This window comes from Canis lupus, chromosome 17 (assembly GCF_048164855.1).
Source record: "Canis lupus baileyi chromosome 17, mCanLup2.hap1, whole genome shotgun sequence".
Lineage (NCBI taxonomy): Eukaryota > Metazoa > Chordata > Mammalia > Carnivora > Canidae > Canis > Canis lupus.
In genome coordinates, this window is record NC_132854.1 from 44,073,343 (window position 1) to 44,145,431 (window position 72,089).

General features: G+C 35.3%; 1 long non-coding RNA gene across 1 annotated transcript; it reads right to left on the bottom strand.

The window, feature by feature from the left end:
• Nucleotides 1-34,315: 34,315 nt before the first annotated feature.
• Nucleotides 34,316-50,821, bottom strand: LOC140608410 (uncharacterized). The gene is made up of 5 exons (XR_012010430.1): nucleotides 50,793-50,821; nucleotides 49,535-49,732; nucleotides 43,844-43,987; nucleotides 38,253-38,386; nucleotides 34,316-34,503 (listed from the first exon to the last, which is right to left on the bottom strand). It is a non-coding gene; the product is annotated as an uncharacterized lncRNA (long non-coding RNA).
• Nucleotides 50,822-72,089: the final 21,268 nt, after the last annotated feature.

Genomic DNA, 72,089 nt, shown 5'->3' on the forward strand with positions numbered 1-72,089 from the left:
CAAAAAATTATGAATGACGAACATGCAGAAAACAAATAGCAAAATAGCAGTAATAAGTCCTTTCTTATTAGTCCTTACTTTGAATGCAAATAAACTACATTCTCCAATAAAAAGGCAGAGATCAGTTGGGGCAGCTGGGTGACTCAATCTGTTGAGCATTTGACTCGATTTCAGCTCAAGACATGATCTCAGGGTCATAAGATCAAGCCCCACAGGGAGTCTGCTTGAGATTCTCTCTCTCTCTCTCCATCTCCCTTCCCCCCCACCTCACTCTCTTTCTTTCTCTCTCTCTCAAATAAATAATCCTTTTTTAAAAAAAATTTAGAGATTTGTATAATGGATTCAAAAACCAAAAAACAACCATATATAGTCTACAGGAGACTCAGTTTAGCTTGAAAGACACAGATTGAAAATGAAAGGATGGAAAAAATATTATATGCAAACAGTAACCAAATGAGAGCTGGAATGGCTAGATTAGTATTAAACAAAGTAAACTTTAAGTCAAAATCTACTACAAGAGACAAAAAAAAATCATTATACATTGATAAAAGGATGAACTCATCAAGAAGATATAACAATTACAAACATATACACATTATTGTACACTAACAGTGGGAATTTAAAATGGCACAGCAGCTGTGGAAAGCAGTGTGGGGTTTGAAAAGCTTAAGAAACTTCAAATGCTAAGAAACAGCACCGCACAGCAGCCAAAAGTATAAACTAACTCAAATGTCCATCAACAGCTAAAGGAAAAAGCAAAATGTTGTATATACATACAAGGGAATATCGTTCACTAATTCTGATATATAAAGTACTTTGAAAGCATATGTTCAGTATAAGATACAAAAGGACAAATGTTAGGTGATTCTACTTATAAGAAATATATAATAGAGGCTAATTCACAGAGACAGAAAATAGATTAAAGGTTACCAGGGGGCATGAGGAGAGGAGATTGGGTGAGTTATTGCCCAATGATTATGTGTTCTGTTTAGGTGATGAAAAGGATTTTTTTTGGGGGGGGGGGATATATACACAATAAGAGAAATTCAAAAAACATCATCTTTTTTGGCTGATGGCTTATTTTCCAGGGAATTAACAACATCTGAAGCAAACCTTCCCCAACAGCCTTGAAAAGTCTCAGACAAGCCCTTGATGGTCCCACACGAGTAATGCTCTCACTCCTGAATCAATTACATCGATCCTGTGAATTAGGTTTTCCGATTAGACTGAACTGACTCTCATAACCAAACCTGAAGCCAGAAGAGTAGATTTTGCTACCTGCAAACAGACAGAATTAACCTCTTACAGGAAAGAGGAATTCCGTCATTGGTAAAATAGAAGGAGCCTCGGCAGATCAAAATGGCAAATTGCTGGAGCTATCTTTATCACAGATCTATAACTAAACCTAAAACTGCAAGTTCGAGAAAAATAGAGTATTAAGAAATATCAAAAGTTGTCATAGAGCTTTTGAGTGATTCATAGCAATGTGATACATGTTTATGTCTCATTATTTTACCCGTTGTACAATGAAATTTCTAAAATGTGATACGTACGGTCACCTTAATATCTTCTTTGAAGTAATTTCATAAGACAGGGATAGCTAGCTAAATGTTAAACTAACAATCTTTCTTCTCTCTCTCTCTCTCTCTCTCTCTCTCTCTCTTTTGCTCAATGATTTCAGGAGTTGATTGCATTGCTAAGTTATGGAAACAAGACATTCTTCTTCATTTTTTTTAATAGCTCCTGTTTAATGACATTATCCTTCAGGGACACGGATCCTTACCATAAGACTATATCCTCTCTCACCCCTTCTTATTTAAGGAAGTTCAGTCTCAGTAGCAGAACACTGGTTTTCTGGCAAGCACCTTGCTAAAAAAAAAAATGTCCATTTAGTTTGAAACACTAATTATTACGTGGTTGAGTATAATCATCCTTGTTAGAATCCAAATGGAACATCTGGAGTGCCAAAAAGAAACCTATCTGCAGCTATTTAGAGTAAGTTTGTTTATAAGGTGACCTTCCAGGAAATGTACTTACTTCTGTTTTAAGTCCTATAGTGAGACTTTGAAAGATGAGTGCTTTAGACTGAGTTGGGAAGGGAAGCTATTTAGCGGCAGAAGTGGTCTTGACACCCTCCAAATCATTTTATGTTATAATGTATTGGAGTAGTGTTTTCAGGTTAAAATAAGATTGCTGAGATGCTTGACACAGTCCAGAAAAGAATATGCCTCTGGACAGGATTCTATAATGAATGGCCAAATGCATTAGACTATCTGATGTGAAACTAAGTTTATAAAAGGTAAATTACTAAGCTGGCAGACAGAAAGTTTTGCTCAAGGTGTTCACATATTATAAATGCCACTGTCAGATAAATGCAAACCTAACTTTCAAGGGATAATCCTGAAAACTGTGTGGCAGCTTTTAGAGGAAAACAACGATTTATCCGACACCAGAGTAGCACAATTTACCAGTAGAGTATTCTAGGAGGAGCAGTTACAATATGTTGTTTTTAATTAGTGGCTTGCTTTTCCCTGGAAGAAGAAAATATTGCCATTAATGAAATTCCACTAGTGAATTCAATTTATGGATCGTCCCCTTTTAAAATCAGATCATCTTCAACAGCCTTACCCTTTGGTCAGTTACCAAATAGTGAGTGCTCTAGGAAAAAAAGCTGCTGGAGAACTGGTAATGGGATGTTGGTGCTACCACCAACTGCAGGAACTTAGGATGGATGGAGGCAGCTTAGTCATATGGACCCTGTAGCTCCAATGATAAGCAGTAGTCTGCATCAAAATAGTGCTTATTTATATAGCCCCAAAGTTTTCAGACCTATTTAGCCAGCACAATAAACAAGACCCTTGTGGCATGAGAAACTGAATACAGCTGTAAACTGTTTAACTTCCTCTCCTGAGATAGTGACACATTGGGAGTCTCTGGATTACATTTATTATTATTATGTGCCCGGTGACTAGGACATGATTTGCAGGCAAATAGCTCCACCCTGGGAGAATCTGAGGCATGGTGGGGAATCTAATTCTGGGTCCTAGAGCTGGTAACAGCCCGTGATGTTTAACTCCTATTCCATGCTCATTCTCCTAGAATGTTGTCAAACATTTCATTAGTTGGACAACTTTAGCAATGTTAGCCTCATTAGTAGCAGAGGAAATCTCTGGCCCATTGCAAGAGGAAAAAATAAAGTCCACAAGGACTAGCTCAAGGCATATTGGCAAACGTGATTCATACTGGCTTTGTTAGAGCCTCTTGTTCTTTGCCTAAAGTTTGCTGAAATTCTCCATTTTGAAAAACTAAGCAAAACTAAAAAGTTCCTTTAACATTGTTTCTCCTCAAACTGCAGCTATAAATAATTTCCTAATCCATCATTTAAAAGATACTAATGGAAGAACTCAGCTCTGGAGAATCACTTGGACATCTGTGTAAAACTTCAATGAGCCTCTTCAATCTTCCATTTGGCACTTTCATTTCCTCTCACTCAACTTCCCTTTCACCCAAATACAGAGAAGATCTAGGGCCACTGTTCAAATTCATGGACAGATGTCATTTAATTCTAGTCAACCCATATTTTACTTCCATTTTGAATGTTTTCTTGGGGGGATACTAAATCATACATGAAGGAGAGAGCATAAATCATGTACAGAGAATCAATAAGAACCTATTTAACCACAACCTTGGATAAAAAGAATATAGTCCCAAGACTGCAGAAGACTCCTGTGTAGATCACATATCCCTCTCTATTTCTTACAAGATACTGACTTATCTGATAAATTTCTCTTGCTTTTTACAAATACAGTTTCTTTATCCACTAGTACATCCCTAAACAAAGGTAATTGTATTTTCCTGCGTTTCAAATTTGTTGAAGTGGAGTCACCATGGATATATTAATTTGTGGCCTATCACCAAGTTGCTACATGATGCAGCAGTTCACTCATGTTCACTGCAATAATATTCCACTGTGTAAACAGATGACTTATTTTTCAGTTCTGTCCAGGACTGGTGATATAATCTTTGAGGCTCAATTCAAACTGAAAATGTGAAGCTCCTAGTTCAAAAAGTATTAAGAAGTTTAAGATATGGACAGCAGAGCATTAGACCAAGCATAGGGATATTTTAGGTATGGGCCCTATTAGACTGCATAGATCACATGCCCATGAAGCCAGTCCTGAGTCTATCATTAATTTACTTGTGGATTATTTCTGGGTTTTTTCTTCTCTCCTTGTAACTACCAAAACAGCTGCTACAAACATTCTGCTAAATTTCTCCTGGGGCATACACTCAAGAGTTTCTCCAGCATATGTACACCAGAGTTTGTTTGCTGCTTAAAGGATGGACATTTTTAAGTAGCTAATGAAAACAGTTTATCAAACTTGCTAGAATAAGTTGCATTTTCAACACAATGGATTAGATTTCCTTTATTTCACATACTTACCTGTCTACTGTACATTTAATGATGCATAATAGTAACTCCTTGTGATTTTCATACTTTTTCTAATAAAATAATGATGAATCTTTGTTTCCTAACCTGTTGTGATGATATTTGGAATGAATTTTCAATTATTCTATCAATGGGGAAAGCTGACATCTCAAAATGTTTTCTAATAAGTGGACACTGTATATAATCTCCATTTGTATTTTTAAATGTATTCTTTTTTAAACTTTACAAATTTTTGCATGTAATTATTATAGATTTCTAATTGGAATTTCCTCAAAGCTTGATAATTTTTATTTAAGACTTTTATCTAGTTTGTTATTTTCAGTAGTATGACTGAATAATAGTCTGTGAAATAAGTCAGAAAATGAAGGTCCCAGGGAGCCCTGGTGGCGCAGCGGTTTGGCGCCGCCTGCAGCCTAGGGTGTGATCCTGGAGACCTGGGATCGAGTCCCACATCAGGCTCCCTGCATGGAGCATGCTTCTCCCTCTCCCTCTGCCTGTGTCTCTGCCTCTCCCTCTGTGTTTATGAATAAATAAATAAAATCTTAAAAAAAAAAAAAAAGAAAATGAAGGTCCCTGTCTCCTGCTATTATCAAAATTTTCAAGAGTAATCTATATTTGCCACCTTTATTTTCTGATTACTCTATTTTTTGGCTAAAGGACTTCATAATCCATGTTTTTTTTTGTTTAATATACTAAAATTTAATTCTTCTGAAAGATCATTACCTATCTAATACTAAAGCCAGATAAATCTGGATCTTTTAAGCTCAGTTCCTATTTGACATCTCTCCACATTTCATAATTTCCTTTTTTAAAGGTCTCTTCTCTCTTGGCAACAGTACATATTCCTAATTTCATTCTTTCTTTGCAACACAACTCCAGAGAGTCACCATCATTGATAAAACATTCTAAGTTTGTACCTTGAGCATTTGCTTTAAAAAAAATAGTTTTCAGTAGTTGACCTCAGTGTTTCAGTAGCCCTAAGTATCATATCTAGTCAATAACTCTCAATTTTATAATGAAAATAATTTTCCTTTTTTTTATAATTTTCCTTTTTAACCCAATATTCAATTTCCAGTTGTTTGCTATATACATATTTCTTTCCACATAAAATGTTATCTATTTCAATGAGAACTAAATTCACAAATCCTTCTATATCTCCCAGGTGGTTAATAGTATCATTTTTGTCAAAAATGTGACCAGTAACTACTCCACTCTCAGGAAAGAGAACTCTTTCAGTAGCCCTAAGACTCTAAACTGGTTTGCGACATTTACATGATTTTGTCAGCAAAATTCTGTTACCTCCTGGGTCATGAATTCACAGATTTTTTTTTTCACTGCCTTTGTCAATAGATGCATTTCTTGAGCAAATTTACATTGTTTGTTGAACGGAAAATAAACCCCCTCAAATAATTTCAATTCGGTCTATATTCTAAAATTCCATAATCTTTCCTAGTCTCAGTATACTGCTGAAACGTTGCTTCCTTTCCCCTCAGTATGTACTCACAGCATTCAGTTCCCACGTAAATTTTCACATTGGTTGTCCTCTATATCATATGAATTTCAAGATCTCAGAGTTCAGCGAAAACAAATAATGAAAAACAATAAGAAGGTTTAAAGTGTTTAGGTTGGATAATAAAAACAAAATATTTATGGAAGGCTTATTATGTTCTAGGGACTGTGTGAGGCATTTTGCATGCAGTAATCCATTAAAGTTACACATAGATTGTAATGATATCCTAATTACAGAGAGAGAAAACTGAAGCTGAGAGAAGCTAAGTAATTTATCCAGGATTACTCCAAGGGGCTGAGCCACTTGGCTCAGAACTGGAAGATTCAAAAGCCTGTGCATTTAAATGGTCTTCCTTGTGGCTCTGTTTCCCATATAAAGAAATGCATGATGACAGAAAGTTTGAGCTTTATCTAATTCAAGAAAACAGTGAAAAAGAAATATTGTCCAGACAGCTGTGAAACAAGATTCCCTTAGCCAATGAATCCCAAAAGGACTTCTTCAATTCTGATTGAAGTTACTTCGAGCACAAAAATTCCAAGCCATGAATCTCAACATAATACTCAACTTCCTTGTCTGTTTCTAAAACACCTATTCAATATTTATGTCCCATATGTTTTCCCTCTTGTATCTCAAATCCATCATATTCTTTTTATTACCATTGCACCAATGATCTACTTGGGAATAAGTGAATCAGCTAAACTGTCTGAATAGCAACAAACTTTCTAATAACTATTGCTATGGATCCAATATTTTTCTCCCCCTAAAATTCATATCTTGAAATACTAACTCCCCAAATTATGGTATTAGGAGGTAGGGCCTTTGGTAGAAAATTGGGTAGAAAATGGGGGTGGAGCCAATTAGTTTTAGACTTGCTCAGGACCTATTTCTATCTTTTGGAATGAGAGTCTCTATCCCATAACTGTCCAATTATGCATACCATGTTTGATTTCACAGGATCACAGCTAGAGGAAAGTAGTTTGCCTCAAAATGAAATATACCCTCAGTTTCACCCATATACGATTTAGATGATAGAGAAATAACAATTTGGACTTAGACTTTTGTTGATTCTGGAATAAGTGAAGACTTTGTGACTACTGGGGTATTTTGCAAGAGAGAAGGACATGAAGACATGAATTTTGGAGTGGAGTGGCTCACAATGGAGTGCTATGTATTGTGTCCCTCCTACCCCCAAACTCATATTTTGAAACCCTAAACCCCAATATGATAGTATTGAAAGGTCGAGCCTGTGGAGCCTGGTTAGGTCATGAGAGTAGAGCCCTCATGAAGGGGATTAGTGCTCTTATAAGAGTCCTGAAAGAGGTCCCTCCCCATTTCTGCCATGAGAGAACACAGTGAAAAGACAGGCATCTAAGAACCAAATATTGAATCTGCCAGCACCCTGATCTTGGACTTCTCAGGCTCCAGAACAGTGAGAAATATATTTCTTCTATCCAGAAGCCACCCAATCTGGGATGGTAGTTGTTGGTGTTATTGTTTGTTTGTTTTTTAATAGCCACCCAAATGGATGAAGACAACTGTATACATTTTTTCATTCATAAGGGAAGGATTAAAGTTTGCAATAGTGAGTTAAAATCTGTACACCAAAATTAATATTCTTTATCATTTAGAGAAAGAAATAAAAAGATTTATAGCTTATCTCTAATTATCAAAACAACAGAGAAGATGAAAGCATAAAACTATATTTCATATACCCAAAAACTGTAAAAGAAAGAAAATAACAAGGCACACTCCAAATTTAGAAAGTATAAAATAAGAAATACAATAACTAAATTAGTTAAATAATATGACTAGGTCCTTTTTATTATGATTTAAATATACTATTATAAGCCACAGTATCATAGTTCATAATTGTTTCTACTTATTCTAGTGAGAGAATTATACTCTCCCACCCTGAGGACCTCATATGATCATATGACCTACCTTGACATTGAAATATAAACAAAAAGTGATTCTTTCAAACAGAAGTTTTAGGAGTTAGCACTAGGTTAGCCAAGATTTCTTTTCTTTCTTCCATTAAGAAGAGTAAAATTCTACAAAAAGAAAAAAAAAAAACTGTTTGGCATCCTGGATGAAGGTGATGTGGACAGAATCATACTGACTCATTATGGATGTGTGTTCATAAGCTAGTAATCAACCACTATAGCTGTATCCCACTGAGATTCTTGGATTGTTTTTCAGTGGTGCACAGTTTATCCTATCCAGAAGGATAGAATGATACCTAATGAATTTTTTATCCTGATTAATATAACCTACCTAAAGAATATTCTACAGAGGTTTTCAAGAATCATACATAACCCCTTTTTTATATATAGGTATTATGTACCCAATTCTGTTGTTGGGTTAGTGATCCAGCCATGCACACACACACACACACACACACACACACAAATTCAGAATTTCTCCCCTTGTGGAATTTAATTCTAGGGGAAGAAGAAAGATAAATCAAATTCTTAAATTTTATAAAATGTTAGAGGGCAATAAATATTTTGGAGAGAAATAAAGCAAAGAGAACTGACGGAGAGTCCAGTGTCCAGGAAGGGATTGAACTTTAAATAAAGTTTCCAAGGAAGGTGTCACTGAGAAGGTAACATTTAGTGAATAATTAAATGAAGTGAAGGAGAAGACTTGAGGGTATCTTGGAGAAAAAATCTGGGAAGGGAAAACAGGCTGGACAAAGATCTTCATCCAGGCATATAATCGTAGCAAGAACAATGGGAAGGCCAAAAAGGTAATGTTATCCAGATCCAGATCATGTGAGGCCTTCTGATTTTGGCTTTTATACTAAGGGAAGCTGGCAACCACTGGAAAGATTAAACAGAAATGTAGTGAGATGCAGCCCATGCTGGCTTCTCCATCATCAAAGTGCCAACGAGGCAGGATCCAGTTGGACCATTGGGAGACTTCATCAGTTGGGGGAAAGAGATGATGGTGCCTTCAGCATCTGGTAGTGGTAAGCTTTCATTAAATTCTAGATATAATTTGAAGATATAGCAATTTGGAAGTGATGACTAATTAGTAAGAGATTGGGATCCAAAGATAGTATCAAGGATGACCCAATTTTTTGCCCAAGTGACTAGAAAACTAGAACTGCTATAAACTTAGATAAATCTACAAGAGGTGAAGACTGAGGGTAATGAAAATCAGGCATCTATTATATTGATAGGCATAATCACTTTGAGATATCTATCAGTTATCCAAATAGAGATGCTGAGAAACTAGCATATCCATGGTCTGGAATTGAGGAGGGTTGACTGGTTACATCTGATTTTAAAGCCATGAGAAGAGAAGAGGACACTCCTTAAAAACTGAGAGTTGAGACCTTATTTTGTATTCACTTTTATCATAATTACTGCTAAGGAAGTTGTAAACTTTAGTATTATAATCAATGTTTCAGAAATCCTAGTTAGGACAGAAATGTTTATTGGATTTAACTGTATAAATACATTGATTGCCGGAGTCATTACCTGACACACATCATATATTCAAGCCAACCAAAATATATGCAGTATATACCTTCTTTTTCCTTAACAAGATAGTATTATTTTAATAGGTTATAAAAAAATAATCACTCACTGAGTTGTATCCCTCAATTCCCTGAATGATAGAATGATAAAATATTAAGAAATTTCTGATCTGGGGTTAAGTTTACTTATTTAAAATATATGTGACTAACATAAGTAAAAAGGAGAGGCAAAGATTATCGCATCATTTGAAATGATGTAAGAATTATAACTATATATGAGGTTTTTTCCAATTATTGTATTACTCTGTTTTCTAGGAAAATGTGCACCATTGATGATAATATTAAATTATAAAAGCAATTTAAACAAGTCAGCAAATGAGAAAATATTAAGAATAGAAATAAAATTGTCAGTCACTTCACTCTAAACCATATAATTTTTAAAGGGGAGATTCATCAAACCTTCATCCTATTTGGTTTTAATAGCAGAGATTAAAAACACCTTCTGCTGACAGATAATCTATACAAAATATAGAAAAAAATGAAAAATATATTCTTTTCACCCATCTACAAAAACATGCCTCTCTTCCTTCCAAAAGTAAAAGTAAACACAAAAATATCAAGGTACAGACAGCAATAAACCGCCCTGACAGCTGTCAACTCATAGCTGACATTGCATTAACTGTTAGGCCATAGTGTTCTGCTGAACATAAATAATTTCACAAACTCCCAAAATCAGATGAAATTACTCTACGATCCTGATGGAAAGAAAGAAGAAACAAAGTTTCTCTGTAATCACTGCGGAGCACAAAAAACGACACCGTGCAAGCAACCAGAAAGACCAAAGAGCCCCCTCTCCAGGCCACCACAAGTGACTGCTACTTCTTTTTCAATTACACTTTTAGCCTCACTCTGTTTCCAGTCTTTAGAAAAGGATGGTCAAGGTAGTAACCAAGAGGGCCTTAATGTTCCCCTCAGCTTGACCAAACTTTAGTTGCTTCCTTCCTGACAACAGGACCCTGACCTCACTTTTCTGAGGATTTACTTTAAGAAAACTTGTCACTGTAAATTCTGTCTCTGCTCCTTTGAGATGTAAATCTTCTCCCAGTCTCTTGACAGTTTTACAAGCCAGGAATGTCTCTCTTAAGAGGCTGGGAGCATTCTTTTTTGAAATATAATCACCAACAAAGATAGCTCCCCTATTATCCACTCCATGGTGGGGTAGGAGCTGAACTCCTCAATAAACACCAATTAACAAACATAGATGACCTCATCACTTTGAGCAATCACCTGCCCCATGTCCACTAGTACTTTTCAATTAGGCCACCCCAGCACTTAAAAATTCTCCTGCCTTTTGCTTCAGTGGAGTTGAGTTCAGTCTCTGCCCCTAACCACAAAAGCCTGAACCCGTGCTGCAATATCTTCCTTTCATGCTTAACTCCACCTGGTGTAATTATTTTTTAGACATTACTTAATAGAATTACCAAGACTTCCTAACAGCATTCAATTCTAAAAGGTAATCTAATTTACTGAACCCTCCCCCAGAGCATCTAACACAACCACAAATCCTACATTAAACACCTGCTAGCATCCTCTTACTAAGATGTTCCATATTTCCCCATAATGTCTGTCATGTGACTATTGCTGTTTTCCTGGAAATCTTGGCTGGTGAGCACCAACAAGACTAGTGTCATCTATAAACATAAGAGGGAATTCTAAATGGGTTAAGAAAATATGAATCCAAAGTTATTAGAAAGTATTAAGTCACAATAAGTTATGATTTTGGAGAAATAAATGGATAGTTCCTAAATAAATTGTTGAATGTAATATGACTCAAAAATTTACCTCTACAGTTTTTCAAATTCCTTTAAATTATCAAATAATGTATTAAATTAAGTGATACACAATACACACACATTCACAGCACAATTCATTCACAGTAGCCTTAGAAAATAGCAAAAACAATTCTGCAATATTGCAAAATAAGATAAATCCTGTTATTCCGAGAGAATGCCTTTTAAGCTGAGACTTGAAAGGCACATAAAATTAGACAAAAAAAGACCTAAAAGTTTAATGAGACTTCTTTAGATGAGCCCAATGAGTTGGGGCATAAAATGCAATGAGGCCAGGTTCAGGGAAAATCCCCAGAGAGCTTCACATACGAATTCTTCCAAATGTCTAAAAAAAAGAGAGAAATTCCCTCACAAACTCTTTCAGAAAGTAAAGGAGAAAACACTTCCCACATCATTTTATTTGGATACTATTACCCTGATGCAAAGCCAGACAGAAACAACATAAAATACAATTTAAGGTCAATATTCCCATGAACGTTGGCACACAAACATTAATATAATAGTTACAAGCCAAATCTGGTAACATATAAAAATGATTATATACCAAAACCAAGTGGAATTTATCCAAGGAATACACTATTGTTTTACAATCTGAGAATCAATAAATATCATAACCATACTAATTGAAAAGTGTTCAGAAATCAAACTGCATCATAGTCTCAATAAATGCAAGGGGAAAAATTAACAAAGACTGACATCCCTTCATAATTTCAAAAACTGTCAGCAAACTAGGAAAAGAAGGGAACTTCCTCAGTCTGATAAAGGCCATTTACAAAAGTATCACAGCTTATGCAACTTATGCAATAGTAAAAAATCAAATGTTTTCCTCCTAAGACTGAAAACATGGCATGAATGTCTGCTTTCTCCACTTCTACTCAACAATGTCTTGGGACTTTACCCCATACAATAAAGCAGAAATAAACAAGTTAATAAATAGATGAAGATAACAGAAGTAAAAACTGTCTTTATTCACAGGTGACTTGTCACCAGGAATCCAGAAAAGAATTATTTGAACTAATAAACCAATTGTAAGGTCTCAGGACTCAAACTCAGTGTCAATTATAGTTTTATATCTTAGTAACAAAGAAACCAAAAAAGAAATTGAAAAAAGCAATTTCATTCACAATGGCTTCAAGAAGGAAAAAAAAAAAAGCATAGATTTGTTAAATTAACAAAAGAATTGCAAATCATACTCAGAACTGTAATTGTTATAATTGATAAAAAATATATATAAAAAAAAAGCAGATCAAAAACCAATACCCAGGGGCAGCCCAGGTGGCTCAGTGGTTTAGCAAGCCACCTTCAGCCCAGGGCGTGATCCTAGAGACCCAGGATCAAGTCACACATTGGGCTCCCTGCATGGAACCTGCTTCTCCCTCTGCCTGTGTCTCTGCCTCTGTGTGTGTGTGTGCGTATATGTGTGTGTGTGTGTGTGTCATGAATAAATAAATAAAATCTTTAAAAAAAAAAAAAAGGAGTGCTAAAGGCCCTCTGTTTTATTTAGAGCTATCTGTCTACCTACAACTAAGGGATCCAGCTCTCAAGACTGGACACAAAATATATCTCATTCTAGTATGCTCTGCCTCTTTGCGGAGCAGTTTCCTCCTTCCACTGAAACCTCCCTTCCTCTTTCCAACTCCCTTCTATGCTCAGGGAGCTGGCTACCCAAGCAGAGACACAGATCCTGGAAAGGTTTTCCTAGGGCAAAATCAAGAACACACCAAGGAATGCCTTTCTGCTCACTAAGCACCTCGAATAGGGGATCTTGTCTAAAACTCTTTTTTTTTTTACATTTTTATTTTAATTTTTTATAAATTTATTTTTTATTGGTGTTCAATTTGCCAACATATCGAATAACACCCAGTGCTATAGCAGCATTGTCTAAAACTCTTTAGGCAGCCGTTTATGTTCCACTTCTAGCAAAGCGGGCTTTATGGGTAAGCACATGACCCAATGCTCACAAGAGTCTGTTATTTGATTCTCTGCTTATCAGAGTTCTAAAAAATTTAACTTGAAACTTCCATTCCGTAAGTGAAGTCCAAAGAGATGATGGAACGTGGAAATTTGTGGATGACACAAGCACAACATGCATGGCTTCCACCATTCTTTGTCATCCTGTTCGCCTAAGGGTTTGGGATGCCTAATGGACACAGTTTTTCTGTGAAATGACAATGCATGGGAGTTTAGTGAGATTCACGGTGAGTGCAAGATAAGAGAATTATGTTTTTTTCTGTGCAAGCAGGAAAGATGAATGTTAGCAGCCTTACACCCTGAGAGGCCAAGCTGTTTGAACAGAACTTGTGTCAAGTATAGAAAAAAGCAGAAGTGTTCTCAGACACATGAATGACCAAGAACCCATATTGAAAACTCTTTTACTCATTTTATTTCCTGGTATCCGCTAACCACTTACACTGACAATGATGACAGAGAAGAACAGCAAAGATCCTTTCCCTTAAGTCCCTCCTCATCCCTCAGTAAGCTGAAGGTAGAGCCTTGGCAGTATATGCACATATCAAAAAGTAAAAGGCAGTTGAATTAGTTTTGTGTCGCATTTCCACTGTTCTGGAAACAATGAAATGCATATGCATATATGAGCTAAAAAACACAAATTGTGTAATTTCAGTGATTTCACACACAAGTTAAATGCTCTTACATTTGCAATTAAAGCTGGCAATACACAATACAATAATGAATAGTAAATGTCATGTTAATAAAGCAAAATATTATTTTTTTTCTTCAAACAACATTGGCAAATAAAAAACAACATGGCAAGTTTAGAGACTGCAGAAACAGTTCAACATTTTCCACTTTTCTGTGCTTTAACTCTTCCATCAGACATAACATTTGCATGTGTGTGCTGATTATGGGGTAGTATTTGTTTCTTAGACTTATGTGGGGCCTTCCATTTGAAAATCTGGGATTGCGATTCCCACCAGTAGGAAACTGTCACTGCTCTGACAACAAAGCCAATCTCTGATGTAAAATTCACCAAGACTTCTGAAAGCAGCCACATAGCTTATAATCGAATCACTCTCTGTTGTCTCCCACCCTCCAGAGTTATTCTATATGAGAATATGTGGCAGATTTTCACTGCACTATTATAATAATATCATTTGTTGACAGCTTGAGTTCTTCCAATTTACTGGGTTTCAGAAATAATTTCTCCCCACCTCCATTGGCTACCCCATCACAGACAACAAGGAAAGAAAACAAAATACACACAATAGGAATAACAATAACACCACCATCAACAAAATTAATTAAGCACATCAAAAATACCCATCTCTCCCCATTATAAGAGAAGAGAAAAAATAGGTAGAGATTTAGGTAATACCAGCAAGAGACAAAAATGAAAGAATATTTCTAGTCTAAATAGATAAAAGATAAAATTGTGACTGAAAGACAGCAACGTACTGAGTACCAAGTGATGGGGCTAAACTTGAACAAAATGACACTTTCTGTTAAAAAATTAGGATGGCAATTGAAGTTTCAAAAACCAAAGTCAACCCATTAGGGGTAAAGGACTTGAGTCACAGAATGCTTCCTACTTATCAAAAACAAAACAAAGCACAGCCTAACAACACAAAGGTGTTCAGGGGTCAGGAAGGACTATAGAAATGACAAATAGATATAAGACAACAAAATTGTAAGGTTTTAGACTTGGGAGGGGCCAACTTCCTATCTCTCCAGCACTGTTACTCAACTGTTCCAATGGCAGCAATTCCTATGATTCAAAGATTGCATACTCACTTGGTTTCTCTAATTTCTCCCGCATTAACATAATTCTCCTAATTTCACTCACTCCTTCAACAGTTTCCAGAGTCCATTAGTCCAACAATTTCTCCCTGATACCTTCAAATCCGTTTACTATTTTCATTTCTTCTCCCTTATATGACAACATACCCATCCTGAGTAAATCCAGCTGCCTGACTCCATAACTGGGAATGGACGTTGTCATGCGGTTTGTAATGTTTGTTGGATATACTATCAAACTGTAGAGCTCTATTATATATTTGTGTAATTGCAACTAAATTTCACCAGTGCATGATTATCTTTGTTTCTCTAGAAACAAAACAAAACAAAAAGGTGTTTTTTTTTCTTATTTTCCGCACAGTTTCAAATGGTTTCCTTATCTATATTCTTGATTTCCTCATGAAACTGTCAAAGAAAAACTGCCATTAAACAAGCATAGAAGACTGACTGACTTAAAACTACTGCAGGAGAGGAGAGAGAATGCATTTAGCTCCACTGAAACAGAGGGCAGTAGGGTGAGCACTGGGATGAACTAGTGGAAGAACACTAGAGGACATTAGTGGGAACATCAGCTAGTGTGGTTGGGCCACCTGAGTTGGCTCATGGGCATGAAGCAAAAGTTAAGCTCCCGCTGTCCCACAAAGACTGGGTGACGGGGGTGATATCACCCTTCCATGACTACATTTCAAAGGGAAGGCTCCAAAGTTCTTGAGATGCAGTAATAAAACTGGCAAAACATCTCAAAGGGACATAGAATTTACAAGGTCAAGTTTTCTAAAGTGAATCAGCTAGGAATAGGGAGGTCAGAGTCCAGCAGCCAAAATATATATAAATATGTCTAAACTTTGGCAGGGATGTGGGAAACGGTAAGGCCCTGGTCATACCCCTCACTCTCTGCTGAAGACATGTTACTTTACATAAGCCCTTCAGCAACCCATGATTGACCAATCTTTCCCCCCATGGCAGTGTTTTTCCCTATTCCAGCCTCCCCTTCTGCAATCCAGCCCCCTTTCTCTGTGCTTTGTCTCCCATCCCCTTGGTTTTCTCAGTAACTACTTTAGTTTCCCTAACTGTCCCTTGCATCTTTAACGCATCAGTCTCTTCTTGCTCCTTCCCACAACTATCAATCAAGTCATTTCCAGAACAAAACATTGCAGTCCCTTAACTCCAAAGCATGTTTGTCTTGTCATCCTATTATTCAGCTTCTCTGTAAAGCAAAATTTATTGTAAATTTTGTTAAAATCACCATTCCCTGGTATTCATTTCCTATGCTTTCACCCATTAATTTTTCTCCATATCATTTATATAAAACTACTTTTGCAACAAAAAACAATGGCCATTTTATGGTTTCTTTACTTTTGATATTTCAGCAGCATTTGCACATACTGAGCATACTGTGTGCTTTGATACCAACTTAGTTACCACAATACTCTTATTTCTTCATTTGACCCTTCAGGTTCAGGGATTCTTTGTTTTCTTCACAGAATATGTCCCTCTACCTTTTCCTAAAAGCTGGTACTGTAAGAACCCTGTCCCTAATCCTCTTAGCATCCATACACTCTCTCCAGCAAACTACATCCACTTGTGTTACTTCTATCTATGGGCTGCTAACTTATGACCATGTATTTCTACCCTAGACAGTCCTCTTGAGTTTCTGACCACACATAAAACATTTCACTAAGGATGTACATATGGTACACAACCAGCCCATCCCGTACTGAACTCACCACCTCTATTCTCCTATCCCCAATTGTTGGCCTTGTATTTCTCCCTTTTTTATTAGATGGCTTCATTTATCTGAAGAAATCTCGGTCTCATCCATGATTTCTTCCTCTCTCCCACTCATTTCAACTCGAATACTAAGTTATGTAGTTTCTAAATGCTATATTCTCTAAATCCATGATTTTTCTCTATTTTCACTGCCACTGTCCCACGTCAGGTCCATTATCTCCTGCCTAGCTTATTATAACAGCTTGTCTGGAATTGGCCTCTGTATAGGAAATTCTCTATCATTTTAATATGTAAATCTGGCTATTTTATTTACTTATTTCAAAACTTTGCATATGATGTTTCTTACTTCAAACACAGTATAAAATAGTTCAGTACTTTGAATCTCACCACCTCAGGCAAACTTCTCCTCCATGCAATTTCTCCCAAGGTGTATTAGTTTGCTGTGCTTCAGTAGCAAAGAGTGTTAAACTTTCAACAACAAACTTTTTTTCTCATTCATTTTACATGCTACTATCATGAGTCCAGCTGCAGAAACTTTACTGGAGTAATACAATCTAATCATTTTTTTCTCTTTTACTTGACTAAAAATTCCCTCTAGCTGTTGGTTTGTCTATTTTTGTCAGTATCTTCAATAGTATGTTGGGCTTCAATAAAAAACACTGAACCAAATTAATATGTTAGCATTCAGCAAACCTTGATGGCTATAACTTAGATTCAATATACAATAAATACTTATATAAGGTCTGCATTTCTTTTTTATTTATTTTGGCAATATATGCTATGATTTTCATCAAGGGCAAGCACAAAAAAATAAAGTGGGGATTAGTGTGTAAAAACCATTACCTATTTTTGCAGAATTGACAGTAGTACCGCTATAAACTTTTCAAAGGTTATGATAAGTATATTTCCTTCTAATAAGGTCAAAAGAAATCCAGAACATCTAAAATAAAGGCTTGATTAGGTATGTCTTAAATTACTTTTTTATTATTATTATTTTACTGCATTCCCAAGGACACAGTGTAAAGTGAATTGGAGTGAAAAAAAAATTGAGTGATCAATACCATCATAGCCCAAATTACTTTGAATCATTTGCTCATCTCTAACTATTATGAGCAACTTGAATTGACATTTTCTATATCAATTAACATTATACTGAATATACTTCAATTTAATTTCCTCTTAAATACCTTTTTTATATGCTACATGGAACAAGATCCTGTGGTGTAGCCTTCATTTCCAGTTTATATGCTTCAGTTAAAGATAATTTGATTGCTTTTCTTTTGTGTCAGTTAGGATCCTATTAGAAGTTTTTCATATAAATATGAAACTCAGAATTGAGTTTATAATTCAATAATAAATTGGTCTACTTATGTAATCTTTTTCTAAAGAATATAAGCATTTCTCTTATAAGACATAAAAGGAGAAGAACCAAAAGTACAATTCAACTTGTAGAAAACCATCCTAAGAGCTACATCACCCAAAAACAGATCAGTAGAAGTTCCTTTAGTCTCGCTCCAATTTAGTCTCTTGGACTATTCTAATTGAGAAGCAAATTATTTCTCTGTATCTAGACATGCCATGTTTCAATTCATTTATTATAGGCAGAGTAATCCTTCTGACTTCTAATACAATCTTATTTTTACCCTGCTTGAAAGTCATCATTGGTTTCTTATTACGAGCTCTGTAAATGTTTTCAATCCTTAAATCCCTTCATCAGCATTCTAGCTATATTGCATCTTGTGTGCTTGTGCCAAAATGTCTTGATTTCCATGCCTTCACATATCATCTTCTTTGCATCCAAAATGATCTTATTTTTACTGACAAAACTTTTTGGCTTCCTTTATGACTCAGTTCTTCCAATTGTAAGGTTCCTTCCTCATTAATTTTATAACTTATTAAACATATGTATTAAGAAACGATAATGTGTTGGGTAGTATGGCAGGACCTGAATAAATAAAGACAGATGGTCATTGCAAGCTTGTTGTGAAATAGAAACCAATGCCTCATATAAAGACATAACAAAGTGAACAGTTCTATAAAGGAAAGGAACATGAAATTATGAGAGGATAATAAATTAGAGAGATTACCAAATCACTGAGTTTATAAAGGCTTTTTAGAGGAAATAATAACTAAACAAAAGCAAAGATAAGTAAGAGATGATTACATGAAAAGAGGAACAAGTGGAAAGCATGTGCCAAGTCTCTGTGGTAGAAATTTACTTGGAAAATATAAAATTTTGAAATGGGGCAAATATAGCTAGGGGGAAGAAGCATGAAAGCCTACAGAATCCAGTCCAGTTCATAGCCTTGAAGAGTTAAATCTTTAAGAATAGGGTAACATTACATATTTAAGGTAGGTTGTCAATATAATGAGTCGCCGCTTTACACGATTACTCAAGATGATGTTCAGAGACTTGATTATAAAGCACAGAGAATGAGTCAGCAGTTTGATTGGTAATGGTTCATATTAAAGGGGCATTTGGGAAATTTGTAAAGGATGCTGACACAGTGACTGGGGTTCACTACTGTAATCGAGTGTATAGTAGTCAACAGCGTTAGATATTCTACAACCCAGATATCAGTGCTACACAGAAAAAAAATTGTCCTTTCAGAAATTAACACGGTTTGAATAAAGTGTTTTTATTTATCTGAGACTAGAATCTAAATACATTTTACACATAACACAAAGTAATTTTTTGGATAGTTTTAATATACTGAATATTGTATGCAAACTATTTTTATATCAATTAATTTTCATAAGTGCAACTTCAGTGTAAATCATGGGAAAACTGCATCTTGAGTTATTCAAAATAATACAAATGTTATCATTTTAGAAAATTTCATTACTGACAATTCCAGTAATGATATTTGAGTCTGTCTCCAATAGAACAAAACTATTTAAGTCTACTTTTTATGTTACTTTTACTATAATTCTATATACACATTAAAATTCTGATTTAGTATTTTTTAAAAGGTAAGACACAAAGAAAATGTCAACAATATCCAGTGGAACATCAAAATTGAGTTGCATACATTCTTCACAAATTAACAGTTACCATGGCTACTATGACAACATGCTTTCTCTCCAGTAAAGCAATAACACCATCAGTATTAAGTAAATAATTTGAAAATCCACACTGCTGATAAACTGGAAAAAATATATAGTGTGTAAGTCTATAATATTGTCAATGCAACGTTATAAACATCAAAACATCTTCCAAATAGAAGTAAAACTTTTTTTTTATTTTTTACTTTACAACACATATCAAAAATTTCAGTACCAAACATTACTATGAAAATTAACAAAGCCATCTACACAAGAAGAAATGAGTACAAAGAAAGAAAAAATCTTATACGATATTTCTACTGTCAATATTCCACTATCAAAAAAGCATATTCATGAGGTGAAAATTTAGAAATTCAGATGAATAATTAAATGCAGTCAAGAAAATTTTCCATGGCATGGAGGTAAAGAAGGCACTCCATTTTCAAACACCCTGTCATTACATCCGTCTTTTAAAAAATCCCTCTCTTTAGTTTAATTTTCCATATAACTTCTACATTTTTCTCCTCTCCTTTCAGAAAAGTCCCCTTAAAATGTCATTCATGCTCTTTGGTTATCCAGAACTCGATTCATTTTCCTCTTCTTTTCTCATTCTTTATAATTTACTCCTTTGGTGTTCTTGTAAGTCTTCATGGCTTTAGAAAACATCTATGTATACATCTCCTAAATTTATACTTTCAGCTTTCTCCAAATCCCAAATGTGATATCCAACTCTGTATTTAACAGCACCAGGAAGGGTATGTAAATGATCAAATTTTCTATATTCAAAGGGTTTGATGTTCTACACACACATTCACACACACCTTCCACAGGTTTCAACATCTCAGTTTATTACAGCCCCATTCTTCCAACTGTTCAGACCAAAGATATTGATATATCCACAATTCTTCTCTCTTTCTCCCTCATATCGAAAACAATCTATAAGGATAACTTATCACCTCTACCTTTAAAATATATAAAGAATCTTAACAGTTCTTACTTACTTCATTAATATCATACTGGTCTAAGTCACTGCAAAGTGCTTTTTTTTTTTTTTTTTTTTTACTTTTTTATTTTCACTCAATTTTTTTTTAAAGATTTTATTTATTTATTCATAGAGATGCAGGGAGAGAAAGAAAGGCAGAGACACAGGCAGAGGGAGAAGCAGGCTCCAGGCAGAGAGCCTGACGTGGGACTTGATCCTGGGTCTCCAGGATCACGCCCGGGGCTGCAGGCGGCGCTAAACCGCTGCGCCACCGGGGCTGCCCTCAATATTTTTTTTAATTGACAACTTGTTTTGGGAGGTAAGTATACTATGACAATCAAAGTAAACATTTGTTGCCCTCATGGACTTATACAAGCCAATATGTAATCAAACTGAGATAAGTACTGGGTACAAGAGAAAACAGGATGCTTTGAGAAATTGGGAGAGTCTAGAAGACTGCTCTGAAAAAAGAGATGTTTAAAATTAGACCTGAAATAACTTCAAGCTGTACTACAAAGCTGTAATCATCAAGACAGTATGGTACTGACACAAAAACAGACACACAGATCAATGGAACAGAATGGAGAACCCAAATAGGGACCCACAAATATGGTCAACTAATCTTCAACAAAGCAAGAAAGAATATTCAATGGCAAAAAGACAGTCTTTTCAACAAGTGCTTTTGGGAAAATTGGACAGCCACATGCAGAAGAATGAAACTGAACCACTTTCTTATGCTATACACAAAAATAAATTTGAAATGGATGAAAGACCTAAATTTGAGACAGGAATCCAACAAAATCCTAGAGGACAAAACAGGAAGAAACCTCTTTGACCTCAACCATAGGAACTTCTTACTAAACCCATCTCTGGATGCAAGGCAAACAAAAGCAAAAATGAACTATGGGGATTTGATCAAGATAAAAAGCTTCTGTGCAGTGAAGGAAAAACCCAACAAAACTAAAAGGCAACCAATCGAATGGGAGGAGAAATTTGCAAATGACATATAGGATAAAGGGCTATTATCCGAAATCTAAAAAGAACTTATCAAACTCAACACCCAAAAAACAAATAATCCAGTTAAGAAATGGGCAAAAGACAAGAACAGACATTTCTCCAAAGAAGACATACAAACGTCTAACAGACACTTGAAACAATGCCCAACATCACTCATCATCAGGGAAACAGAAATCAAAACCACCATGAGACACCACCTCACACTTGTCAGAATGCCTAAATTAACAACCCAGGAAACAACAGATGTTGGCATGGATGCAGAGAAAGGGGAACCCTCTTACACTTTTGGTGAGAATGCAAACCGATACAGCCACTCTGGAAAACAGTACAGAGGTTCCTCAGAAAGTTAAAAATAGAATTACCCTATGATCCGGCAACTGCACTACTGGGTATTTATCCAAAGGACACAAAAATGCTGATTCAAAGGAGCACATGTACTCCAATGTTTATAGCAGCAATATCAACAATAGCCAAAGTATGGAAAGAGCCCAAATGTCCACTGACTGTTGAATGGATAAATAAGATGTGATAAATATATATACATCAAAAAGAATGAAATTTTGCCATTTGCAAGAACGTGGATAGAACTAGAGTGTACCATGCTAAATGAAATAAGTCAGAGAAAGACAAACACCACATTATTTCACTCATATATGTAAGTTAAGAAACAACAGAGGAACACAGGAGAAGGTAAGGAAAAATAAAATAAGATAAAAACAGAAAGGGAGGCAAACCATAAGAGACTCTTAACTACAGAGAGCAAACTGAGGGTTGCTGGAGGGGTGGTAGGTGGGGGGATGGGCTAAATGGGTGATGGGCATTAAAGAGGGCACTTGTTGTAATGAGCACTGTGTGTTATATCTAAGTGATGAATCACTAATACTAATAATACACTAAATGATAACTAACTTGAATTTAAATAAATCTTGGAGAGAAAAAGTAGACCTGATAGCTATGGGAATTAAGCAGGTTAAAGATGGTATGAAGAGTAGTACTGTGGGCAGATATAGCAGCCTTAGCAAATATCCCGGGGTGGGAAAGGCCAGTGTGGCTAGAGCATATTGAGAGGAGAGGAGAACACTACAAGATAAGGCTTGGTGTACATAGGAGTCAGCTGGTTCGGGGCTTTGTAAACCACATTAATTTAATTATTCCACAGTTCATTTCAAGCTGGCTAGAGAATAGATTAGAAAGGAATACAAACAGAAATTAGGAGACAACGTCAGGTCATTGCCTTTAGGTTAGTGGCCTCCAAGCGAGACATAACAGTAGTTTGGAGAAGGACATGATTGGGACATGAAGAGTTGTAGATGGATTCAAGGTTTATTTGGGAATCGCAACCAACAGAAGTTGGTGATAGACTGTCGTATCAAAATGGGGATATGCTAAGGATTGTTATCAGGGATCTAAAGGGAGTAGATGAAGGTGCCACGTACTGAGTTGGGAAAGACGTGAGACAGAATAGATTTTAGAGAGGACCAACAGTTTAGCTTCAGGTGTGTTAAGTTTGAAATGAGTCTGAGAGATATCTCAGTGGAGATGTCAGGTAGGTGGCTCGTTATATACTATGTTACTTATCTCTTGCTGCCTAAAAAAACTACTCTGAAACCTAGCAGCAAATCTATTTTAGCAATCTAATGCCATACAACATATTAATCCAGCATTTATCAGCTTAAAACAACAAATATATATTTCTCATACAGTTTCCTGAGTCAGGAAATTAAGAGTGGCTTTTGGGCCAGGGTCTCACATGAGGCAGTTAAGGTATTGGCCAGAGAATCACTCATTTGAAGGCTTGAATGAGGCTGGAGAGTTGACTCCAAGATAGCCTGTGGCAGAAACCTCAGTTTCTTATTGCCTGTTTTCACAGAAAGCCATAGTCCATCACCACATAAACCTCTTCCTGGGTCTACTTGAGCATCTTTATGACACGGCAGCTGGCTTCTAGTAGAATGAGTGATACTAGAGAATGCAAAGAGGAAGCTGCAATGCCTTGTACATAGTCTCAGAAGTCCTCCATGCATCACTGATGCCATATTCCATTTGCTAGAAGTGAGTTCCCAAATCCAGACCCCATTAAAGGGATGAGCTGTACCTCCCCTTTGAGTGGAGGACTACTAAATAATTTGTGAGCATATTTTAAAGCCACTACACATAATTTTATAGTTCAGTAGAGAGATTTGTGTTAGAAATGTAACATTGAGAGTTTTGCAGATAGATGGTATTTGAAACTGTGAGAGTGCATGATAGACTGCTTAGTAAGAGAGAATAAATTGAGATAAGAATCAGGACTGCTCTGCTGGAAAATCTGACATTTACAGGACCCGCTGTTGGAATAGCAAAGGAGGGAATTGAATCTGGGAAGACAAAGAAAGAGTGTACTGAGAGGCAGGGAGTGGTATACTTTGTGATATACTTTTTTAAATGCACAGCATAGTGACTTGATACATCTATATATCGGGAAGTGATTACCACAATAAGTTAACATCTATTAGCACACAGTTATAAATTCCTTTTTCCTATAAGAATTTTTAGAATCTACATTTAGCAATTTTCAAATATACAATACAATATTGTTAATTATAATCACCATGCTGTTACATTATACACCCAGGACTTATTTATAACTTATCTTTTACCACCTTCACTCATTTCTCCCACCCTCAATCCCTGCCTATGGAAACCATCATCTGGGACACCTGGGTGGCTCAGCAGTTAAAGTGCCTGCCTTCAGCTTAGGGTGTGAACCTGGAGTCCCAGGATCAAGTCCCACATTGGGCTCCCTGCATGGATCCCGCTTCAACCTCTGCCTGTGTCTCTGCCTCTTTCTCTCTGTGTGTCTCTCATGAATAAATAAATTTTAAAAATCTTTTTTAAAAAAGGAAACCAGCATCTGTTTTTGCATTTATGAGTTCACTTTTTAAACATATTTTTTAAAGATTTATTTATTTGTGATAGACATAGAGAGAGAGAGAGAGGTGGAGACACAGGAGGAGGGAGAAGCAGGCTCCATGCCAGGAGCCTGATGCGGAACTCGATCCCCGAACTCCAGGATCGCGCCCTGGGTCAAAGGCAGGCGCCAAACCGCTGAGCCACCCAGGGATAATGCCCTCAAGGTCCATCCTTGTTGTCACAGATGGCAGGATTTCCTTCATTTTTATGGCTAAACAGTATTCCATGATATATAAACCATATTTTCTTTCCTCATCCATTGATGGACACTTCCATATCTTGGACATTGTAAACAATGTTGCAGTAAATGTGGGGGTGCAGATATCTTTTCAAGACAATGGTTTTATTTCTTTGAGATAAATATCCAGAAGTCAAATTTCTAGATCATATGGTAGTTCTGCTTTTAATTTTTTGAGAAACTTTTATTCTGTTCTTTATTGAAGGTGCACCAATTTACATTCCCACCAACAGTGTACAACCAGTCCATTTTCTCTACATCCTCACCGTTTGTTATTTTTTGTATTGTTTTGTTTTGTTTTGTTTTTGATAATAGCCATTCTATCAGGCACAAGGTGATATCTCATTGTGGCTTTTATTTGCATTTCTCTGATAATCAGGGATGCTGAGCATTTTTTCACGTACCTGTTGGCCTTTAGTATGTTCTCCTGTAAAGATGTCCATTCAATTCCTCTGCCCATTTTTAAATGCAATTGACTTTTTTAGGCTTGTTTTTGTTTTTAATATTGAGTTGTATTAGTTCTTTATGTATTTTGGATATTAATCCCTTATCAGATATATGATTTGTAAATATTTTCTCCCATTCCATAGGTTGCCTTTTCACAAACTGTAACTTGGATGATTTTAACAGCCTTGTATATGGTATTTCTATTTATATACTTCTTGGAGAGGCTACAATCCTACTGTTATTCTTGAAAACAGATTTTTGAACAGCAATTTAATACTATGAAGTATCAATAGAATATTGGGTAAACAGGAAAATACAAGAAAATCTCAGTTTAAATTTCAAAACCTTGATCAAGGGATGAAATATTCACAACATGATGCTTATTGTGAATCTCTTACTGGTTGTTCACAATAAAATAAATATCAGATGGATAAAGTAGGATCTCAAAATGCTAGCTGAATAGTTAATAAAATGTTTATAATATATTTTAAAATTTTTATTTTTTTAGATTTTAAAATTCTTAAAGTAAATTTGAAACCATAAAAAACTAATAGACTGTATATCATAAAAATTAAAATAGCCTATGTATCAATAATGATTGTATGTAGTAAAATTAAAAATGAATCCAGGGAAACTATTTTCATATGTATTAAAATCTCAGCTTAAACAACCTGACTATATAAAGAGCACTATCTATTTAAAAAGTCAAAAGAGTAAGACACCAATAAAAAGAGCTATATGATCTAAACAGTCAAATCTGAGAGAAAAATTTAAATGCATAAAATTTAACTACCCAAAAATCAAAAAAATGAGAAAGAATGAAACTATGTAATAGCATTTTTTGCATAGTAAATTGCAACATTTATAAAGAATTATAGTACTCATTATTGTGGAAGATTTGATAAAATGTATGTTTTTATATTCTACTATTTTTGTTAAGCATTTATATGAAATATTATGACATTTCAGAAGAAAATTCAGCAATATAAATTAAACATTTTAAAATATGTACATTTTAACTTGGTAAATCAACTTCAGAAAATTATCCTAAGGGAACATTCAGAGATGATATCAGAATTTTATGTACTATAAAATTCACTGTACTATTGTCATGAAGAAAAGAAATGGCTGAAATATTCTTCCCTGTGAAAACTATGAAATTGATAATGTTCATTACAAAAAGTTGAATATTATTTAGACATAATAAAACATATGTTTGAAGAAAATGATATAGGAAAATAGCCACAATATAAAGTTAAAAGTAGACAAAGTTAATTTTACTACATAATTTTGTGTTCTTGTATACAGGTATATGTGTAAAAGGAAAAAGGAAAAAGTACAATAAATACTAAGTATTTATAGTGGTTTTTTCTCTTGGCTGTGACATTCTGGGTGATTTTTAAAATAGATTTTGTTCACAGAATTTTGTACTTTCTAAATATTCTTCCTTACTTCTTAAGATTCAAAAAAAATATATTGAAAAACAAAAAAAATAAGCCATCTACTTCCACTTAACTTAAAGGGAAAAAAAATAAAAGAGAATAGAAATGGAGAGAAAAGAAAAATAAGTCACAAGTAGTTATTTAAATAAGCCAACTGGAATTTTATAAACAACAAACATTCAAAACACCCCAATATCAGTTAGTTTGCCTTTGGTAGTATATGAGAAAGCATTTGACCAGACGGTCCCATTTTCCTGTTCTCTTTGTGAAGTGCTCTGGTCCATGCATTTCTGAATCAGAATGTTCAGCAAAAACCAAATCATTAATTGATGATGATGAATTATCATGAATGAAAGGCTTTGTCTATATCTTTATGCCCCTTCCCAAACTCACTAAGACAAAACAGATGGCCTGGAATCAAATCTTCAGGTCTTTTTTTGGTGTGGGGTTTTTTTTTATTATTAATTTTTTTAAAGACTTTATTTATTTATTCATGAGAGACAGAGAGAGGCAGAGACACAGGCAGAGGGAGAAGCAGGCTCCATGCAGGGAGCCTGATGTGGGATTGGATCCTGGGACTCCAGGATCACGCCCTGGGCCAAAGGCAGGTGCTAAACCTCTGAGCCACCCAGGGATCCCCTTTTTTTTTTGGTGTTTTTTAACATAGAGCTCTCCCTAACTGTATCAGCAGTAACTGAGTTGAATGTTGCTCTCTCTCTTCTGAGCCTTACCCTGGCATCCAACTCCCAAAGAAAAGCCTCACCCAACGAGAGTAAGAGTCACAGAAAGAAATAAAAAAAGAGATGGAGTCCTCAAAAGACCAAATATCCTCACTCAAAATATCTAACTTAGTTTAAAAAAAAAAAAAAGACCACTCAATTTTTGCCAGTATTTTATATAGGAAATTGGTAGTTATAAAATCTTTGTAATACAGGCTTACAAAATAAAAAGCCTCTAGATGGAGTCTCCAGAACAAATTCCAGAATACAGCAGAAGTGAACATCCAGGGAGCTAATACCACTGGCACAATCAGAGAGGGAAATGAAGTCACCGGAATTAAAGTAAAATAAATAGAGGCTCTTGGGTGCCTCAGTCAGTTAATTATCTGCCTTTGGCTCAGGTCATGACCCCAGAGTCTTGAGATCGAGCCCCATGTTGGGCTCCTTGCTCAGTGGGGAGTCAGCTTCTCCCTCTGCCTGTTCCTCCTCCCGCTCGTTCTCTCTCTCTCTCTCAAATAAATAAAATCTTTTAAAAAATAATAAAGTAACATAAATAAAATAGTAAATAAATAATAAAATCAACCACTGTAGAGATATTTCTAAGTACTTCTTTAAAAAGCCCTAGTGTCAGAGGAGAACCCAGGCAGTAACCTCTTTAACATCAGCCACAGCAACTCATTCTAGATATATCTCCTGAGGCAAAGGAAACAAAAGCAAAAATGAACTATTGGGACTTCATCAAGATAAAAAGCTTCTATACAGTGAAGGAAACAGCAAAACCGAAAGGCAACCTATGGAATGGGAGAAGATAGTTGCAAATGACATAAAGGATAAAAGGCTAGTTTCTAAAATATATAACAAACTTATCAAACACAACACCCAAAGGAATGCAAAAACACTAATTCAAAGGGATGCATGCACCCCTACGTTTATAGCAGCACTGTATACAATAGCCAAATTATAGAAAAATCAGTGTCCACTGATTGACGAGTGAATAAGGAAGAGCTTGTATACATACATGGAATATTACACAGCCACAATTAAAGAATGAAATCCTGCCATTTGCAATGACATGGATGGAGCTTAAGAGTATTATACTAAGCAAAACAAGTTAGAAAAAACAAATACTATATGACTTTATTCATTTGTGGAATTTAAGAAACAAAACAAACTAGCAAACATGCAAAAAAGAGAAAGAGAGAGGTGAACCAAGAAACAGACTTAACTGTAGAGAACAAATTAATGGTTGCCAGAGGGGGGGGGATGGGTGAAATAAGTGTTAAGGATTAAGGAGGACACTTGTTGTTGATGACTGGGTATGGTATGCAAGTGTTGAATCACTATATTGTACACCTCGAACTAATGGTACCCTGTACGTTAACTAACTGGAATTTAAACAGAAACTTTTAAAAATAAATAAATAAATAAATAAATAAATAAATAAATAAATAACTCTAGCATCCTGAAATTCTTCACATACCCTAAGAATTAGATTTATAACTGTTATTCTGGAAGATGACTTAGATCTAAACAGATAATAGAACCTTTTAGTTCTCTGAGAGTCACAAATGGTTATAGCTCAGACAAGGTCTCTAGATTATGGCCTAGAATAAAGTACTTGGTCTTTAGGTATTTATATTTCAAAAGGAATGAAGCCCCAGAACTCTCTAGATTAAAAAAAGCAGAGGGATTATAGTAACCTATGAAAGGGTTGGGGTTAGGGCTCAGGCGTCCCTTGCATTTCCTTTCAGGAGAACAGGACACCTGCCTCTTTCCTTCTACAAGTGGGGAAAAAAAAAAAAAAAACATGTTTTACCTTTCACCTATGGAATATCTAGATATTTGTGTAGGAAAATCTCCACTGGCTCTTATCACTTCACCTGGGGATAGGGCAAAAAGGGAACCAATTGACTTATTTTCATCATGAAGTGATAAATAAGAGATCTATCCCTGATCCAGAATGCCTCCTGGATGCATTCAGAATAAAAATGATAAAAATGAATATTATGGGCAGCCCTGGTGGCTCAGCGGTTTAGCACCGCCTGCAGCCCAGGGTGTGATCCTGAAGACCCAGGATCGAGTCCCACGTCAGGCTCCCTGCATGGAGTCTGCTTCTCCCTCTGCCTATGTCTCTGCCTCTCTCTCTCTCCTCTCTGTGTATTCTCATGAATAAATAAATAAAATCTTTTAAAAAATGAATATTATAAACCCCATAATCACCAAAGTATCAATAATAAATTCAGGGATCCAGAAGCTAAAACACCACAAAACTGGAGACTAGACATTGAGACACTTTTGAAACAAAACCCTACATCATCTTAACCTTGACTGCCAGAAGAAAAAATCATCTGGAACAGAAATTTGGCTTCTGACTCATGTTCATTACCCAAATGTCATATGAAGAAATCCAAATTGTAAAATGAATTGGCATTCAGGATTCCAGCTACCAGGCAGCCTAAAAACACAATTTTTGTTCTTTTTTCTTTCATACCACAGAACACATGAATGAATGTTGAGTATGCATGTATATACAGACACTTGGTAAAACTGTATTGTTATAAGATAATGAATCAACAGAACCAGGAGTTGGTTCTTTGAAAGAATTAATAAGATAGATAAACCATTAGCCAGCCTTATTAAAAAGAAGAGAGAGAAGACTCAAATTAATAAAATTAATTAATAAAATCAGAATGAGAAAGGAGAGATCACTACCAACACCAAGGAAATACAAACGATTTTAAAAACATATTATGAACAGCTATACGCCAATAAGTTAGGCAATCTAGAAAATGGACGCATTCCTAGAAAGCCACAAACTACCAAAACTGGATCAGGAAGAAATAGAAAACCTGAACAGGCCAATAACCAGGGAGGAAATTGAAGCAGTCATCAAAAACCTCCCAAAACACAAGAGTCCAGGGCCAGATGGCTTCCCTGGGGAATTCTATCAAACGTTTAAAGAAGAAACCATACCTATTCTACTAAAGCTGTTTGGAAAGATAGAAAGAGATGGAGTATTTCCAAATTCGTTCTATGAGGCCAGCATCACCTTAATTCCAAAACCAGACAAAGACCCCACCAAAAAGGAGAATTACAGACCAATATCCCTGATGAACATGGATGCAAAAATTCTCAACAAGATACTGGCCAATAGGATCCAACAGCACATTAAGAAAATTATTCACCATGACCAAGTAGGATTTATCCCCGGGACACAAGGCTGGTTCAACACCCGTAAAACAATCAATGTGATTCATCATATCAGCAAGAGAAAAACCAAGAACCATATGATCCTCTCATTAGATGCAGAGAAAGCATTTGACAAAATACAGCATCCATTTCTGATCAAAACTCTTCAGAGTGTAGGGATAGAGGGAACATTCCTCAACATCTTAAAAGCCATCTACGAAAAGCCCACAGCAAATATCATTCCCAATGGGGAAGCACTTGGAGCCTTTCCCCTCAGATCAGGAACAAGACAGGGATGTCCACTCTCACCACTGCTATTCAACATAGTACTGGAAGTCCTAGACCCAGCAATCAGACAACAAAAAGACATTAAAGGCATTCAAATTGGCAAAGAAGTAGTCAAACTCTCCCTCTTCGCCGATGACATGATACTCTACATAGAAAACCCAAAAGCCTCCACCCCAAGATTGCTAGAACTCATACAGCAATTTGGTAGCGTGGCAGGATACAAAATCAATGTCCAGAAATCAGTGACATTTCTATACACTAACAATGAGACTGAAGAAAGAGAAATTAAGGAGTCAAACCCATTTACAATTGCACCCAAAAGCATAAGATACCTAGGAATAAACCTAACCAAAGATGTAAAGGATCTATACCCTCAAAACTATAGAACACTTCTGAAAGAAATTGAGGAAGACACAAAGAGATGGAAAAATATTCCATGCTCATGGATTGGCAGAATTAATATTGTGAAAATGTCAATGTTACCCAGGGCAATGTACACGTTTAATGCAATCCCTATCAAAATACCATGGACTTTCTTCAGAGAGTTAGAACAAATTATTTTAAGATTTGTGTGGAATCAGAAAAGCCCCGAATAGCCAGGGGTATTTTAAAAAAGAAAACCATATCTAGGGGCATCACAATGCCAGATTTCAGGTTGTACTACAAAGCTGTGGTCATCAAGACAGTGTGGTACTGGCACAAAAACAGACACATAGATCAGTGGAACAGAATAGAGAATCCAGAAGTGGACCCTGAACTTTATGGTCAACTAATATTCGATAAAGGAGGAAAGACTATCCATTGGAAGAAAGAGAGTCTAGTCTCTTCAATAAATGGTGCTGGGAAAATTGGACATCCACATGCAGAAGAATGAAACTAGACCACTCTCTTGCACCATACACAAAGATAAACTCAAAATGGATGAAAGATCTAAATGTGAGACAAGATTCCATCAAAATCCTAGAGGAGAACACAGGCAACACCCTTTTTGAACTCGGCCACAGTAACTTCTTGCAAGATACATCCATGAAGGCAAAAGAAACAAAAGCAAAAATGAACTATTGGGACTTCATCAAGATAAGAAGCTTTTGCACAGCAAAGGATACAGTCAACAAAACTCAAAGACAACCTACAGAATGGGAGAAGATATTTGCAAATGACATATCAGATAAAGGGCTAGTTTCCAAGATCTATAAAGAACTTATTAAACTCAACACCAAAGAAACAAACAATCCAATCATGAAATGGGCAAAAGACATGAAGAGAAATCTCACAGAGAAAGACATAGACATGGCCAACATGCATATGAGAAAATGCTCTGCATCACTTGCCATCAGGGAAATACAAATCAAAACCACCATGAGATACCACCTCACACCAGTGAGAATGCGGAAAATTAACAAGGCAGGAAACCACAAATGTTGGAGAGGATGTGGAGAAAAGGGAACCCTCTTACACTGTTGGTGGGAATGTGAACTGGTGCAGCCACTCTGGAAAACTTGTGGAGGTTCCTCAAAGAGTTAAAAATAGACCTGCCCTACGACCCAGCAATTGCACTGTTGGGGATTTACCCCGAAGATACAGATGCAATGAAACGCTGGGACACCTGCACCCCGATGTTTATAGCAGCAATGGCCACGATAGCCAAACTGTGGAAGGAGCCTCGGTGTCCATCGAAAGATGAGTGGATAAAGATGTGGTTTATGTATACAATGGAATATTACTCAGCCATTAGAAACGACAAATACCCACCATTTGCTTCAACGTGGATGGAACTGGAGGGTATTATGCTGAGTGAAGTAAGTCAGTCGGAGAAGGACAAACATTATATGTTCTCATTCATTTGGGGAATATAAATAATAGTGAAAGGGAAAATAAGGGAAGGGAGAAGAAATGTGTGGGAAATATCAGAAAGGGAGACAGAACGTAAAGACTGCTAACTCTGGGAAACGAACTAGGGGTGGTGGAAGGGGAGGAGGGCGGGGGGTGGGAGTGAATGGGTGACGGGCACTGGGGGTTATTCTGTATGTTGGTAAATTGAACACCAATAAAAAATAAATAAAAAAAAAGAAAAATCAAATAGGTTCTTGTGTTTTATAGGATCTGAAAATACTGTCAAAGTAAGTGGAAGATATTTGAGCAGCTACAATAGGGGAAGGACTTGTTAGCTACTTCAAGTTGAAATTTTTCAATGGCTCCTTTAGAAGTTGAGAAAAAAATGTTCTTCTATTCTGGAAGATATAAATTATGTATATTTTAATGTATTTATAAACCTGAGAAAAAATGATATTCAGAGTATAATCACTGCCCACGTAAATCCTATATTACATAGAAACATTACCATCCTCCAACCATGGGTACACATAGAATGTTCCAAGTAGAAATAAAGATCTTTAAACATATTTTCCCTTTCCATATTCTTATCTTTATATATTTGTTAATATCTTTAAATATTTGTATACTATGAATTTTTCTGCAACCAAAGGACAGGGGAAATACCTCATCTAGATTTCCTGTAAGAAACATATGTAAGAGATGCTATAATAAGGAAAGGGAAAAAAATGAAATAGCAAAGTATGTCAGGAAAATGGGGGGGGGACAACAGAAAATTCATTAACAGCAATAAAGAATAGACATTTAATTAATGGAATCTAGGGCCCATTTAAGAAAACATCCAGGATTTTTTTTAATAAGATACTCCCATAACATTCTGAAAAGTAGACTGTTAAAGTTCTAAGATTTGAATGTGTGAAGCAAATTTTGAAGAGGATTTAATGCTTTCACGGAGAAATAAGAGTGGATTTATGGAAGAAAGCAGAGATGTGACCACAAACATAGCCAGGAAAAGAGAACACATTTGAGCTAGAGCTCTAGAATCACACTCCAAGACAATTTCCTCTCTTCTTCCCTCCCATTCTATCCACTGAGCACCAACAAATAAAATTTTCTACAATTCATTTTTTCTTTAGTCCAAATAACAATATCTCAAGTGTTAACTGCTGTAGGAACATGGATTATGCCTAGACTTGAAACTCTTTAGGTAGTATGTAGAAGAGAGGTCGGAGGTTCAATCTCAGGGGTCCAAGAGTAAAATAAACCTCCAACACCACCTTTCACTCCTACGTCTAAGGAAAAGAAAGATATGGTAGTCAAGCAATGAATTAAAACAAATAGCATAAATTTTGATAGATTTTATTTTCAAATTTTAAATCACTGGATAAATTATTTTAAGCTTTAAATTGATTTTCTTCAAATGCAAGAAAAAACAGAGAAGAGTCTGTTGTTCTGTCACAAATGACAGCTTGCAAGTGCAGCACATCTTGAAACCAGTAAAAATGTCAGATTTCAGTAAAATATGTTGATGATTTTCAAAAGAAGTATCTTGAGCATTTGGCTTCCTTCAGTCCTCCAGTTAAAGGGTAAGAAAGAAAATATTAAAAGCTAGTCTCTTGGTCAAAACAGTATAAAGCAACTTTACATGGTTGTTAACATTTTCTGCCTTCTTAGAAAACATAATTTCTGAGGTAGTAAAATTAATCTTCTCACTATCACTTTCTCAAGAATTCCAAGTAAGTAATTTTCAGACTGCACAGTCAGATTTATGGAAAAACTGACTATTTTCTTTTTTTATTTTTTCAAACTATTTTCATTAGCAATTAGAAGTCATCATAATCATAGCTATGTCCAGATTAAATGTGCACATTTGGATGACAACCATGATATTAAGTTACTATGTCACCTTTGCCAGTGTTACCATGGCAATATCACAATTAAAATTATCCAAGTTAAAACTAATAACCTCAATATGCAATTAACTAACAGTGTGCAAATGTAAGAGAATGTCCTGATTGAGAAAACTGAAAAAATGTACAGACATTTTGTCCCTCTTTTTTCCTTCTTCTTCCAGGAAAAAGGGACAAAGAGTAAAATGTAGAGAAAAGGGAAATTACTGATCATTGTTAAGCATTCTTTCAGTAAACACTTTATGATCTGCTATAAACAAACTTTAGAGCAACTCTCTTTGTCACTCCTTCCCTTATGTTCCCGTTTGATTCACTGTCGATATCTTCTTTGGTTCTGAATAGAAGTTGGCCTTGGTTAAGCACTCCTTCATATTATTTTCCACATTCCTTATCTCTCCCTCTCCCATTTATAAATGAGGTTCCAATGCTGGCCTCTAGCGTGGGAAGGAGTACTAGCATCACAAGTGGGATGACAGAAATAAGAACAGTTTCCTTACTGTAAGCATCGTCACATTTACTGTCTTAGTTGGATCCCACCTTACAGGAGATCCTCACACAAGAATGTAAGTCCAAGTATTTTAACTGCACAAGAGAGCTCACAAAATATATATGAAGAATCAGGGAAAGTGAAATAAACCATAAAATGGACGTGAAAGATCATGTTTCTAATAAGGACAATTGGGGCTCAATTTCATGATGAACCCTCTGAGATACGGTGTGAATATACCTCAGAATCAGCCTACTCAGCCATGTAGAAAGCTAAATCATTTCTGTTCTGATTCCATCACCCTTTGGTGAGGATGGCCTCTGCCATATGATCTTTTCTCTCCCACTTGACTGTGCCTGTATGTAGCCCCCAGCAAGGCCCCTCTCTGCTAGAGAAAATCCTATGGCACAGAAGAAAGACATGCATAGGCCCTTGTCATAAGCAGCCATCAGATTGTCAATAACTTCAGATAAACTCAAGTGAACCAACGAAATATGGAGCAGACATTAGTGGGGTCAGCTCTTTATTTGATATAAGACTCCAAGCCAGATTCTAGAATGAAAATAGTTAGCAAGACAAACATTGAAACCTCATGAAATTCAAGGAATTTATAATAGCAAGCAAGTCCAAAATTCTGAAAAACCAACAAATTGATTACATTTGGTACATTTATGTAACACCTGACATTGTGTCTTATCCCGGTAATTTTTCAGCTTAAAGGAACCATGCTGCTCCTGCTTCTCTTCCCCACCAAGCTACACAGAAATTCCATACTGTTATTCCACAACCCACCCAGCCCTTTATACTTCATGATTCTATAAACCACCTGAACTCTATCTGGGAAAAGAGACTGTCTCTGTGCTTTATGTTATAGAATTGTTCTATAACAATTGTTACAATTGTCCTGTAACAACCACCAATTTCTCAGTCCTCAGCCCAAGGTGGAACAGCAATGAACAGAAATAAAACTTTCCCTGTAGTCTATTTCACTGCCTAAAATTTTGTTATTTAGGCAGTGAAATAGACTGTTGGGGAGTTACTATAGCTCCTTTTTGATAATAATCTCTTACGCTCTGATTCCTTAAAGACTCAGGATTTCCACAAACTGAAAGTCCATTTAAACACACAAATCAAAAGTGTATTATCAGTAACTCAGATGCTCCCTAAAGCCTCCTCCTAGTATCTTTTCAACCTATAAGTATCCACATTCCTGACATTTGTCACTGCAAATTAACTTTGCCTGCTTTTGAGTATAATACAAATGGAATCAAATAGTACACACGGTTCTACGTGGGGCCCTTCTTCAATATAATACACATTATTGTAGGTAGCAATAGATAATTCTTTATAACTTTCAGATAGTCTATTTTATAAATTCACCACAATATATTTCTTCTATAGTTGTGGATATTTGTTTTATTACTAATTCTTAGCTACTGGAAATAGTGCTTCTACAAGAATTATTGTGTATTTGGTAGATGCATGTATGCATTGCTCTTATACACGTGCATAAAAGTGCAATGCCGGACCAAAGGTTGTATGTATTTGTTAGATTTTTTTGGATACTATTAAAACTTTTACAAAGTGATTTTATCAGTTTTATTTCTCAATTGTTTGCTTCCATACTTAGTTTCTGCTAAATACTATTATATTTGGTTTCTTTATATCGACCTTGCTAGATCCACATATCCATTTTAATAGAACATCAGACAAATATTTTGGACTTGCTATATACACAATCATTTTAATAGCAAATGCTTATAATTTATTTCTGCTATTCTAATTCTTAGTTTTTTAAATCTCATTTCACTTGCTAGGACAACCAATTTAATATTGGATAAAAAAGGTGAATAAAAATTGTTTTAACAAGCAATTTGAATCAATACTGACTTTGGAATAAAGCATTCGATATTTTATTATTAAATACATTGCTTGCTGAAAGATTTTTGTAGCTACTCATCAAAAGGAGATTGACTTTTTTCCGAGTGCTCTGAGCACTTATTTTGGTCATAAATTGCGGTTAAATTTTATCAGATGCTGGTTTTGTATCTACGGAGACTATTATTTTCCTAAGGCTGTCACAACAAATTCCCACAAACTCTGTGGCTTAAAACAATAGAAGATTCCTTTCTCTCAGTTCTGGAGACTGGAAAGTCCTCAAAAAGCAGTGTCCTCAGGGCTGTACAATGGCTCTGAAGGAGAATCCTCCCCTGCCAATTCCAGGTCCTGGGGGCTTCAGACATTTTTTTACTTTGTGGCTTTATAACTCCAGTCTGCCTCCTTCTTCACATGATCTTCCCCTCTGTGTATCTATTATGTATCTCCTCTTCCATGTGTTTTATAAGAATGCATGTGATTGGATTCAGAGCCCACCTAGATAATCCAGGATAAATTCTTCCTCTCAAGATCCTAAACTTAATCACACATTTAGCCATATCACCTGAAATTCACAGATTCCATGAACTTTACATGGATACCTTTTAGATGACATTTTTTGGCCTCCAAAAATTCATATGACTTGTCTCTTTTTTTTTATATGGTGAATTCTATTGTTTTATATTTTTAATGTTAAACTAACCCTGCAATTCAAGGATGAATCCAACTTGATCATGATACATTATACCTTTTATGTATTGTTGGATTTGATTAGTAATATATTGTTTAGTTTGTATTACACCTGTATTCGTGAAAGATATGCTGTAATCTTAGAATTTTTTTGTCCAGTTTGGTTATAAAACTTTTACAGGCATCATTAAAATGAGTTTGCAGTGTTCTTCCCTTTCATACAATATATCTGGGAGAGTTGTTTAAAGTTTTATGTTAATATTTCTTTGAATGTTTGGGCGTATTTGATAAATTTATTTAATCCTGGAAGGTTATCTGTATGAAGATATTCATTATACATTTGATATATTTAGTACTCACCAGATTTTCATCTTATGTCATTTGTGTTTTTTTCTAGGAAGTCACTGCTCTAGGTTCCATCCAGGCTAGGTCTTTCACATATATTTTCATGTCAGAAATCTTGCTAAAAGAGCTGCTCTTTTCTAGGATGTACACTTCTCATGGTGATGAGAGGGAATGTAAAATGTCAAAAGAAACCATAAAAGCATATTTAAAGCCTCTGCTTGAATGGAGTAAAAGTCCTATCCATGCTCATTTAATTGGTCAGTGCAAGGAATATCCGTAGCTCAACATCACTGAAGTGAGAAATATAACATTCTTATGAAGTAGGGAGGAAAATGAAAATTTGCTGAAAAATATTATACTCTAACCACCATTCTTTTAATATACCTATTTTTAATAAGTAATAATTTTAATATTTCTTTATACTTTTAGTTTGTCTCTTATAAACAGCATAACATATTTTTTCATCTCTAGTCTAAAATCATGTATTTTAATTAAAGCATTTATTTCATCAAATGACAAAGCTTATATGTTATGTTACAAAAATTATACCATGTACAAGATTGGGCAGAACTATGACTTTACTTTAGACGTCCTAAGTATTTACCAGAATTGTTAATGAAATTATAGGTCCTTTAAATTTTGGGGTGTTAAATTACTGGCAATGTAGTTGATGCAAATTTTTACTGCAGCTTGATTTAATTATAATGTATATAGAACAAGTCACATATTCTCAGGAAATAGTTTGATGGATTTGACAAATTTATACAATGTTGCAACAATACCAAAATCAGTTTTTAGAATACGTTCCATACAAAAAAAAAATATGTTCCTTTACGCCATTGGTCAGCTATCCTTTTGTATAGATGAACATATTCAAATGGCTAACATTTTGTTACAGTTTCTCTATCTTTACAAGGAATACTGGACTTAATTATTCTTTTAATGTCTTTGGCTAAGTGTATCAGAATAATAACTTTCCCATTAAAGTAAGTTGAAAAGCATTCCTTTCTCCATTACTATTTGAAAAAAGTTAAGGGAGACTGTTAAAATTTCTTAAGGATTTTTTAAAACAAAAATCACCAATGAGCAATTAGAACAAAATTTTACTTTTTGGGATGAGTTTAATTATTAACTAAGCTAATTAAACATTTAAATTTATTTCACTGATGTAAGATTCTTTACATTTTTTCATTTCTTGATGCAGTTGTTTTTCACAAAATTTGTCCATTTCATTTAAATTGCCATGGTAATTAGCATAAAATTATTTATCATACTTCCTTATTATCATCTTAACATCTGTAGGTCATATACTGAGATCCTAGCTTTTATTCTGGAATTGATATTTCTTAAAATTGATCATTTACCCAAAGTTTTATCTAATATTGATGTTTTTAATACAATCTTTGGTTTTATTGGTTTTTGTTGCTTTTATATATTGCTTTATCCTCTTCTTTTTCATCATTTTCTGCTCAGATCTTTTTAATTTCTTTCTTTCTGTCTGCTTACATTAGGATTTAATATGCTCTTCTTTTTCTAACTTTCTCATAGTGGAATATAGAAAAATAACTTTAAGTCACTGTTATTAAGCTCCCTAGGCTCACCTTGTCCCATAAATACTAGAAAACCATTAAATAATTCTAAATACCCAGAAATTGACCTCAAGGTGGCAGAACAAACTACACAACTAAAGACCACATTAAAGAAGATAGAAAGGGGAGTGATGTGGTTTGGGAGATATATGAATCATGGCCACTGTGGTGGGGAGAGGGCTGCAGTCACAGAGAAGGTTGAGAGACACAGTAACCCGGGGGGCGGGGGGAGTGTATGGGGTATATGAATCCCCACAGCAACTGGCTTGGAAAGTAAGAGGAGATGAATTTCATGGCTTCTGGCAGCCAAAGGGCTAAGTCTGAAGTTTTAGAGGTCAGCAGGCTTGGCTGGGGTAGAGCCCAGAGAACATTGCTTTGCACGTGGAGGGAAGGCAGGCAAACAACCTGCAAACATACAGCTCAGAAACATCAATCAGAATAGTGTCTGGGCACACAGTGGAGAGGTTAGTTGCTCATTTTGGAGCACATCACAGAGAGGCAGCATTCACGGAAAAACCACTCTGGGAACAAAGTAATGACAGGTACCATATCCCTCCACCACCCATCAGTGAAAGCACAGAGCCACCTGCAGGAAGCAATGTAGTGTCCATAGTGGCTACCTAACTTGCTCATCAAGACTGGTCCCACTTCCTCCAGTGCTCCAGTAGAACTGCCCTTTGGTGTCTTGCTTGCCTCAGTCCCAGCACTGAGGCACAGAAGACCAGCCCAAACCCCTGCTCACAACATGTATCCCTACTCAGAAGTTTTGAAAGCCTAGTATCCTGCAGCAAATGATAAGTCTCACTTCATAAGCAGACCACAGCACACATAGTTAAAATGTACCACATTTGGGCCAAGGACCAAACACTGCCCACAAGAAGGAAAAACAGCCACTGCAGATGATTGGCCTAAAGGATAAAGAAGCCAGGAAGAAACTACCAGAAGAATTAGGCCCTGAAGAACAGGGGACAGTACACTGAAGGGTGCAATAGGATTTCTTCTTCATAAGACTATACCCTCAAGAAAAGGAAATGGAGCTGACTGTCCTAACACAGAAAAACAGGCACAGAGACTTAGACAAAATGAGAAGACAGAGAAATTTATCCCAAATGAAAGAATAGGACAAGGCATGGCTAGAGATCTAGGTGAAACAGATACAAGTAACATGGCTAATGGAGAATTTAAGGCAAATAATCATAAGGATACTTACTGGACTTAAGAAAATTATAGAAGATATAAGTGAGACATTTAATACAAAGATAAGGAATAATGTAGCAGAGATAAAGGGCTCAATAAATGAAATGAGAAACACACTTTACAGAATGGGCAGTAGGCTGAAAGAAGTAGAGGAATGAATTAATGACCTAGAAGACAGAATAATGGAAAGAAATCAAGCTGAACAAAAGAGAGAAAAAAGAATTATGCAAAATGGGAATAGATTTCGGGAACTCAGTGACTCCATCCAATAATTTGTATTATATGAGTCCCAGAAAAAGAATAGAGAGAAAAGTGGCCAGAAATTTTATTTGAAGAAATAATAGCTGAAAACTTCCCTAGTCTGGTAAAGGAAACAGATATGCAGACCCAGGATACACAGCGAACCCCCAGCAAAATCAACAAAAGCAGATCCACACAAAGACATATTGTAATTGGCAAAATATAGTGATAAAGAAAAAATTTTAAAAGCAGCAAGACAGAAGAACACAGTAACATATAAGGGAAACCTGATAAGGCTAGCAGGAGATTTTTTTAAGCAGAAGCTTTCTAGGCCAGAAAGAAATGGCATGATATATTCAAGGCACTAAATATGAAAATGAATTTGCAGCCCAGAATACTCTAGCCATGAAGGTATCATTCAGAGTAGAAGGAGAGATACAGTTTTCCAAACAAAAACTAAAGGATTTCATGACCATTAAACCAGCTCTGTAAGAAATATTAAAGGGGATATGTGAGTTGAAAGGAGGACCAAAAATGACAATATTAAGGTAGGAAACACAAAAAGAATATTTCTGTAAAAAAAATCAAAGAATTTACAAAACAATATGATGTAATCATGACAACATATACCTAAAATGTGGGGAGGAAGGGGTGAAGAATGAGTTTAAATTTAACCATGAACAAATATAAACTGCTATATGCAGAAGAAGTTATACACAAATCTAATGGTAACCTTATATCAAAAGCCACTAGTAAATATGCAAAGAATGAAGAGAAAGAAATCCAAATACATGACTAAAGAAAATCAGCAAACCATGAAAGAGAAAGACAGGAAAAGATCAGAGAAAATCTCCAGAAACAATAAGAAAACAAGTAATAAAATGGCATGAAATACACTTACATCAATAATTACTTTGAACATAAATGGACCAAATACTCCAATCAAAAGACATAGGATGTTAGAATGGGTAAAAATAATAATAATAATAATAAAACTCATCTACATGCTGCCAACAAAAGACTCACTTTAGACCTAAAGACACCAGCAGATTGAAAGTGAGGAGATGGAGAAATATCTACCATGCAAATATATGTTCTCATTCATTTGGGGAATATAAATAATAGTGAAAGGGAATATAAGGGAAGGGGGAAGAAATGTGTGGGAAATATCAGAAAGGGAGACAGAACGTAAAGACTGCTAACTCTGGGAAACGAACTAGGGGTGGTGGAAGGGGAGGAGGGCGGGGGGTGGGAGTGAATGGGTGACGGGCACTGGGGGTTATTCTGTATGTTAGTAAATTGAACACCAATAAAAAATAAATTAAAAAAACAAAAACAAAAACAAAAGAAAGCTAGAATAGCAATACTTATTTGGATAAAATAGAATTTAGAACAAAGACTATAATAAGAGACAAGGAAGGACACTATATAATAGTAAAAGAAACAATCTAAGAATATATAACAATTGTAAAAGCTTATGCACCCAAGATAGGAGCACGCAATTACATAAAACCGTTAACAACGTACATCAAGGAACTAAAAGAAATCAATAGAACACATCAAAGAAACTAGGACCTGGGTCTTTTAAAAAAAATCATAAATAAAATCAATAAGTAATCAATAAAATTGATAAACCCCTAGCCAGATTTATCAAAAAAAAATAATAACAGAAAGGACTCAAATAAAATCACAAAGAGAGGAGAAATAACAACCAACACCACAGAAACACAAGCTATTATAAGAGAATATTATGTAAAACTATATGCCAATGAATTGGACAACCTAGAAGAAATGTATAAATACCTAGAAACATGGAAACTACCAAAACTGAAGTAGGAAGAAATAGAAATTTTGAGCATAAACAGAAAAAAAAAAAAACTGAATCGGTAAACAAAAAATCCCAACAAAGTTCCAGGAACAGATGGGTTCACAGGCAAATTCTATCATTTAAAGAGGAATTAATAGCTATTCCAAAAAAATAGAATAATAAAGTAAACTTCCAAATTCATTCAATGAGGCCAGCACCACCCTGATACCAATATCAGATAAAGACATCAGTAAAATGATGAAAAGTAAAAAAGAGAACTATAGGACAGTATCTCTGATGAACACAGATGTAAAAATTCTCAAATTCCAAACAAAATACTAGCAAACTGAATCCAACAATACATAAAAAAAAATCATTCATCATGATCAAGTGAAACTTACTTCTGAATTGCAAGGGTGGTTCAATAATCACAAATCAGTCAACATAAAACATCATATAAATAAGAGAAAGGATAAGAATCACATGATCAGGGGATCCCTGGGTGGCTCAGTGATTTAGTGCCTGCCTTGGGCACAGGGTGTGATCCTGGAGACCCGGGATCGAGACCCATATCAGGCTCCCTGCATGGAGCCCGCTTCTCCCTCTGCTTGTGTCTCTGCCTCTCTGTCTCTGTGTTTCTCATGAATAAATAAATAAAATCTTAAAAAAAAGAATCACATGATCATTTTAATAGAGGCAGAAAAGTATTTGACAAAGTATAATATTCATTCATAATAAAAATGCTCAACAAAGTAGATTTAGAGGAAACATACCTCAACATAATAATGATCAAATATGAAAAACCCACGGGTAATATCATCCTTAATGGGAAAATACTGAGAGCATTTCCTCTAAGGTCAGGAACAAGGCAAGGATGTCCACTCTCATCACTTTTATTCAACACAGTACTGGAAGTCCTGGTCATGGCAATAGACAACAAAAAGAAATAAAAGGCATCCAAATTGGTAAGGAAAAATTAAACTTTAACATTTGCAGATAATATGATACTCTACATAGAAAACCCAAAAGATTCCACCAAAAACCTGCTAGAACCAATAAAAAAGTTCAGTAAGGTTACGGTATACAAAATTAATGTACAGAAATCTGTCATTATAATAAAATAATAATCAAGCAGCAGAAAGAGAAATTAAGAAAACAGCTCATTTACAGTTGCACCAAAAATAATAAGATATCTAGGAATAAACCTAACCTGTACTTTGAAAACTATAAAATGCTGTTGAGAGGACTTGAAGGTGACACAAAGAAATGGAAAGATATTCAATACTCATGGAGTGGAAGAACAAATATTATTAAAATGTCAATACTATGCAAAGCAATCTATACTTTTAACACAACCCCTATCAAAATACCAACAGAATTTTTCACAGAACACTATTAGTAGAAATGCTAACTGCTACAGCTGCTGTGGAAAATAGCATGGAATTTCCTCAAAAATGTTAAAAATAGAACTACCCTGTAATCTATCAATCGTACTACTGAGTACCCAAAGAATATAAAAACACTAAAGTGATACATGCACCCCTATGTTTATAGCAGCATATAGCTAAATTATGGAAACAGCCCAGGTGTCCATCGCTTGATGAATGGATAAAGAAGATGTGTTCTGTGCATGTGTGTATGTGTGTGTGCATTGACAAATTATAATTGGTGGTGTTCTTCCTTTCCCATAGATCCCTGTTATCATCTACTGTCATTTTAAATCAGACGGACATATTCCTTGAGAATTCCATATAACACAAGGCTCATAAAACTGAATTATTTCAGTTTTATTTATCTGTAAGTATGTTCATTTAATTTTATTTTTGAAGGATAGTTTCACTGGATAAAGAATTCTTGGATAGTAGCTTTATTCATTTGTTTCTTTTGCTTTTTACTTTCCCAGCACTTTCAATTTGGCATTCAGTAGTCTTTATACGTTTTGGATTTTTTTTGGTCATAATTCAGACATTTATTGTTGTTTCCCAATAAAGGATCTGTCATTTTTCTCTTTTGCTTCTTCCATGATTTGCTCTTTATACTTTGCTGCCATCAATTTTATATATACACATATATAAATAATATAAATACAAATAAAATATATTTATAAATATGTATATGTATATATTTAAATATATAAATATATAAATATAATATATTATATTATATAATATATAAACATATAATCCATGTACTATATACTATATATAATGTATATAATTTTAGATGTGATATAGTATATATCATTAATATATATTAATTTAACATATTAAATAACATATTAATATATGTTATTTAACATATATATTTTGTTTGTGATTACCCTACTTGGGTTACTTGAGCTTCTGGGATATATAATTAATGATTTTCTCTCATTTGATAAATTTGTCATTAGCTTTTCAAATATTTGACTTCTCCTGGCTCTTCCAAGATTCCATTTTAATATGTGACAGAGTTCATTCAGAGCACATGATAGGTCTAGGTCAGCCAAAACAAATCTGCATATCCTTGTTCACAAAAATCTCCGTTTTTCTGGCATCTACTTAAATTTTCAGGCTCATTTTGCTACAAAGTACCTTTTCCTATTTTTTTACAACATAGCTTTACTGAATGTATTTTTTAAACCTGTTATATCTTTTTTCACCTTCTAATCTTTGAAAGAGCTACTACCTCTTTATAAAATATTCCTCTCTACCTTTCTTCACTAAAATAATAAGTATTTATCTTTCATGTGTCATTTTAATTATTCATTTCTCCAGTGAAGCCATATTTGCCTATAAAACCATCCAAAGTAAAAGAAACCCAAAATTTCAAAGTTCATTCTAACTTATGAAAAAAAAAGATATACTTGTGCATTCATAGAATGTCCATGTTTTCGAAAATGCCCAAGAGCTCAAATTTAGATTCCTAGTGCTTAAATAAGGAATACTAGCTCAAAATTTTTGAAAGAAATAAAAGTACTTTGTAAAAGTCCTCTGTCACATTGACTTTGCTAGTTTTTGTTTTCTGAATTAAAAACCATATAACTAAACCAAGATGATTTGTTATTGAGATTTTTGTGACATTTCAGGGACAAGATGCTAATAGACCACCATGATACTGCCATTTTGATTCAGCATTGAAGATGTTCAACTTAGGATTCCTGTTTCTAAGTAAATGTGTTCTACCAGAATTGCTGACATTTAAAAATACCAGTGTAGGGATACAGTGGCCACAAAAGAGGTTTCGGTCATTTTGAAAAGTTTTACAGAAAAGCATGTTGACATAAACGTGTGAACTACATTCCATATGAAAGATATAATCATATTGTAGTGTAAAGGTCTTGGAAGAGAATATGGAAATAGATTATTATCAGAAAACCAGCACATAAACACATAAATAGCTAGCAAAGGGATCACCTGTAGAAATGTAGAATGATGTAACTCCAATGACTAACAAAATGAAATTCTTTGCCAATTTTTTTGACTCTGCGATTACTGTATATTAAGCAACTGTTCCTTCACTGAAAGCCATATTTCATATCTGAAATACCTCTTAAGGTTTATCTAAATTTTAAGTTTAAGTATAAAAAAGTGACTGCTATACAATGAAATACTTAATATTAGTGTTCTATAATACATTTTTCCAATATATAAAACTGCATTTAAATTTTTCTACATCAGGGATGCCTGAGTGGCTAAATTGTTGAGTGTCTTCCTTTGGCTATGGTCTTGATCCCAGGGTTTCAGGATCAAGTCACACACCAGTCTCCTCCCCACCAGGAGCCTGCTTCTCCATGTCTCTGACTCTCTCTCTGTATCTCTCATGAATAAATAAATAAAATCTTTAAAAATAAATTTTCTACATCATTATTTTCACTGTATTATATCAAACATAAATCTGAGTATAAAATAACAAAAAATTAATTATCATGAGCTATCACAGTCCAAAGCAATATCTAATGGTGTAACTAGAAATGCTTGATGATGCTACATGGAATGCTTCTCAACCTTTGTATTTCAGTTAAATGAAGCTCTTCTCACCAATCAGGAAGCTAGCTTGCCTATTGAAAGAAGAGGAAGTGTATATCCACTTGACATTCTGACATTGACACTATGTGTATGAGATAACTGCCAAATTGAGAGTAAATCCAGGAACACAGTCACATGAACAAAGGGAAAATCACCCTCTACCAATAAACAAGTAATGTTTGCCGTTTGTCAGGATCATTACCAAAATTAAACTTGCTTTATTAGTACAAATGGTAAAAAATATAGTTAAGCTGTGAACACATGGTTGAGCAGAAATGGAGACTGTGGACCTTGATATTGATAAAAATATCTTTTTGCCAAACAGATGTGCAAGACATGAAAAAAAAAAACAGCTGCTAAGCAAAACAGGGAAAAGAAAAATTGTGGTCAGAAAATAAAATGAATTTTAAATTAGACATATTTTCAGTACTTCTTGAAAAGATAGTAGACATAAAACAGTGCCAGACACTAACTCCATGTCTTTTAAAGTTTACATTATATACTTTAAGTAAGTTCTATAGTAAAGAGAGCATAATAAAAATTCCATAATAATGGTTCAGTTTTTTTTAAAAAATATTTTTGTTGGTTTCATAAAATTCTGAATTAAGGAATCTCCTAGGTATTATATTGAGATCTCAAACCCAGATTCTTTAATACAGATAAGGAAAGGGCTCTAAAGGATCTTATTCCATTAAGCCTTGATTCTTCTTTTTAGTATGTCAAATATTAAAATGTCTTAAAAATCCCATATAATGTTGACACTAATATTTCAACTTTTTTTTTTTTTTTTTTTTTTTTTTTTAAATTTTTTTTTTTTTTTTTTTTTTTTTTTATTTATGATAGGCACACAGTGAGAGAGAGAGAGGCAGAGACACAGGCAGAGGGAGAAGCAGGCTCCATACACCGGGAGCCTGACGTGGGATTTGATCCTGGGTCTCCAGGATCGCGCCCTGGGCCAAAGGCAGGCGCTAAACCGCTGCGCCACACAGGGATCCCATATTTCAACTTTATGACACATTTTTAATGCCTTCAAAATTTCATTGCCTCCATTTGAAGAGAAGTGCTTGCAAACTTTGCACCTGTTAAAATATCTGATATTTATGAAAATTTTGTCTTCAAAATTTTACATTCATTAAATAACTTATACAGTGTTAAACACTGTTAGTGAAGAGATTATATTAAGACACAGACTAAAAATCTTAGCATACTCAATTAAAGTTAGCATACTTCTTAACTAAACTTAACTAAAAAGTTAGCATACTTCTACAAAAGATCTGTATCTCTATCACTTTAGCTTAGAGAAAACATTTTCAGCTATAAATACTGAATAGTTCAAAGACTAACACTACACTCTCCATATGTAAAAGGTTTTTTCACACGAATTATTCATGGGCCAACTAGAAGTTACATGTAATTTTTAATAGTGTGAAAGGGTAGATTGGCAATATTCTATCTTTCCTATCAGAAGCGGGCTTTCCATGAACATCATTTTATTTGTATAAAAATTATTCTTGGGGATTCCTGGGTGGCTCAGCAGTTTAGCACCTGTCTTCAGCCCAGGGCGTGATCCTGGAGTCCTGGGATTGAGTCCCACATCGGGCTTCCTGCATGGAGCCTGCTTCTCCCTCTGCCTGTATCTCTGCCTCTCTCTCTCTGTGTGTGTGTCTATCATGAATAAATAAATAAAATCTTTTTTAAAAAATTATTCTTACTAGCCATATCTTATTATGAAATATAATTAAAGGAAATACCAGGAGAAACAGAAACACTAGTGTCAAATCCTCCCCCTCTTTTTTAACTACTTTACTGAGGTATGCTTGTCATACACAAAGTTGTACATGTTTAGTGTATACAACTTAATGAAATTGGAGATAATTATATATACATGAAACCATCACCACAATCTAAGCCATAAACATATCTATCACTTCCAAAAGCTTCCTTCTGCCCTCTTAATTATTATTACTGTCTTATTTTATAAAGACACTTAACATAATATCTATCAAAAGTCTTAGAAGCAGAGAGCAAAATGGTTGTCAGGTGCTAAAGGGAGGGGAAAAGAGTGGTATTAGTCAAATGGTACAAAGTTTTACTTTATGCAAATGAAAAGGTCTAGATATTTACTGCATAGCATACTGCTTATAGTTAATTATATTGAATTGTATACTTAAAATTTTGCTAAATGTATAGATCTTATATTAAGTGTTCTTATGAAATGAGACTACCAATAATCAAGAGGGCAGAAGGAAACATTTGGAGGTGATATGTTTATGGCATAATGCTGCAATGAACATGGGAGTACAGATATTTCTTAGAGATTCTGATTTCAATTCCATTGGATACATATTCAAAAGTGGAATTCCTGCATCACATGATAGTTCTGGTTTAATTTTTTTGAGAAACTTCCAGACCATTTTCCATAGTGGCTTCATTGATTTACATTCTCACGGTGCTCACAGTGCATAAGAGTTTCAATTTCTCCAGATCTTTGCCAAAACTTGTTATCTTCTGTTGTTTTCAATAATAATATCCTAATAGGTGTGAGGTGATATCTCATTATGTTTTAGATTTGCATGTATTTCCCCGATGATTATTGATGTCAACCACCTCTTCAAATGGTTACCAATTGTATGTTTTCTTTGAAGAAATGCATTCCTGTGATTAAAACATGAACAAAGGTGTTTTTTATTTTGTTTTCTTTTGCTTTTGCTATAAGTTTGTAAGAGTTCCTTATATATTTTTACATAAATTTTTATCTGATATGTGATTTGCAAGTATTTTCTCCTTTCCATAGGTTACTTTTTTTTATTTTCCTCATGTTTCCTTGTGCAAAAACATTTTGGTTTGATGTAGTCCCGTTTGTCTATTTTTGCTTTGGTTGATTAATTTAGTGTTATATCAAACCCCATTTTAATACATTTCTTTGAATTAATGATTGCTAAAAGTAGACCAGAAGCAGAAATTTAAATACATTTTGTTTTTTTATGTGTATGATATTCTCATTTATCCCCATTGTATTTTTTCTAAATTTGCTCTTAATCTTATTATTCAAACTTTCTTCCTCTCTATTCCTTTATATACATCACATTTCTTATATTATTAAATATTTACTTTAAATGACTACCCTCTATTCCATGCTAATGAAATCAGTAAAACTTTCAACCTGAATACCTTTGTGTCATTAATATGCACATAATGATTTTTTGCCACATTTTTCCTGATGAGAAATATCAGGTGTTCAATCAATTTAAAAATGATTTTGAATTTTTAAAATTATTTTTGCATAGATACTTTCAGTGATAATTTTTTAAATTTTATTTTTATTTAATTTAGAAAAATACATTAAGTTTCATATCAAGAGATTTATATCATGATTGGTAATTCTGATTTAACAAAACTATATAAGTTTTAGACTAAGAATTGAATCTGAATCTCTAGGTCATTTTTTCAAATAAAAATGCTTAAACTCAGTTTTTAAATTATATTTGTATTTTAGCATCCTTGAACATCAAAAATTAAACCCCCACCTACAGTTCAGCTTTCTATAGTTCTCTTTGATTTGTAAAGCTTTTAAAGCAAACTTTTATTCAGAATGATAGATGAATTCATCATTTCCCTGTATTAGTTTTTCACTAAGTAAAGCTCTATTTTTTTCTTATGTAAAAAGGAATTATAGTTTTCTTCCTTTAGAAAAATCATTTTGTAAAAATCTTACTTCTCTGTCTTCCGCGCACTAAACTATGGATGACATAACAAAGCAATTTAGGGATAATTCTACTCATTCTTAGCAAGTAGATTGTGAGGTCAGTATTTTTATGCTAGTCAGGTCTGCTTTGTGGTTAGTATCTTGGATTGTCACTGCTAGCTAGCTGAATGTTACATGCTGATGGCAGAAATCCAGTGTGACATCTGACAGTGTGGAAAAAAATCACTGAAAATTCTTTACACAAACAAAATGCACCAGTATACCCTTGAACATTTTTTATTTAAATTTCAAAAACACTGTTGGTCTCATTCTATATGTATGTCATTGTGCCAATAACTGAAGAAATGCGAAGAGGAACACCTATTTTTACCTTAAAGGCCTCACATCTCTCTCTAGCTTGCTATTATCTCTGTGAGCCCTCTGAAGAGGGCGGGACAGTCATATTTTATCCATTTGATGGATGAGTAAATTCACACTTCAGAACAAGACTAACCAAAGTTAAATCCAGGAGACGAGTTTTCTCCCCTGAACTATGGAGTAACAGTCTAGACAGAGATAATACATTAATTAAAAGTGCTTAGAAATTTTAGAGCAATATGTCAAAGCAAATGCATATCCGTTAAATTTAACAATTAAAATGGTGTTTATATTCTCCATGCCTTTTTTTCATTTTTCTAGTAATTCTATATATTACTGCATTTTACAAAAGTTTTGGTCTGTACTGAATGGAGATAACCAGTGCTTCACCACAGTTTGAGAAGTGTTGCTCTAGAAAGGTATTAAGTGTAACCAATAGCCTTACCCAGTTGTTCATACCTCTAACATACTCTATAATAATATATGGGTTGTTTCAAAATTAAAAAAAAAAATCCTCTGCCCAACAATAGGAAACCGATATTTACTAGGTCTTCCATGAAGCTTAAATATATGTATTTGCAAAATAAAAAACAAAACTCTTCTAGTAAAAAAAAAAAAAAAAAAAAAGGAAAATAACTTGAACATTTGAATCTAGATTATTGATACTAGGATCACCTAATTCTATTCTACTTAATGCTCCCTAAAAGAGTTTATGATGATCACCACTCAAAATCTCCTCCCTCACAAAGTGAGCTCCTGTGAAGGCTCAAACTGGAGGGATGGTGCTGGCAGATGGAGGTTCCATCAGTGATGATATTGGCAGTCTCCAAGGTAACAGTTACCATGGTGAAGGAACACCTCCAGCAATGGCTAGCATTAGTGTAAGAAAGAAAATGCAGAAAATGTGATTGCTGTTGTGGCTGCTCTGTTGAATGCCTTGTGCAGATCTAGGGAAGCACTGTGGAGCTGCTCCTATCACCTTCCCCTTAATTCTGGCATATTCTTTCACAGCTCTTTGGTTTGCTTTCATAGTAAACCCAAATGAAAAACACCCTAAGCCTGTTTGAATAGTCATACTAGACAATTTTCAATTCATCATCCAGCCTAGTTCAAGTTCCAAGAAAATAATTTGAAAGTCATATCATCTAGAAGCTCTAACAACTTAATACGGAATTTTTACAAGAAGTGGAATCGAATTAGAAATACTAAAGACCTAGCATTTTCGCATAAAATTTTCACTTTATCCAAAAAGTTGTGTGTGTGACTGGGTCCTTCCCAAAGGTTTACTACTGTTTATTTGAATGTGAACATCGCTAGTGAAAGCTTGATGAAAGCAAATGGAATGAAATTATTGCACACCAGAAACCTTTATGATTATAAATTTGAATAAAAATGAGATAAAATGTTGCTTAATCAATTTCTTTTATACTAAATAGGAAAATATAAAATATTCTGAATATTGGAATGGCAACTAAGGATTTAAAGATATTTCCCCAGGGATCCCTGGGTGGCTCAGTGGTTTAGCGCCTGCCTTCAGCCCAGGGCGTGATCCTGAAGACCTGGGATCAAGTCCCACGTCAGGCTCCCTGCATGGAGCCTGCTTCTCCCTCCACCTGTGTCTCTGCCTCTCTCTCTCCTCTCTCTGTCTCTCATGAATGAATAAATAAAATCTTTAAAAAAATATACTTCCCCAGTGTTTAAAATTTATGTGTGTATGATAAAAGAAAACACACAGGCTACTGCTGAATTGTCTCAGCATGAAGGTGCCTCAAAAATTACAGGAAGGTTGAAGAATCTAAGCAACTAGAATAAAAATAGGTAAATTTCTGGCAATTTAGTTGCAGTTATTCTGTTTTTTAAAAGATTCTATTTATGCAAAAAAAAAAAAAAAGATTCTATTTATGTATTTGAGAGAGAGTGAGTGAGAGAGAAAGCATGAGCAGGGGGAAGGGCAGAGGGAAAAGCAGACTCCCCTGCTGAGCAGAGAGCCGGACATGGAACTCCATCCCAGGATCCCAGAATCATGACCTGAGCCAAAGGCAGATGCTTAACCAACTGAGCTATGCAGGTGCCCCTAGTTGCAGTTATTCTAAAAAAGTCTGGTTAGGAAGTCAAGAATAGGCATGTGGAGAATTTTCTTAGGGTATACTCTGAATAGATGATTGGTATCCTATTTCTACTGCAAGCCAGGAAGAAAAAAAAAAAAAAGCTACTGGAATTATGGTGTAAACATAATTTAAGTTCATGCCAAAGCCTTACTAGGTGGCATGCAAAGAGGAATAGGTGGGTCCAGTCAGATGGGCTGGGCACTAAGTATTCTCTTACTTAATCCTTTCATTACACACTTACTGGTAGCTGATATAGACAATAAGTGATAAAAGATTAAAAGGTGGCTATTATAAATTAGTAGTACCAAGAAATTCCCCAAGAAAAAAGAATACCTTGTGGGAATGGGGTCCAAAAGGGAGAGACTGTAACATTCAAAGGACTTTGTCCTGAGGTACACCCCAACCAACATACTGAATTCAAAGTAAAGACAGAGGTTAAGCCTTGGGCTTTTAAACCTCTCCCAAAGTATACCACTTGTGCATTAGATTACATTCCTTCCTCACTATTTGAAGACATATCTCTAAAAATTACTCTTGTCTTTCCTCCACCATCATGTTTTTGTTCCCAGTAGGAACGTTACTGCAAGCATTCAAAATACTGATATTAAAAAAAAAAGACTTTAACAGCATATTCCTCAGCATTTTCAGATCCAATTCTCCTCCCCTTTAGAGCAAAAGTCCTACAGAGTTAGCATCCCTTATGGTAGACAGCAAACATCGTTCCTCTCATTTCCTCTTAAATCTATTCCTCTCTTTTTTTTTTTTTTTTTTGTTTAAGATTTTATTCATTTGAGAGGAGAAAGAAAGAGAGCGAGCACAGGAGCTGGGGGAAGGGCAGCGGGAGAAGGAAAAGCAAACTCCCTGCAGAGCCAGCAGCCAGATGATGCGGGGCTCCATCCCAGGACCCAGAGGTCGCAGGCTGGGTCGCTTAACCATCTAAGCCATTCAGGTGACCCAATTTTACCATTTCAACAATATATTCCCTAGAATGCCAAATCTAATAGTCAGTCCTCAGTCCTTATTTTTGACCAAGCTGCAGCTTCTGGCTGAACTCCTTACTTACTGGTCTCTCCGCAAACTCCCTTGCTGCTACCAATTTTTCTTTTTAATGTTAGAGAGTTCCCAGGTATTAGTCTTTGGTATTCTTTGCTTTTCTGTCTATGCTAACATCCAAGGTAGAAGTCAGCCTCAGAGCTTAAATAAAATGTATACAGTGCCAACATCTAAATGTATACCAACAGACCACACTTCCTTCCCAAATTCCAAATACTTATATCAACTGTTTACTTTATATTTCCAAAGATGTTAATAGACATCTCAAACTTAATATGTCTAAACTGAACATCTGGTTTCCCCAAAACTCCTCATTTTCTAATCTTTCCCAATTCAATTGATAGATATTCCATTGTTCTACTTGCTTCTCTGCTTCTCACACACCTCACATACAACCTACCAGGAAATCCTTAAGTGTATATCCAAAATCTAACTACTCTTCACTGTGTCCATTGCTATCACCTTTGTCTGAGTCACTATCATCTCTTGTCCTATTGGTCTCCTTGCTTCTATTCTCAAACCTTCACAAAAATTTATTTTTGAAACTTAAGTCATTTACATGCATCTTTATCTGTGTTCTCTGTTTAAATCTGCTGTTTTAAAGTCTGCAACCATACTTCATTTCACTCAGAATAAAAGCTAATGTTTTTTTTAAAAAAAGCTGACAGGGTTCTGAATGACCTGTGGTGTCCTGACTTCCTTTCCTAACACGGCTTTACTCTTCTGATACCAGGTGAATCATCATCCCTTTTATTTCATGAATGGGTCAGGCATGGTCCTGCCTGAAGGCCTTTGCTCCAGATTTTTCCTCTGCCTAGCCTAATCTTCCCCTAGATATCCATTCTAAATGTTCCCTCTGCCTGCAACTTCCTTCCTGTAAACAACCACCTGTCAAACTTTTTACTAAACTCAAGTCTCTACTAAAAAGTCCATCTACCTGCATCATCTATAATTGTAACCTATACCAAATCCACATCACTAGCATTACTATGCCAAAAGAAAACAAAATCCAAAACAAGAATTCCAAATTAATAAAAAATATTCTTCAGTAACAGAAACAGTATTTATGGATGAATGTAAAAAGATATTTTCTCTTCTATTAATTTCTATAACAGATCATTTAATATTTAAAGAAAAAAAGGACACCAATGTATTGTGGGCTTTTTAAGATAGGTGGAAATAAAATGAATTAAAATCACAATCAAGATGAGTGTGATAGTTAATTCTATGTGTCAATTTGACTGGCCACAGGGTGCCCAGATTAAATGTTATTTCTGGATATATCTGTGAGGGTTTCTGGATGAGATTAGCATGTGAAGCACTGGGGCTAGGTAAAGTAGATTGCTCTCCCCACTGTGGGTAGGCATCACCTAATCCACTGAAGAGAACAAAAGGAAGAGGAAGGAGGAATTCACCTTCTTTCCCTGCCTCTTTGCTTGAGCCAGAACATTACATTTCCTCTCATCTTTTCCTGCCTTCAGATTCAGACTGAAATACACCATTGGTTTTGCTAGGTCACCAGCTTGCAGATGGCAGATTGTGAGACTTCTTAGTTTCCATAATAGCATGAGCCAATTCCTCATAATAAATAAATCTCTTTATATAGAGAGAGATATGAGAAAGAATTTTACCAGATTTATAGTGGAATAAAATTTTTCCAGCACTTAGAATGGATAAATATTGAACTCAAAATATCAGAGTAACCTAATGTGTACATATATATGCATTACATAGGTATATCTATTATATATGTATATATGTATTTATCTTAAAAACATACATACTGTTGAGATTAATACTTAATGAATCAAGAAAAAGTGTACATGTTTTACAATGTTTTTACTGTGGAATATATCTAAAACAACTTAAAATTCAGAAGTATAACTGTTTATTGTACAAAAGCATTTTAACATTATTTAACATTAAAAATATACAATAAATATATACAGTATTTTATATCACATGTATGCAAATAAAATAAATTTATATATATGAATACGCACATGCATATATATATGTGTGTGTGTGTGTGTGTGTATCTCCTATTGATTTTGATTCTCTAGAGAACCCCTAACAATGGGACATGAAAAAATGCACTTCTGTTTTAATAGTCTCAAGTGATATGTAAAGTGTATAATATTCTTTGTGAGAAAGTGTTAAAAGATGAGTTAAAAGATGCATGCTATAAGCCCCAGAGTTGTATCATACAGTAGCCACTAGCTACATGTAGGAATGTAAAGTTAATTTAAATTAATTAACTTAAATTACAATCCTGAAATGGATACTGTAGTTTTAAAACATTTCCATCATCCATTGAATGTTTTAATATATAGCACCACCTTAGAGAACCCAGAAGGATAAAATAAACATATAGAGATGATAAAATGAACACTAAGAAATACTTAACACAAAAGATGGCAGGAAAAAAGAAAAAAAAACAAAAAATGAGATAAAGAAAAAGCATGTTATCAAGATGTTACAAAAAAATCTCACAGCCACATGTAGAATTACACTAAACATAAATATTTATTCTTTTCCAAAGAGCATGGAACTTATTAATGAAGACAAATATGATGGGCCATAATAGAAATCTCAATAAATTTAAATAACATTAAATTATACATACTGTATTCTCATCACAATTATATTCATAATCAGTAAAACATAAAAAAATTTTCCACATACTCAGAAACATAAAAATACATGTATAAATAATATGTATTAGTAAAGGGATATAAAAATTTAAGTTAGAAAATATCTGTATTAAGTTAAAATTAAAACACAATATATGAAAATGTGTCTCGTGCAACTGAACCATTTCTAGAGGAATACTTACAGATTTAGCTGTTTATATTAGAAAATAAGAAAAGTCTAGAATCCGAAATCTAAGGAGAGGAGTTAAGATGGTGGAGGAGTAGGAGGCCTCTGAACTTGTCTCTGCCCTCAAACACAACTAAATAGTTATCAAATTATTCTGAACACCCAATAAATCAATCAGAGAATCAGAGTTCTTTTTTTCTCTCTTTTTTCTTTTCTGGATCTTCAGAGAGAAGTCTACAAGTAGAACAGAAACCACCTTTTGGAAGGTAGGAGATGCAGAAGTTCACTTGAGGGGAACATAGCTGTGGAAGTGGCAGTGAGGAAGGAGCCTGTTTAAGAAGGCTACTACAAAGTATTAGAAGTTGTAGAGCTCAAAAACTGAACTCTTAAAATCCCCATCGTAGGGGATGTGCCTGGATTAAAGGTCCTCAGTGGGTGAAAAGGGGCATAATCCCAGGACTGAGAGTGGTCTGAGGATCCCTTGGGTCATGGGAAGTTTGGATGGCGCCAAGGTGCTCCACTGTTCTCAGGCATAGGAGCAGAGAAGCCAGCAGAGAGCAGCAGGCTCGGGGCCAGCTTTCTGCTATAAACCGCGAACCACCACATAGTCCTGTGACCTCTTTCCTGGGACAGAACAGCAAGTGTGGGAAGACCCTCCTCTGGAGGAACAGTGCAGGTCCACCATGGGCATCCTTAGAATTTAGAGTTATGATACTTGGTGACATGCAAGGCTGCGAGTGGGCAGGGTGAATGCGGGTTCAGATGGGAACTGGGGAAAAGATAGGGTGACTGATTGCTTTTCTGTAAGGGCTCACTGAAGAGTAGGGGGTGTGAACTTTAGCTCCAAAGCTAGAGAGCAGGGCACAGCCATTTTCATCCCAACCATCAATACCGAGAAACTTGAAGGAGTAAAACAGCATCACCTAGTGGATGCCAGAGTCCAAACACTAACCCCTGCCCCCCTGAGCCATGGAGGAGCATTTCCACTGAAATAAGTCAGCCTGAGAATCAGGAGAGTTGCCCCCACCCCAGTCCCTCGAAACAGCACAAACAGCTTGCACAAGTTTATTGGTCACAGAGTGCCACACAGCTTCAACTCTAGGGGGAACTCTAGCTTCAACTCTAGCTTCCTTTTTACTTTGATTCTTTTATTCTTTTTTTATTATTATTTTATTTATTTTCTTATATTTTCCAATTCCTTTTTTAATTTGTTACTATTTCTCAACTTTAATATTTTTATTTTTCATACTATATGGGGGTTTTTAGCCTACTTTCATTTTATGTTACTTTTTTTTTTCTTTTAAACCTTGGGGTCTAGACTCTTAACAAGACCAAAAAACACCTAGGATCTAGGGGGTTGTTTTGGTTTTCTTGTTTTTGTGTTCTTGTTTTTCTTGCTTGGGGTTTTTTTTTTTCTTTGTTTCCTTGCTTTGTTTTTGATGTTCTTTTTTCTCTCTTTTCTTTTCTGACAAAAGGATGAGCCAGAGGAAGTCACACCAAAACAAAGAATACAAGATATAACTCATACCAGATGAGTTACCAGATATAACTTAATTGATACAGACATAAGAAAGATGTCTGAACTAAAGTTTAAAACAATTATAAGGATATTAGCTGGGCTTTAAAAGAGCATAGAAGACACTAGAGAATCCCTTACTATAGATTACTTACTATAGAGATCCCTTACTATAGATAAAAGAACTAAAACCTAATCAGGCCAAAATATTAAATGCTATAACTGAGATGCAAACACAAATGAAGGCCATAAAAGCGAGGATGGATGAAACAGAGGAAGAAATCAGTGATGTAGAAGATAAGATTATGGAAAATAATAAAGCCAAAAAGAAGAGAAAAGAAAGGTGATGGATCACAAAGGTAGACTTAGAGAATTCGCTGACTTAGTAAAACATAGTAACATTCATATCACAGAAGTCCCAGAAGATGAAAAGAGAGATAAAGGGGCAGAAGATTTATTTAAACAAATTATTGCTGAACACTTCCCTAATCTAGGAAAGGACACAGACAACAAAATCCAAGAAGCACAGAGAACTTCCATTAAATTCAACAAAAGCCGGCCATCACTATAGGGCATGTCATAGTCAAATTTACCAAATATACAGACATGGAAAGAGTCCTGAAAGCAACAAGGGAAAAAAGAGCTTTAACATACAAGGAAAGTCAGATCAGGTTTGCAGCAGATCTGTCCACAGGGACTTGGCAGGCCAGAAATGAATGGGAAAAAATATGCAGCCAAATATTCTTTATCCAGAAAGGCTATCACCCAAAATAGAAGCAGAGATAAAGAGCTTTCCAGACATACAAAAACCAAAGGAGCTTGTGACCACTAAACCAGACCTGCAAGAAATTTTAAGGGGGTCTCTTTAAGTGTAGAAAAAAGACCAAAAGCAACAAAGACTAGAAAGGCCAAGAGAACATTACCAGAAACAGGAACTCTACAGGTAACACAATGGCACTAAATTCATCTCTCTCAATAATCACTCTGAATGTAAATGGACTAAATGCACCAATCAAAAGAAAAAGGGTATCAGAATTGATTAAAAAAAAAAAAGAAAGATCTATCCATATGCTGCCTACAAGAGACTCATTTTAGACCTAAAGATACCTGCAGATTGAAAATGAGGGGATAGAGAACCATCCAGCATGCTAATGAATGCTAAAGAAAGCTGAAGTAGCCACACTTATATCGACAAAATAGATTTTAAAATGAAGATTGTGGAGTGCCTGGGTGGTTCAGTCAGTTAAGCATCCAACTGTTGATTTTGGCTCAGGTCATCATCTCAGGGACTCATGAGATTGATTCTGTGCCAGGCTTATGCTCAATGGAGTGTCTGCTTAAGATTCTCTCCCTGCTCACTCACAAGCACTCACTCTCTCTCTAAAATAATTTTTTTGAAATTAGTTAAAAATTAAAAAATAAGATAAATATTGTAAAGAGATGAAGAAGGACATTATATTATAATTTAGGAGTCAATCCATCAAGAAAATCTAACAATTATAAATATTTATGCTACCAATTTTGAGGCACCCAAATCTATAAATCAATTCTTAACAAACATAAAGAAACTCACCAATAATACAATAATAGGAGGAAACTTTAACAAACCACTTATAGCAATGGACAGATCATCTAAGCAGAAAATCAACAAGGAAACAAAGGCTTTGAATGATACAATGAATAGGTGAATTTAACAGATAAATTCAAAATATTTCATCCTACAACAGAATATACATTCTTCTTGAGTGCACACAGAACATTCTCTAGAATAGATCACATAATGGGTCACAAATCAGCCCTCAGCAAATACAAAAGGACTGAGATCATACCATGCATATTTCCAGACCATAACATTGGAAATAAACAAGAAAAAATTTGGAAAGACTTCAAATAAATGCAAGTGAAAAAACATCCTACTAAAGAATGAATAGGTTAACCAGGAAATTAAAGAATTAGGGCAGAGACTTTGCTCTATGCCCAGGACTTGTAATGGTGCTTATTAAATATTTGTTTATTGAAGGAAAGAAAAGACAATGAAAGGTCTATGATAGAGGTTGAATCACAAATCAGTAGAAGACTGGGGAAGCCACTGACCCTATGTAGAAAACATAAAGTAAATTACATAGTTCATACTATGCATTAAAGAAAACTGTAGCTGTATTTAAGTTCTAAGTATCACAGGTAAAAAAAACAAAAAAAAAACAAAAAACAAAAAAAAAAACAACTAAGAAACTACGGGGAAGTAAGAATAATAATCTTTATTATCTTAGGATAAGAAAGGACTTCTAAAGAAGAATCCAATGAAGGAAACATGCCAAAACAAAATCATCACAATAACTAGATGGAAATTTTGAGAAAATAAGGTGCATATGATTTTTCTTAAGGATATATATTGGAAAATTAGCATGTCTCAATTTATATTGAGGAATTGAAACCTATCTTAAAATTCAATATACACAGCTTTTCAGAACAGAATGTCTAACACAATGTTTTTGTTGTTGTTGTTGTTTTAGAGATTTTATTTATTCATGAGAGACAGACAGAGAGAGAGAGAGGCAGAGACACAGGCAGAGGGAGAAGCAGGCTCCATGCAGGGAGCCTGATGTGGAACTCAATCCCAGGACCCCAGGATAACGACCTGAGCCGAAGGCAGACATTCAACCACTGAGCCACCCAGGTGCCCCTAATATAATGTTTTGAATGAAATTACTGAAGTGATTGCTTCATTGCTTTTTACTATTCTTTTTCAATTCTATTTCCTTATAAGAAAGCATCTAAATTTTTATTCAACCATCTCCCAAAATAAAAGAGTAGAAGAAGAAATAAAAAGAAGAGGAGGTAGAGAGAGAGAAGGGAGAAGGGGAGGAGGGCTTTCTTCTAGCTATATATAACCATGGGCGTACATTCACAATGGATTGTGAAAAGGTAAGACATCAGCGACTTATGGATTCAACCTCTTAAAAGGAGGGTGAAAGTTTTTCTGTGACCTCTTTGATCATGCATATGAGAAAAACACTCTACAAAGATATACGAGATAGAAAGTCCACAGCCACCATACCTGTTGGAACTTCAAAGTGACAAGTCTTGATTCTGTTTTCGAGCAACTAAATAATATGCAGCCACCTATGAAGGCTTAGTTTATACACAAATTACATTAAATGGATAGTGTTCACTAGAACAACTGAGAAGAACTGTACTGTTCCTTCTGATTATATATATTTTTCTAATGAGCTATTCTGGTTGGTGCTATTTCCAATAGATGCTTTTCCATTGAATACTGTAAGTATTGAACATACTAAGGTTTTTACTTAAAGCCTTCATGAGGGATCTTCGGATTATAAACATGCTTATGTGTTCATCTAATTTTAGTAAGACACAGTCACCTAAATTGCTCTTGCTGCAAAAGAAACCAGCAAGACAGCTAAAGGGGTGATACCGGGGTGGTGGAAGGGGAGGTGGGTGGGGGGTAGGGGTGACTGGGTGATGGGCACTGAGGGGGGCACTTGATGGGATGAACACTGGGTGTTATTCTATATGTTGGCAAATTGAACACCAATAAAAAATAAATTTATAAAAATTTTAAAAAATAAAAAAATAAAAAGGGGTGATACCTAATAACCCTAATTTTTTTCATGCCTTTATGGAAAGAATGAAAATCAATGGGTAGAGAAAAGGCATAGATAAGTTTTTCAAAGAAAACAGAAGAAAAGGGGCTTCTAACTGTAATTTAGAAAATCTGATTATCATGTACCTTTTCTATGAAGCCATATTCTAATGAATAGCGAAGTCAGGTAACATCCTGCAACTGTAAACTAAAGAAATTGTGTCTATGAGAATATGTGTTAGTAATGTTCAAATTCTGGAAAAATATTTTGCAACATAGATGTTTAAAAGGCTAGAGGGTAAGCCTGCCTAATAGTCACCACAATATATTCTCTTTAGACTGTCATATAAATGGCATGTTACTTTGAATTTGTCTTTCTTTTTTGTAGAAAAAAATTACATTGGAAAAAGTTTCTGTATTTTTAATAAAGGCTTATTCAACAGATAAATAAAGCATGCAAGTGTGAATAGTAGTACCCCAATAACGCACATTTCTTTTTAATTCATAAGTATCAAAGTTTACATCTTTGAATGTCTTTATGATAAATTAAACATCCCAGGTTAGAATATCTTTGTTTCCACTCCAAGTAAAGATGGGGAGGCTGTAACTTAGAATAGACGGGTAAATGAAGTTATTAAACTATCAATAATAGAATAATTACAGATTTTGAAGAGCAGTTAACAAGGTTGTTAACCCAAACAGAAAGGTTTTTAAAAAGTGATACGTACATATGGCATAAAAAAAAAGTATTCACCAACTCAACTATCATTGGTACCCTCTACTAAATGTTTTGTGCTTATACAAATTAGTCTTATATAATAAATAATATTTAAGAAATCATTTTTCAAAAAGTTTAAATTACCTTCAGGATAACAGACCAAATTTTATCTCTTCGAGTAGTAATGACAATTTGTTTTTATAGTATAGAAAAGGGACAACTGGGAGGCTATTCATATAGAAAACTCACTTCTTACACTTTTTTACAATTTGAAACAAAGCAGCAAGAGTAATTTCTAGGAAATAAAATATAAAGCAAAACGTATCAGACCAAAAGTTTGAGAATGTGATCATGTAAGGTAAAGTTAAGAATTTTTTTTTCATCTCCGTGAAAGGAGATTTAGGCTTGGATTAATTATGCACAGCCAATTTGAGCAGCTATCATCCCTGTGAAGAAGTAAAATGACTCCTGAGTTTTGTTTTAGAAGGCCTGGAAGAATTCCTGATTTAGACAAATGAAGGAGTAGATACAAAATCTACTAATGTAAAGATTATATTCTGAATTTAGGGTCAGAACATGAAGATAAATGAATCAGGCAAAGCTCCTCAGATAGCCTGTTGATGCTGGGTGATCTGGCATCACTCCCCTCTCTCCCTGCCTCTTCTTGCTCTCCCTAGGCTCCAGGGGAGCTGGCCTCTTGCTGTTCTTCAGACTCCTGACTCAAGGCATTTGCACTTCTGCTTTTTCTAAATGGAGTACCTGTCCTCCACACAACCAAGTTGCTACCTCCCCCACTTTATTTCATGTCACCTGTTACCTAGCAAATGAGGCAAGGGAAAGATCATATTTTGCTTTATATTGGTTTTGTCCCAAACTCTAATGTAGTATTTACTATATTTGGCATCATCAGAGGTGTACAGATAGGAGGCAGGAGAAACTACAAGTACTACAAGATTGCTCTCCACTAGAAACCATCTCTGAAATTTTGGCTTTCATTGCTTTGATGATGAAAAAAAGGCTAGTCTAGTGTTCTTTAATTTGATAAATCCACGACATCATTCATTCTCCCTACAGCTAGGTTGGGGAGTAGAAGATAAAGGAGGGCACTTAATCCCTGACATTAATTTTCATGCTCAACTAACTTCTGGTTCTGATAACAGGACAATAATATATATCTATGGGAATACTGTAGGGTTAGGATCATCTCCACCTAATATGAGATGCTGACTGATTTGTATAAATGAAGCCAGTGCCTCAGGATTGTGATGCTCCTATCAAAATGTTCAGGCCATTTGTTGACTTTTAATCATCTGTTTTTGAATGAGGAAACTAAGAATCCAAACTTACAAAGAATGAAAGGTCAAGAAGATTTTACTAAAGGTATTTAAGTCTGATCGCAAATAAACATTCAGAAACCTCATATTTTTCTTTAGACATAAAGGGTAGGGTCTTGCTTGCATGAGAGTTTTCTGAAGATGACATAAAAAGAAAAATAAATACATAGGATAAAAGATGAACTATAAAGCACATCTTCTTGTTTTTAATATTCCCCGCTAATGTGTGGAAGCCAATAGATTCACAATGTGTTTTGCATTACAGTTTCCTTAATGATTACTACATTACATCAATAATAAAAAGGCAATGAACTTTGGCAGAAAAAAATTATCAAAATGTTAAAAGCTGACTAAAGAAATTGTCACCCCTTACCATTCTGAGTAATTCACAGGCTCTTGAGGTATCAGCAATTTCAATAATTACTCTGAACTATTCTGTATACATACTAATAGGCAGAAAGCAAATACATTTTTTCTTATTGTATATTCACAGTAAGAAAAAGGTTCTGAACAAATGTTGACTGAGCAGTTTGTCTCTAACACTCTCAGCTCGCCCACAACTCAAGTCTTCCTTTTTAATGATGTAGTTATTCCATGTGCATTATCTCAAAGAGATAACGGAAATTAATGTGTATGAAATGTTTCTCTGTGGTGAAATCATACTGTGTTTTTAGTCAGAGATTTACTCCTACTGATCATGGCCTATACACTAAAGAAGGAATCTTCTCCTTCTCCTTCAGTAAGCCAGAGTCCTATTGATAGTTACCCTGTCATAATAATAAATAATGGAAACCATGGCCATTTCAGGACATAAAACAACAACATGTAGACTTGATAAGAGTGATACAGCTGCAATTGGATTTTAGAGATCACCTATCTCAATACCTCATACTCCAAGCAAGGAAATTGAGATAGCAAGGTCAGAGAGCTCATTAATGGCCTAACTCAGAATCTGTGTTTTCAACTGACGACTTAAACATGTCCTTTGACCATGTTTCTTCTCCACCTGCTGACCCACCCCACCTTCACTAAGCCTGGTGAGTTCTTTTTCATCATCCAATATTCAAATAAAATGGAAAGAGGCATTCTTTTTATCATGCCTGTCCTCACTCATTGCCACCACGTTTGTCCTCACCGTGCACCTATGTATAAGCCCATAATCCTAAGATACATTTAAGCCTTTTGCAATTAATTTTTAAAATCTGCCTCTAGTTGTAAGATCTACTTAAATAAGAACAGTATCCTATTTGTGGTTGAATCCCTGTGTCTGACAAAGCTGCTGTCACAGAGGGGACACATAAGAAATGTGCCTTGGCAACTGAAAGAAAAGGATATGTCACCATGTGTGATGGCTTAAATACAAAATTTCGTTCTTCACTGCACAAGGAGAGCTTTTGGCTGAATGACTTAAGATGTAGTATAGATACTATGAGGTTGTGCTTAGATTGAATACTATTTGGGTTCCTTTACAGGCCTATATGATACACAAAACCTGTGTTTCCAGGGTTTCTGAGAAATGCAGTTTCTTGGCAACCGGATAGGTATAAGCAGAACCCAAGTAGAAAGAAAGCCAAATCTCATTAGTGGCTAGTCTCTGAACAGGCAAAGTGCAGCAGAAATAATGAGCAAAATAAATAAAGCAATATTTAAATAATTGACAAAGAACAAAATATAAGAAATTAGATATTGAGATTTCTATGTTGTTAGGATTTATATAATAAAATGGCCAGCTTGGTAAAAAGTAGCATGGACAAAAAAGTGCATTAAGAAGCAGTAAAGTATTTGGAAAAAGAAAAAAAGGACTCTGAAAAATAGACCACAAACAGAACAATTTCCATTAGATATACCTGTCTAAATTGTTCACTGGTACCATCCTCCTGTCCTATGATATATCACCTTGGGAACTTTTTCCAGGGACACCATCCATGAAATCCTCCCAATATGGCTGAGCTTCCCTTGCTCACCCTTTAATGCTCATCTAAACTTTTACTGCCACCCCTACCCCAAACAGTTACACAAACAGGCTGACTTTAAGTCAACTGGGAAACATCACCGAACCTCTATTATTTTTGTGAAACCATCACCCATGAATCATCTATTTCTGCGTATCTCCTGATCAAAGGCATTGCCAGCTTTTGTTCTGGATTATCTTTCCAAGGATGTCTATGAAGCAAACAACACTGGTATATAGAGATAGTTTCTTACACAGGAAAAGAGAGTAGATTTATTTACTGTCCAGAATAATAAAGCAAATGTCTCCTTCAGGGACAAAGGCTGAGCAGGTTTGTCTGACGTTCTTTAGAGGATTGTGTTTCCCTAAAATCTGAGTTTCTCAGCTATGGCACAAACACACTGTATGCACAAAAGTCACATAGGCTGTAGGATGCACAAAAATCCCCTTCATGGTATTTTAGGGGGCAGTCAAGACTGGAAAGTTGAAGTACATGCTGCCTGGTGTACTATGTGTAATAAAGTCCTTTGCTCTGACCCAGAAAACTCATGTCTTCTGCTAGCATGTAGGACATGGAGGCAGACTCATTTGTAGGCTTCCAAGCAGGGAAAAATCCATCCTTTACCGTCTTGACAATTACATGTTTAAAATTATGCCAGAGCTATAAATACAGTAGTGAGTGACCACTAAGGCCCTCTAACAGGGTTTGTACTTTATAGAGGGAGATAAACAACCCTATTTAAATAACAAAGACCACGATAACTACAGTTCCACAGGAGTGCTATAATGGAAGGTAACAGGACCTGTGAGAGAGCCATAGAGAGGATGAGATAGTGAGAAAAAAAGATCTCTGAATAAGTGACATTTAAACTGGACATGAATTATAAGTCTTCCACTGGAAGTATGAGGCAGGTGTGTTCTAGCTATAGATTACATCAAAACCAAGGGTTCTATGATGAGAAAGAGTTTCAGTGTCAGAAGACCAATACAGCTAGAATGAGGGAAGAGGAGGGGTAGGATTGTTTGACTATTATATAGGAAAGGTTGGAAGAGTCCATAGCAGACAATAGGTTCTGGAAGAATGTTGCAGAGATTTCGATTTTCTAAGTAAAACTGAATTTTTTTAAGGAGAAGGAAGTCACTGGTCAAGGAAAGAAATAATATGCAATTCATGTCTTAAAAAGATGACTCCGATTCTAGTAATTAATATATTTGAAGAGGGTAAGTACAATCAGAGAAATAGGGTAGAAACAATAAAATATAGGGGCTATTATTAAGCTCTAGACAACAAAATATAGTAGAGTACAGTAATGGCAATGGAGATACAGATGATTAGAAAGAATCAAAATCTATTTTAGAGGTAGAATGGACGGGATTAGGGTTCAGTGTTGATGGTGAGCGAAAAGTAAGAAGGAAGACTGAGGTAAAGATTATTGGCAAAAGCAACTGTAATTATCCATTCCTTCCTTCACATTTCTTGAGGACCACATGAATGTAAGGTACTCTTTTAGGACACGAAAATACAATAGTGAACAAAATAAAGCCCCTGCTCTCAAGCAATTTGCATTACAAGGGAGGTGGAAACAATTGATTAATAAAAATGGGAAAATTTACAATGTTAGGAAGCTGTAAGCACTACTGGACAGAAATGAGATAGGGTCACAGGATAGAGGAGAAAGAGGGTGCTCTTTAAATAATGTGGTTAGGAATGGCTTTTGCTGAGGAAGCGACACCTGAGAAGACACCTACATGAAGGGGATGAATGAGTCAGGTAGTTACTGGAATGATACCTGGGTATTTCAGGCAGATGGGCAAATAGAAAGATCTCGGGGGTATGCAGGTTCAAGGATTACGATTTCACTTACATTGGTGTTTCTGGTTCTAATTCTTGATTCAAGTTTTTCCTTTCCCTTCTCTCAAAAGTCTAAATCAGTCATTTAACAGATATAGCTATGCCCACCTTGTTAATCATTGTGTTCTTCTCAGCAGAGCGCCAAGCAGAGATTTGGCTCCTGATAACATCACTAGTTCCCAAATTAACACTTCTTTCTCTGGCAAAAGCAGTCTTTTCTTTAAAAAAGAGAGTCTCGTGGAATATGATTTTTTATAAACCTGGTCTCACTTATAAATAATTTATCTTCCCTGGCCTCTGTCCACTCTCCTGTGAATCACTGCTTTCCTTGACCTCTCAGGGGATTCAGCACATTCTTGTTCAGCTGGATCTCTGCCACCTGCATACAAACTTCCCTTGACCTAGCCCACACACACAAAAAAAGACAGTTTTAAAGTTCCAGTTGGTTCCAACATGCCTTCTCCAGGTATTGCCCCATTTTGTATGATACCCTTCATAGTAAAGCTGTCAAAAGAGCTGTGTATGGTCACTCCTTCATGTTCTATTTGTTCTTTATGAACATTGTCAATTTGGCCTTCTCTCTGTTTTCCTAACCAGTAGTGGAAGGGGTATGTTGATTTTATTACTCTTTTATTTTTTATTTTATTACTCTTTTAAAAGAAGTAGTTTTGACTTTGTTTAGATGGGTTTTATATCTTCCTAATTAATTTCTGCTCTTGTGGTAATAAAGGCTGACCACAAAGTTCTAAGCAAAGTCCTGGAGTCCTGTATCTTTTATGTATTTACTCACTCAATTCTTACCACACCTCTGCAAGGCAGGTGCTATTACTATCATCCATACATTATAGATGAGGAAATTGAAGAGCTTATGTTACTTGCCCAAGGTCGAAGAACTATTAAAAGGGAAAGCTGAGATTCATATGCAGACAGTCAGGCTTCAGAGGCAATGCCTCCTTATTAAAACCTATCTCTACTTTCTTTAGGTTTATTCTATAGCTTATGTTTTTTAACTTAAAAGTTGGATATGTAACACATTAATTTCAGCCTTGTTTTTTCTTTTTTTTTTTTTTTTTAAATTTTTTAATTTATTTATTACAGTCACACAGAGAGAGAGAGAAAGGCAGAGACACAGGCAGAGGGAGAAGCAGGCTCCATGCACCGGGAGCCCGACGTGGGATTCGATCCCGGGTCTCCAGGATCACGCCCTGGGCCAAAGGCAGGCGCTAAACCGCTGCGCCACCCAGGGATCCCAGCCTTGTTTTTTCTAATATAAAAACTTAAGGCTATAAAAGCCAACTGATTTATACTTCATTTATATTCTGTAAGTTGTGATATGTGATAATTTTTTAAATAAGCCTATTTTCTGATACCCATTTTGATTTTTCTATTTGATCTTCCCATTACGCAGAACAATGTCTTCAAATTTCTAAACTCATGGAAGTTTCTGGATTGTTCATTACTAGATTTCTAATTTATCAGAACTGTTGTCAGACAATGCTGCCTATATGATATTTACCTGGTAAAATTGGTTGAGGTATTTTTTTTAACAAAGTATGAAGTCAATTTTTCTAAATATTTTTATTCATTCATTCATTCATTCATTCATTCATGAGAGACACAGAGAGAAGCAGAGACATAGGCAGAGGGAGGAGAAGCAGGCTCCATGCAGGGAACCCAATGTGGGACTGAATCCCATGACTCCACGATCACTCCCTGGCCAACCAGACACTCAACCACTGAGCTATCCAGGCATCCCAATTTGTCATAAATCTCCATGAATGTTTTAAATTAATTGTTGAATCTCTACTACTGAGTGTAATGTCTTTCATATGCTCATTAGACCTAGTTTCATTGTTTTAATTTTCCAGTATTCTTACTGATGTTTGGCTTCTTTGATCTACCAATTATTGAGATAGGTAAAATATCCAAATATAGGTGTATACTTTTATACAAATATTTATATTATATATTTTTGAAATTATTTTGTGAAGTGTATACAAGTAAATATTTTTTAAAAGATTTTATTTATTTATTCATCAGAAACACAAAGAGAGAGAGAGGCAGAGACACAGGCAGAGGGAGAAACAGCTTCCCTCCCACATAGGGAGCCTGATGTGGGACTTGATCCTGGGTCTCCAGGATTACGCCTTGGGCTGAAGGTGGTGCTAAATCGCTGAGCCACTGGAGCTGCCCAAATAAATAATTTTTATAAAATCTGGATAAATTGAATTTTTATTCATCATGCAATTTACTCTTTACCTTCAATAATGGCTTTTATATTAGAGAGACCTTTGACATTAATATAATTACACAGATTTTCTTTGGTTATTATTTTCCTACCTTTCAACTTTTCACTCTTATCATTTGTATATTTTATGATTCCAAAATTGTGTTTTAGGGGCATCTGGGTGGTGGCTCAGTCAGTTAAACATCTGACTCTTGATTTCTGCTCATGTCACCATCTCTGGGCTGTGAGAATGAGCCCCACATTGGGCTCTGCACTAGGCATGGAGCCTGCTTAACATTCTCTCTTCTCTCTGCCCCCTCTCCCTTCCCTCTCTTACAATAAAACAAAATTAAAAATTGCATTTTATAAAAAGCATATAGATGGATTTGGCTACAAAGTGGAAACATTTTTGTATTTTATTGGAACATTTAATCCAATTACATTTATTATCTTAACTCGTGGCTCATGATTACTATCTCATTTTTTGCCTTCATTTATATCAGTTTTGTATTTTCCTTTTTCTCTCATTTTTTGACTTCATTGGTTGAACATTTTATTTTTCTCGTTCTTTTTTTTCTACTACATTTAGAAAGCCATAAACTCCACTTTTTATTTTGCTACACTAGAAACAATAAATATGTATAGTTAACATATCAAATGTTCAAATCCATCAATATATCAACCTCCTAGTTTATATAAGGGCCTTAAAAAGCCTTAACATCAGTAACCTCTTCATGATTTATAGGGTATTAGTTGCAATTTTAAAAATTTATTTCTTGACTTTTTTTTTTAATTCCATGGGACATCCTTATTATGGCTTCAGATATGTTCACATACAATTTTTTTTCTTCCTTGCAAGTCAAAATTACCATTTATAATCACTTTCATTCTGCCTAAATGAATTGTTTAAGAATACCTATTCTAAGAGTGTGCTGCTGCTAAAATCTCTAACATATCTTTGATGAAATGTTCTTTTTGAGTCTTTTCACTGGATATGGTATTCTAGTTCCTGTTTGAATGTTAACTAGAGAGGCTTTCCAGAACCCCACACTTATTCTTTATCCTGCTTCTTTTCTTTTCTTTTTTTTTTTTAAGATTTTATTTATTTATTCATGAGAAACACAGAGAGAGACACAGGCAGAGGGAGAGGCAGGCTCCATGCAGGGAGCCCAACGTGGGACTTGATCCCAGGTCTCCAGGATCACACCCTGGGCTGAAGGCAGCACTAAACCGCTGAGCCACCGGGGCTGCCCTGCTTATTCATAACCAATTTTCCCCATTTCATTTATATTTATTTGGGTGTTTTCTCTCCCTTCCCTCCTACAATCTAATTCAAAAGGGAAGGAACACTATGTTTTGTTTACTAAAGATTTTCCAGACACTAATACACCCTCTGGACTGTGATGAGCTCTTCATAAGCCCTTCTTCAATTAGGAATCTTCAGGACTAAAAAATGTTGTGCCCAAGATCGTGAATCCGAGAAACCATCAAAGAGCCGACACCGATGCAATCACACGACGGTTTATTACACAAGCTCCAGCCTGGGTCCAAGTATACCTGGACCCAGCAGAGCAGGGACTTGGACCCCGAGACGAAGAGGCTTAGCAACTTTATAGGGGCCAGTGGCCAATGGGATACGCAGAAAGTTGCACAGTCATGCTGGTCCGCTGAGCCGGATTTCCGGGTAGGGTGTGTCCTGGTCTTTGATTAGGGTGGGGCAGTGCCCTAGGTAATAAGCAGGTCAGCACAAGGCGGGTGCAGCCCAA